At 34.4% G+C, this 72,089-nt stretch overlaps 2 protein-coding genes across 4 annotated transcripts; both read left to right on the forward strand.

Moving 5' to 3' along the window:
- The first annotated feature begins 11,424 nt into the window (after positions 1-11,424).
- Positions 11,425-12,482, forward strand: LOC149160818 (uncharacterized). Of its 3 annotated transcripts, none has more exons than XM_089435406.1 (4): positions 11,425-11,717; positions 11,801-11,969; positions 12,063-12,132; positions 12,228-12,482. In XM_089435406.1, exons 1-4 carry the CDS (start codon positions 11,680-11,682, stop codon positions 12,311-12,313), a joined length of 363 nt encoding a protein of 120 aa, XP_089291532.1. In that variant the 5' UTR covers positions 11,425-11,679; the 3' UTR covers positions 12,314-12,482. The 3 variants fall into 3 exon arrangements, with proteins under 3 accessions (XP_089291532.1, XP_089291534.1, XP_089291533.1); XM_089435408.1 differs by having other exon boundaries at positions 11,428-11,717; positions 11,837-11,969; XM_089435407.1 differs by having other exon boundaries at positions 11,439-11,717; positions 12,063-12,114.
- Positions 12,483-18,208: 5,726 nt separating this feature from the next.
- Positions 18,209-19,208, forward strand: LOC149160819 (senescence associated gene 20-like). The gene has a single exon (XM_089435409.1). The coding sequence runs from the start codon at positions 18,472-18,474 to the stop codon at positions 18,985-18,987; it is 516 nt and encodes a 171-aa protein (XP_089291535.1). The 5' UTR covers positions 18,209-18,471; the 3' UTR covers positions 18,988-19,208.
- The last annotated feature ends 52,881 nt before the right edge of the window (positions 19,209-72,089 follow it).

The raw sequence follows: 72,089 nt of genomic DNA on the forward strand, positions 1-72,089 counted from the left end.
TGTTAAAACATCGGCTCCAACTAGGGATTGCCTCCCCCTATGGGATGCAGAGAACAAACATGTCCAAGTGCCTTCTCCTCAGGCTATGGTGCCTTTGCTGAAACAGATACTCACTTGCAAATTTTCAAAAATAAAATTAACTCTCTGATATTTACAAGTGATGAATGAATGGACGAAAAATTACTACTGAATGTAATGTTTCAAGTATTTCCCATTAACTGGAAATGAGGAATATTTTGCTTCCAAATTCTGTAGGATGAATGTATTGTTCCGTTTGACTTCTGCAATGCTAAAAGAAGAAAGGAGCCTATGTTGGAGGTAGAAGTTTGCTTACTGACTGTACACATTGGACTTTAAAGTCTCATTTTTCTACTTTATTTCTAGGAACCTTGAAAATATGTTTGAATCATCCAAAGTGTTGGTTCTTGTTGACTGAATAATTTCTAGAGGCTCTCTAGAAGTTAAAGTTGCAGGAGGAGTAGTTGAAGCACTAATTATGGGAGGAGTGGTTGAAGTACTAACTCCTGCGGATGTAGACACTTATGGATCTCCAAGATCAATGGAGTCTCTTCTGTTGATGTGGCCAAGATGATTTTAGTCTTATTTTGCTAAAAAATGAACCCTTTAAGCACATCTTCAGTGGATGAAGTTTCCTCTCTTAGCCTCTTTTGTTGCTTGCTCTGAGCAACTGGAGTTTGGTCAGTGGGAGTAGACACAACTTGCTCATCTGCTTCTTGAAGAGTCCCATCAATCCATATTTCTTAATTCATAAAATTTTAAATTTCTGGCCTTGGAGTATGGTTATAAGGAGTCATCTTGAAACTAACCCTTAAGGCATAAATGATGCCAAAAGGATCATAGGACTAGGTGAAACTAGGTTATAAATTCTTCTTAAATAATGCATCTGCCTCAACACCAGCTGATCTGGTGTTGCAAATAAATGACCCAATCTGTGCTTTGATCTTGAACTGAGACTTTCTTTTACCTGACACAAAATGTAGCTCATCCATGTGAATCATCTGCTTGATATATTCTAGAGAAAATATTCTCAAAGGAACACATTTAGGCAACTTGTATGGTGCAAGCTCACAACCATATATTCTTATCTCAGTGTAGTTCTGGTATAAATACCAGTCACTAGTTTTGGTTTGTTCACTTAGGTGTAGGATCCTTTTAATTTCATTCCCAGTCTTGGGTTATGTCTGCCTATTAAAAAGATGTACCACTAGATGTATGAATGCATCCACAAATTCTATAAATGATGAGGTGGTGGAAGTTACCCTGACCATTATGTCTAGTGAATCACTTATTGATTCAGTCCTTGTCCATCTTGCTCACTGAGTTTGATTGGTAATAGATCACCCTGTTGAAAACTAAGCATGTGAATAATCACAGAACTGTAATTGAGCACTTCCTCCACAGTGAAGTTCATGAATTCTTCATGTATATTATCAGCCAAGAATTGGCTGTAATTATACATGATTGCTAGTTGTTGGTTTTTATTGAAAATGGATAAGAAACCAAGGGTTACCTCATCCATAGACTGGTCATCAGGGTATCCTAATAGATAGGAAAGTAAGGAAATGCAATGTCTAGAGGCTTTAGGAAACTTGCTAGATGAGTAAGGTGGATTTCTTTTAGGCGATTCTGCATCTTCAGGCAAAAAGATTTCGAATATTTTGGCTCTCTTTGGGAAAGTTAACTTATGGTATAGATCCATAAGTGTTACTGATGAGAATTGAGTCAAGGAGTCAATTTGAGGAACTAAGAGTATTTCATTTATAGTTTGAGTAGAAATCGCTATCAGAATGTCTCCATTCTGAGCCATGACTACCCTTTTCACAGGGTCATACTTGGCTTGGCACCAGGTAATAAGATCAGGGAATTCATGTGTCTTTGGGAAACTATAGAAAGGTAACACGGACTCCCAAAACCTAATCGGATCTTGCTAGTTGAGATAGTTTTGTTTAAGCCATAAGTGTAGTTCATAAAAATAAAACTCACGCTTGGCCTCTGCAACTTTAAATAGTGAATCGACAATCGGAATATGGTCAAAGGTCAAGCTAGGTCAGGGTGACAATACTTTCCTCTGTGGTTTGCTTCTAGAATTTTTCTTTTGGGGCCATGGAGGCAGACAGGAAGAAAAAAGTGGTTATAATTGACAATTTGATCAAAAGACTAGAAGTTATGCAATCATTGTATACCTGCAAGCAATTGCAAATGATCAGAAGAAAGTGACAAAGCGGCAAATTTTGTTTTATTTATAAGATGGGGGAAGGGGTAATGGTTTTGTTAATAACCATGGTATCTTTAAATGCAAGGGAGAGGGACTACAAAAAATGGATACAATGGGTATGTCAAATGGGGGGATAAGCATGTAAAGAGGTAAAGGATGGGAGGAATAAGAAATGGGTAGGTGAGGTGTCATCTCGGGATTAGTGGAGGGATAACAGCTTTTTGGCGAGGTGAAGAGCCATTGGTGGAGAAAACCAAAAGCATGTTAATGTGTATCATTTTTTCCCTTTTTGTGGCAAAGAAGTTTTATAAAAATAAATGGAGTTGGAATGTTTACTCTTAAATTTACAAAATCATCAAAAACTAGGTGGTGGTAAAAGAAGACAAAACATGTCAATTTAAATTCAATTTCATGTCATATTTTTTCTAAAATTTAATATATAATTTTTATCTAATTGATTCATTTTATTTAAAAGGTATCATTAATATTTTACATAAATTTTTAAGTAGTGACAAAACCGCGACCCCCCATTTCTCTATTGATTTATGTTTTTTAATTCCAATTTCTTTAAGAGATGTGTTGTAAACATTCTAAAGATTGCTAAACAAATTTAAAAATAAAAAATAAGCATATTTTTTAATTATTATTAAAATACTAGTAAAAATGATCATATTTTCGTATATATAAAACCGCGACCCAAGAAACTACCCTTTCAAGTTTATAAAATCAATTTTTTTTAATAGAAATTTGAAAATAACATATAACACAATGTTAAAATTATTTTTTGAAAAATTTTAAAATATATTTTATATTTTTTTATAATAAAATTATGATTATATAATAACGTATTTTATATTATTCAAAATATAATATATAAAATTATTTGTTTAGAAATTCTACTTCTATTTTTATATATATTTTTAAAGAGTTTTAGCATTTCATTTAACTTTACATAAAGTTATTTATATTTTGTGAGTGATTAACCATAGTTTTTACCAATATTTACTATCAGTTGACTTATTTGCAAATTTAGTATTTACTTTTTATAACATTATTTATATTTTCTAAACCCATTAAATAGGTTCACTATAGCTTTTACCAAAATTTATTGTGAGTTAGCTTTGTTACAAATTTAGCATTTATTTTTTATAATTAACAAGTATGAAACTCAACTCATTTAATTGATATTTTTATATTATTTTTTTTTATCTTTTTTCATTTGAGTACTTTTTTGCTTTTGCCATATAATGAGACACATTAACATGCTTTTACACCACAACTAGTTTGCGGGGGGGTCGAGAGTTGATTGTGGTTTTGTGCGGGGGGCGGGGGTGGGGGGATGTGCAGGGGGCGACACGTAAGGTCGGGAGTCTGCCATGGAAACTGCTTTGCGGACCCCCCTCTCCCCCGTTATGTTAATGTGAAACAATGGAGGGGGTGCGAAATCTCTCCCCGTCGTTGATCTGGGTAGGGAGAAGATCAACCATTAGATCATGCACCTTCTTTATTTGAAACCGACAAGACTATTTGTCGTTTATTTATTTGGGTCAAATAAAACTTTCACGTTATAATATAATTGAAATGCCAAAGTTTATAATCAAATAATTAATCATGATTAAGGACTTAATCATACATTAACACAATTTGACATTTTTCTGATGTGGCACATTTGGACTAACAACCTTTGCATTTATTTTTGTATGAAAATGAAGCCTTTTATTTCTTTTTGCTTCCCTAACATTTTATATTTCTTTTTCCTTCTTTATTTAGGGTAGCTAACTCCTATCATTTTATTGATATGGATGCCTATAAAATTTTAAATTGTCCTAACATTTTAATTTTTCTTTCCTTTTGCATCCATATCCTAACTTAACATTTTAAAATTATTTTTGACTAATAAACTAACTTATCAAAACCAAATTATGTTACATAAGTAGTGATGGTAACACTAGGTTCAACATTGACAATATGGTTTCCCTTAACTAGCTCAACTAATTCAAATTTCGTTCCCAACTTCAACTTTGTGTTTTCTAGCTCGTCCATTATTGTCTACTTCAAGTGATATCTATCAATGTTGTGGCAAGGTATTTTTCAAAGTTAATGCCACTTTCCAGTGTCCTTATTCAACCATTTTATCCCCTTGTTTACCTTTTTTTTTCCCAAGGAAAGTATTAATCCTCCCTCTCAGCTAAAGGGCTAGAGTGAGGTTGTTGGTAGTAGGCCAACCCACATGTATACTCACTTAATATTTCACAAGGCTCGAAGCCAATACAACAATATTCATAGGCATGAAGTTGTTACAATAATATCTATCAATGCATAATAGCTCATCATGTCACTAGTGGGGATTTGAACATGGGTGGGGAAGATACCAACCATTCCACCTAACCACCTAAGATACCTACCACTTGCGCTAGTTGTCATGAGGTGAACTATCCTTCTACTATCTTTTATTTTATGAGTTAGTTATGCCTTTATGATGTTGCCTACTATTGCAAATATTCAAACCTAGCCTCCCACTTATTATATGCTTAAATATTTGTTTTATTTTAACAACATATCAATAGGCATCTTCTTGTGAGGGGATGTCTAATAACTTCATGTTCATTTGGTCAATTTACCTACTTAGACCATTATGGTACTTAAAAATAAAGTGTCTCTCATAGTCTTTGATAACTAGCTTTCAATGTAAGGTATGAAAGATGTTGGTATATTCTAGGGCAATATGGTCTCTCTCTCAACACAAAGTTGTCCATCTTATGTTTTAATCATCATAGTTTAAAGTACAGAAAGATTCTAACCTAAGGACATCAATAAAATTCACCCAATTCTGTTATACCCTAAATGTTGCATATTCATCTTTGGAATGTATGTTCTAGTAACTATCCTATAAATATTTAAAATAGGGAAGGGACTTAAGAAATGTTAAGGTGATCTTATCATTGTCAAATTTTTTTTAACATAGTAATATCCCATTTAATATATTTAATGATATATCCAAAGCTTCTATGTCTATTTGAACTTCAATAAAGGTACATCAAAGTTAAATTGTACCTTGAAGAGTGCCATACCTCAAAAAATGACTACTTGCTAAAGGTGTTTCTACAGTTGGTGGATCTAGGTGAAACTATTGATCATCTTATTCCTCCATCAATTGAGGGATTCCCTAAGAAATAATTTGATAAGATATCGTGCAACATCACCTCTTTATTTTAACATGGAGGCCTCTTGGGGTAGTGAGAATGATCTTCCCCAAGACTTGCTAGTCTATACCTTGTCGAGTACATGCACAAAGGAATGACAAAGATACGATTGCTTTGACACCAATAATATGAATTATATAGAGAAATAAATGAAGGAAAAATATAAATTGTGTTAGGAATAAGATCATGAAGAAATAAAATCAAAGTGAATGTAGAAATAAAACATATAATGACACAATACAAAGGAGACACCAACATACATAGTTCACCTAATTTGGATTATGTCCATAAACAAACACCCAATCCTTCATTTTATTCCATTCAACAAAATGAAGATATATAACTTGCAACACGTTTAATGCAACCTCCTCTTGACTCATTCATAGTCTCCTATATTTTAATTACAATGCTCTCTCAATAATTCATAGTTAAAATGCAATTCCCTCATAAAAAGAGGGATGATTTTTAGGGAAAATAACCACTAACATAACTTATATTTTCATATCTGAAATCTAATAATGAATGATCTACATTGATTATCAAATTACAATATTTTGAAAGGTTTCTTTATTCTTTTTCTTTTTTTGTACAGAAAAATTCCCTTCAAGCAAATTTCCCACAACCCACACTAGGGGTTGACCCAAAATATTTCACCATCCTCTTGGACCCCCTGGTGACAATAGTGGGTGGAAAGCCTCGCCAGACCCCCTATAGGAATGAGGATTGAAACATAACTAAAAATAAGACATTTGAAACAATAAGATAATTAGGCTCCACAACCAACAAATAAAAATGCATAAAGATATAGTAGAGAGAATAATATTACAATGAAACCCAAATTATTTTAATAAAGTACAATTATAATTGATTGTCAATTGCAAAACACTACAAACTAGCTAGAATGTGTTATCTATGCTTGTTCATGAGAAGACATCACAAGAAACCAATATTGTTTCCTTAACATAAATTATGAAACTATAAGAGAAAAGTATTCTATAGATCTAAAAAATTGACCTTAAGAGATGATGTGCCAAAATCAAAGCAGGCTTGACAAATCTAGTTGATATGTCAACTTCATTGGGTGAAACTTTTGCATACAAACTTTGTTTATGGATTTTCTTGAACCATTATGGGCTTAGTTCATGCTCTATGTGTTTGGTAGGCCATGTATGGCCTATTTCATCTGTCAAAAGTGCAAGGGAAAAGCTTGAAAAACATGATGAAAGTTTCAAACTTGAACATATGTATTAGAACTACAAGGATGTGGCACTATTCTAAATTAATGAAATAGTTCTATGGCCACTAGTATCCACCTAGATCAAACTACCTAGAAAACGACACAAAAAGGGGCCAACCTGATTATATCAAATGATTCCATTGTACTAAAAGCATATATTTTTATGTGAGTCCACTTCTAATCTTGTTCGAGTATTTCTTTTGTGTTAAAATTTTAACAAGATCCAAATGAATAATGGATGAAAATGAAAACAAAGTAAAGTTTTGGTATGTTAATTAGGCCTCACATGTCAATATTATGGTGGTATAAAGTTTGAACAAAAAAGCTAGTTGTAAATATAACTAGATACATCCATGTAATTGGTTTTAACTATGCTCACTTGACTTTGTCCCTTTTTTTCCACATATTCTTCCCTAACACCATAACATTAGGAAATCTTGAGAAACTAAACCTCTTGAATGTCAAGGCAAACATTGCTACAAATAACCCATATCTCCTTGAATTGACGATGACTAACGTATAAAGAAGAGTAGTTTCAAGTTTAGGGGTGAGTGAGGTAATGGTTATACTTGATTATCATATTAATAGGCATGGCTAATATTGAAATAGTATAGATGGTAGTGGGTTCATTGGAGACATGAATTTTTATTTGGATGCTTGATTTAGAGACCTAATTATAATATCTTTTATATTTACTGGAATTGATTAGGTAGTGGGCTTGATCCTAATAAATAAATTCAAAGGCTCAAAGAAAAACCAAAATTGTTGGTTCAAATTCATGTAGAAATGGGTTAAGGAAATACATAGAACAAAGTATAACATACTCATCACAATCTCCTCTTATCTCTATCTCAACCTTTTAATGTTTGGCTAATTGACGAGATCCAAACATTTTGGCAACTATCAGTCAAATACTTATTTGATATAGAAGACTAAGTGAGGTGTGACATGTTCAAGGGGTGGATAATTTATATATTTCATAAGTTGTTATTCATATTTTTGAATGGTGTGACATACACTTAATTTGATAAACAATTTAGATTGTTAAAAAAAATATTCCTTTTACAAGTTATTTGAAAATGTTTCTCTATCACAATGCACTTGCTGAGTAAAATAGATGATTCTCATTGAGAATGAAAAGGAGATTGAGCAAGATGGTACCTAGATTTTACAGTGAAACAAACTAATTTTCCATGTTGAAGGTATCATTGTGGTCCAACAATAATCCATCAGAAATATACAAAAGTAAATTTCTTCACACCTACAACTCCAACTCATAGTTATGTTCATAAACAAGATAAATAAGAGACTTGGTGTTATAAAATATTCCACCATGAGTTTTTGTATCAATCCAATATAGGTGAAAGTGATTAAAATCCCTGACATAGCTAACATTGGGGCCAAATTCACAAGAGTGTAACTTAAGGAATGACACAATATTCATTGAATATAGCATGTTTGTTGTTTTCATTTATCATATTCATACAATCAGAGTTTAATTGTATTCTTTATTGTCTATTTTTCAAGTCTTTCATTCCACTGTAATTTTACCTTTCATTGTCATTACCTTATACTTTATTGTCTATTTTTAAAGTCTTTTTTCTAATATGATAGTGCCTTGCACTATGATAATACCACTAATGTTGATTTGAACACCAATATTTGCATTTATATTATTGATTCTGTAATTATAATATTTAACCTAATTATATGACCAAGGTTTATTCAAACAACCAAGATTTATTTTTATTCTTTATTATATATTTTAAAATTTCCTTTTCTACTATGATAATACCTTTCACTGTGATAATACCACTAATATCATACCTTTCACTCTGATAGTACCACTAATATTGATTTAAGCACCCATCCTTACATTTATATTATTGAATCTACAATTATAGCATTAACTTAATTATACGTTCATTAATAATGAAAAACATTAAAAACAAAGAAATACATAAACAAGAATGATGGTAATCGACCACTGCCCATAAATTTAATTTTATTAAATTTATACACAATTTGAAATTGAAATATTGATATTAATTCAATAGTTTTTTATTTTTTGGAAGCTAAAACCCTTTAGTACCTGACGGTTGAAGAAACTATAAAACTATTGTAAACATCATTACCTTAAAAAAACATAGTACTTCCAATTTGAGAGTCTCTTGATATTTAATGGTTTATACACAATTTGAAATTAAGATATTGATATTACCTTAATAGATTGAAGACCCTTAGTATCAAATGGTTGATGGAACTATAAAACTTTTGTAAGCATATTTACATAAAACTTTATAAAAACATCGTACTCCCAATTTGGTAGCTTTTGGTATTAAATGGGTTATGAAACTATACAATTTAGGTAAATATATTTACATAGAACCTTTGAAAAAAAAAATCATACTCCCATGTATTCTTGTCTATTAATCCTATGCAACTTTCATGCATTGAAATAGCACACTAAAAGGAAAAGAAAAGGTTATGCAACAATTAAGATATATTAAGAGATTTATATTTTTTAAAATAAAAGCCACCAACTTCAATGTGCTCGTGAAGCATGTGCAAATCTTATACTCTAAAATGACATTCATTTAAAAAAAACTAAACATATTTTAAGTTCGATGAAAATAAGTTTATAGGGTTAATCGGTAATTAGTATTAACTAATGATATATAAAAAATAATAATAATTCAGTTTCAACAAATAAATAAATTGATAGAAATGTATTTTTGTTATAAAAATTATAATGATAAAGTATGATTAGTTTTATTTTATTTCTATTTCTATTAAATATAAATTGAGTTTAAGTATGGGGGATTTACGCAGTGCATTATATTAGATATCATTTTTTGGGATTCAACTGCGTTAAGTAAGTCATTCAAACGTATGACCATTTCCATGAGAGGTAGTCGTAACTGACTAATTTCTCATGATTTTTGAATAGTTCACTTAGCACTCATTGCATAAATTGAGTTTTTTAATTTTAATTTTTAATTTTGAGTATACTAATTATTAATATTAATATATGTGTATGTATAATATTTTTAGGTATAATCACATATTTGATTACTATTTTAAGGTGGTTAATAATTTCTAAGATAAAGAGGTTTCATATTAATGCACTTTGTTTATTGAAAAAAAAAAATCTCAAATTTTCACCATTAAATCTAATATTTTCAAACAACATAAATTATATATTAAGAAAAAAATAAAATTTTAGAAAAATAACATAGATTGGTTTATCCAAACTAAAAAAAATCAAAAACCACATAAATTACACATCTACCTTATTAAATTGTAATTACATATTTACCGTTATCATCACCTTTTTTGTTAATTAATCACCATTCTAACTTAGTATAAAAAATTAACATTATTTTCATATATATTTCAAACTAACAACTTAAATTTGTAATTCTTTTAAGTAATAACCTATTTTATATATATATAGTTTTGATAAATTTATATTCCATTAGTGTATATATAAATTTATAGAATAAATTATTTTTTTATGACATTTTTTTAAAATTAATTTTAATTTAGAGATTTTAAAAATTTGAAGTTTAAGTTGTTTAATTTGTAGAATTTAAGTGCCTAAAAAGTTTTTCAATGTGTTGAATTTATTTATGCCTTCAAAAATGTATTTTAAGTATCAAATAATCACATTCTTGCTTGAAATTATATTATGAGATTTACTGAAAAATACTATTTAATCTATAAATTAAACCACACATGTACATATATAAAATACTTATAGACTATATACATATATATATATGTATATATTAAAAATAATAAACCAAATTTAAATAGTCTTACCTAAATTACTTGATTTTGATTTATATAGAATTTAATTTCAAATTTAATAAGAAAATTGAAAACGAGAATTAATTGATTTTATATATATGGTTCATATTCCTTCCATAATAAGGTCTTAGGCGTGCTCGTTAAAGTATTGAAAAGCACAAATAAATAAAGTCGGCGTCCTTGACCAAGACTGGTTGATATGGGCTCAATGGATAGGGAGGGAATTTCCGAGAAGCCCCCTAGATGATTTAGGTACCCCACTTGTTCACAAAATCAATTATACGAATTCAAATTCAAAGAAAGTGGCCCATTCCGGAATGGGACCAGTGCACCACTCAGTCGAAACACACAAGATGACAACACAGCGAGCAGAGAGAGTTTAGTCGTTATGAGCACGAGGCCAACAATTTGCAACTTACGCTTCTTCGCAATCGGATCATTGGGAAAACTGTCACATCGTTGTACTTTATTTCTAACATTTCTCTGATCCTCTCTCCTTTCCCTGATTTGATGAGAGATGCAAAAAAATTATAAAATGTAAAATCAGTTTCTTTTTTAATATTGTCTTTTAAATATGAATATAGGTTTTGTTGATGGGATGTGATTGGAAATAGTTTTTATAAATAAAATATATTAAAATTGAATAAATTAATATAGATTTATTAGTCCCTGCCATCTGGCATCCGGCAGGGACTATAGTAACCGTTCGGAGGGCAGATAACATTAAATCGCCGGGTTTTTTAGTGGTATTTTTAGTTATATCATAAAGTTTGCACTTCAACTTCTGTTGGCCATCTTATTTGGCCTCTTCCCGAGGCGGAAGAGGCCGGACCATATCTTAAACTGCTACTTACCCACAATCAACTGGCCTTGACGGTTTGCGGTTTCGATTTAATGCTGACATTAATTCCTTAATTTTTACTGTTAAGTGCGAATGGGTACATATCCTAAGTTGCTTGTTCTTTGAGCTATCTGAGGAGGCTGAACGTGTCACTCTGCATGCAGAACAGATGCTGTATTTCTTGCCTCTTACTCGTGCTTTACATTTGGTTCATCGTCCACAGCTTGAATCCAAAGCTTATTCCTGCAACCTCTAAGCTATCATCGTCCACAGCTTGAATCCAAAGCTTATTCCTGCAACCTCTAAGCTATCGCGACTGGATTTCACCGCTACCATTCGACATGGCTGCATGTGTACACAGAGCTTCCATGGAGTCCCTCAGAGCAGGTGGACTCTCCCTTAAAACGCTTTCAGTATTGACTGTTAATTAATATTCGTAAGTTTAACCATTTTTCCCAAATTCATTACAGGGCTGTTGCGGCTCTCATGTCGTTCTTGGTGAGCAGAAATGGAGAGAGCGCTGGTTCAGCTCCTTTCATCTGCACTGCGGCTCTCATGTCGTTCTTGGTGAGCAGAAATGGAGAGAGCGCTGGTTCAGCTGCTTTCATCTGCACCTGCACCAGTACCACAGAAGACAAGGTATAAAACTTACCGTTGAATTATCCTCCATTCTGTACTCTATTTACAATAATCGTTTCACATTTAGGTCTCTAAATTTGGCTATGCATGCAGGCTTATTCACCCAACAAAATGGGGTTTCTCCAGTCCCGGTGGCTGCCAACGGGTAAGTCACTCCCTCAAGGTATCGCCTTCCTTGTAGTCACGGTAACAATTTTTCCTTTTTCCTATGTGGGTATTATTTCATTCCAGTGATAATGTTTGTTTACTTGAATGTAGGTCGCAACTTCCGTTGTGGAACGAACTTCTGGTTCCAACATTTGACTCATTCACCATTCCAGGCTCCCTTGGAAAAGCCTAAATAGTTCTCAAGACTTAGCTATTGAGGGTTTGATCGATTTTACTGAGGGTTGGAGGAACTGTTGTTCCCGTAGTCTTTAATTAGATTTATTAAATCCAGAATGTATTTAAGGTTTTTTCCGCATAGGGTTTACATCTTGTAACTTAGTTACTATTAATATTGCAGTCCTAGTAGTGAATAGATATGTTACTTCATTATTATACAATGGCTTGACCACTTTTGAGCATCCTTAGCATGAATACGATCTTATTATTCAGAACTTAAAGATATAAATTTCGTGTTAAAGATTTGGGGTTTCAATGAGCAGTTTTGATTGTAATTTCTGGGTTTTTCTTTTATCAATTCCATCCCTACAGGATTGGTATTTTCATTAATGTATGGCTTTCATGGCTGACAGAGAGACCCTTGCATCCAACAGGGTTGTTTCTATGCCCATGTGTTGTTTTAATATTAGATTATTTATCACACATTTGGACTTTTTTGGGAGCACACCTCTGTGTCGTCTCGAACTAACCAATGTTACAGTCAAATAATAAATACATAGCCATTTTTATTATGGCAAGGTAAATTCTTCTTTACAGGAAATTTTTATCATTACATAATTCCCTTACAGTTTGGCTCGCACTGATTTTACATGATTGTGGTTCAACATATGTTATTCTAAATGGTTAATCGACTCTGTCTATTCGAGTTTTTTCTTTGTAACTTATAGAATAGAAAAGAAATATGAATGCAAGTATCAATTAGCAATTTAGCTCTAGACCAAGCTATGTACAAATGTATCTAACTTACAGCAGTGCAGCGAAGACTCGGTGAGTACTGGAGAATTCTTCAGAGAAGATCTATCGCCTCTGCAGGTGCTCGCCTGTGGAAAAGCTGAGAAAACAAACACGTCACTTTCTACAGTGATGCGAAAGGAGTAAATTGGAGATATAACAGTTGCCAATAGCAACCTTCTGCCAAGGGTGGGCCTGTATTTGTGGAAACTTCAACTCTGGATAATTAGCATTCATGCATTTAATCTGGATCGGATGTCATCTTCATGGAGATCTGTAATAGTGACCGAAGACAGATGTTTTGGATTGTTACAATAAAGTTGCGAGCATGCAAGCCACGTGTTATATCTGTGCTGAACACGGGGCGAGGCTCAACAGACATGTTTTTAACTTGCTTTTCGAGTAATCTTTTTAAGTGAGGTTTTTATTACCTGTGTACTTGAATATGACTTATAATATGACTTGATAAAGCGTTGTCTCTGTTTCCATAAATCAATGGTCGGCAACTGGAAAACAATTTTTATTTTCTACAAACTTTGCAGTAATTATGAAATTACAGAAGGAATATAATTAAATTCTCTGTAACATGTAAACATACCTGGCACACCACGCTTCTGCTTCTTTGTTAGCTTTCCTGGCAATTGTCTCCTTGCATGCTCGCTCGCTGTACCTGAACAAGGTTTCTGGACCGAAACCCTGAGTAAATGCGAATAGAAGTATATTTATAGCTATAAAAAAAAATATTAGGTGAAATACAATATGTACATATGGGTAGTTAGGTTGAAATCGAAGGGCCAGTAAAGCGCGCATGCATTTGACTTGTTGTTAGAGGGTCTCAGCGCCGCCGAAACTCCACCTTCCAAACCGTCAAACTGTTGAGGTAGCTAGATTTTATTATCAACCGAATGGACGGCACCCTATTCGTTATTATCAATATCTAATTTGACTTGCTTAAATATTTTAATAGTCAGTTTTCAAGGGAGCGTGGTCGCAGCAACACCCCACCTTTGAGGACTGTCTAACCTTCTACTAAAGATCGTGATGATGATAAGGCCTCCGTTTTCCACATACTCGTGAGTTCTTTTGGAGTTCACTGGTTCACCTACTACTCGTTGGTGTGTATAGTACTTTAGCGAGTATTATAAGAAATGAAGGGACCCAGTACTGGAATTTGCCGACCAAATTGTCCTATTTTAGCTATTAAATATTTATCAAAGTCTTCCATTGCCCTATGAAATCTCGGTTGGGATAAAGCTTAAGTTTCCCGTGTTAATAGAGATTTCTCTTTGAAGAAAAGCTGTGCGAAAAGGCAAATTTTTGATAAGCAGACTATAAATATACATCTAGATTAATGCAGCTCTCTGTAGTAATATCATGCTATTACCGCAGCTTGTAGGGTCTGATTACCGGCACCGGCTTGTGAATTCACATACACACATAATTATTACATATCCTCTGATGGATACTTTCATATTCCATATTTTCTGAATGTCTTGCTGCTTATATGAACTTTTTTCATTACACTGCACTTCTCACAATTTTATATCTGTGCCGAACATAGGGCCCAGGCTCAACAGATATGTTTTTAACTTGCTTTTACTGTATTCTTTTTAAATGAGATTTTTATTATCAACGGCCCTCGTGGCGATAGGGAACGCACACGTGGAGGGTGCTGCTGCCCTTGATTTAATGATATCAGCAAGTTCTCATTCTCAACCTATAAATTCAATATTAAAAGCATCTCACTATGCCTATGTGCTATCATTATCGTTGGCGGCAATCAGTTATGGTAGGTCGAATACATGAACTCAGATAGAGCTGCGTAGGCAGAGGCAGCTGGAGCTACAGTTGACTTAGTTTTACTGGAGTCCCCTGGAGGACGCACCAGAGGAAGCAGCAGGGGCCAAGAGGAAGCAGCAGAGGCATTGGCCCCAAAGGAAGCACTACCAGCCATAATCCCTTACATCCCATTGCATCCAAGCTGGTCGTTCAACTATGGATTATGGCAGGGACTAGCTGCGTCGCAGCCCATCTTGTTTTAATTACGAATTTAATATGAGTTAAGAGAAATCAATTTTTTTAGTGTGTTATGTTTTATTGTTTAAATTGTATTATTGATTGCTAAATAGAATATATATACAATTAATTAAAAATTTTAACCATAAAAATTTGATCCACATATTTTTTTACTCCTAATTACTTTACAACATATTGATGTAGAACATAAATTTTTATTCTTATTCTTATTTTAAAAAAACACAGACAAACTAACAAATTTGCACATCTTCTACTGGATTATAGAATAAGCCTCTCTGCTCAAAAGCCTAATAATTTTAATAAAATAAAATCATTAAAATAAATTAAAAATATTAACTATTTTTAAAAAATAGCATAGTTATATAACACGTTTATAATAAAATAATACTATGACAAGCTTTCAGCATGCTGAAAATAGAATTGATTGAATTGATGAGAGGCTTTAAAACCTCCCAAATTCTGATGTAACATGCATGGCAGGCCTTCAGCAAAAGATATAACTGACAAGAAGTTTTAAGCATCCAAAAATATGATGTAATAGGATTTTTAATTGAAATCTTGAAGAGATCAAGATTCCATCTTAGGTTTATGAGATGCTCTTTTCATATTACAAATAGTTATAACATTCAGCCCACCATTGTCACGAATCCATCGCCAGTTGGCACTAGTAGTCGGTGTTTTGGAAAGTCATTCGTCAATGACACAGACTCACAAGAACGAATTATTGTGTTCTGCGTGCCACAAAAGTGAAGAGTGTACACTGATTTCACATCAAAATTATGTTACATTTTAGTACATAGTAAACATATGGCATATTAATATATTAAAGTTTTGATTAGTTTATATTAATATAAGATTATATAATGTTACATGTAAATACATAACATGAGGGTTTAATCAAAATGAGTACAGAGTAAATATATGGCATATTAAAATTGTGTTTGATCACTTTGTATTTACATTAACCTTGTTAATGTAAATACATAATATGAGGGTTTAAGATAAATGTTTTATAATTATATTTTTAACAATATATATGGCATATTAAATAAAATTTTGTTTTGATCACTTTGTATTTACCTTAAACTTATTACATATAAATATTATATATATAATATGAGTGTTTAAAATAAATATTTTATAATTATATTATTAATTAATTATTAATTTTTTTTTAATAGTATATTAATTTTTTAAAAAATTAAAATAAATTTCTCAAATCTAACTAAATTTAAAGATAAATCATTTTTTTATTAATAAATTCTATTAAATTAAATAATCTAAATATATCTTAAATATACTAATAAATTGTTTTGGTAAAGATAAATTTTAATATAATCATGTTTTGGGAAAGATAAATTTTAAGACAATCATACTTAAAGTAAGAAGTTATATAATCCACTGTGTATTATTGTCATCCAAACCTAAATCTGTTTTATTAATGTTTGACTCATTTATGTGATTTATATACTTCTAAAAAAGTGTTAACCAAGTAAGAGTTAATTAAATAAGAGTTTGCATTGATAACAAAATTTATTTTATTGATGTTTGATTTATTTATGTGATTTGTGAAAAATTTAGTAAGTAAGAGATTGGATTATAATTATCATTTTTTAATTATTTTGATAAAAACATTTATTTTTAAATATATTTTAAAATAGTAAGTAGAAGTTATATAATGCATGGTGTATTATTGTCATCCAAACCTAAATCTGTTTTATTAATGTTTGACTCATTTATATGATTTATATACTTATAAAAAAGCGTTAACAAAGTAAGAGTTAATTAATTAAGAGTTTGCAATGATAACAAAATTTATTTTGTTGATGTTCGATTTATTTATGTGATTTGTGAAAAAATTAAGAGATTGGATTATAATTATGATTTTTTAATTATTTTGATAAAAACATTTATTTTTAAATATATTTTAAAATAGATTTTTTAAAATTTTATTTTTAATTTTCAAATAATTATTAAGTGGATAGTGGAAATTTGATCTTTACTAAATATTCTAAAATATCCATTATAATATACACAAATCAAAGATTCTATTTATCTTCAAAATAGTTATGTCATTTTTTTTCTTTTTAATTAAATTAATTAATTAAAAAAATTGTCATATGAACAAGTGTCATATAAAATAAGTTATGGTTTTTTAGACATGTGGTATTGATAAGCCATGGTATTGTAGCACATCCTATAAATTCAATTAGTTCTTATGATTTTTTTAATTTTAAAAACATGAAATGTATTATATAGTAAACCATTTCATGTTTATTATGGATTGATTTGTCTATGCATTTGCCACATTTAACTTATATAATTGATTTAGTTTTTTTTTGTTGAAATCTTCAAGTGTCTTTCAATTATGTATTTTTTTTAAGTTTTTATTATAAAATTTAGTAAATATTTTTAAGAAATAATAATTTTAAGATGTGCAATTTAAAAGTCAAAATATCCTGCAATGATTTATAAAAATAAGTTAATTTATACATTAAAATCACATTTATAAAAAACAAGAAATTACAATCTTATCCCAACATTACTCCATACACATCCAAATATCTTATCAAACATTACTCCATTTCCAGATCCTTTATTATTACCATTTGTTGATACCAGTGAAATTTCATTTTAATTTTATGATATATTACTGATTTATTCATTTAGTTTTGCTTATTTAATGTCATAAAATTAACTCATAGTATTTTCATTTTAACCTTTCAAATCAATTATGTTCTTGCTTGGCTTGGGATGCTTAATGAGCAAAAGAAAATCAGAAGTTTCTAATGATTAATGTCTAGTCCGTATGTGTGTGAGCAACAACTCAGAAAATGTACGATAAAGATATCTCACTGTTTAAGTTTGGCAGGCCAGACTGAACTGTACAGAGAAGAGACAAACCCAACAATTGGAGGCCATGCATTTTCTCTTGAATAATGATAATATTGTCGTTGTCCATGTCAGCAAGAACTCCAAAATAATGGAGGGAAATATGGGCAGATATTTTGCTGTTGATGTTCTGCCAGGCTCCACTGTACTGGACCGACAAGACATAAAACAACATAATAGTTGGAGGCCATTCGATCCCAAACTGATCTCAAGGCCCACGCCACTTGTGCACTGAATTCATTTATTGAATCTTCATCCTCCGCCGCCTATAAATGAATACGTATGCAACGCCATTACCAACTGCACGTTCTCAGCTCATACTTGCAGTGAAAACTTCTCGCTGTTAGTGATTTTTTTCCTGCTGATTGCAGCCACTCACAATTTCTGGTGTTGATATTTTTTCCCTCAAAATCTGTTTTTTGCGCATTTGCCTTGGCCTTTTTGTTGCAGTGAGAGCATGAGCGTCCAGCAGGAGGCAGCAACCGCCACCGTGGAAGCGGAAGCCGAAGCGGAAGAGAAGAAGATTACATCAGCAGTGGTGCGCGCGCTCTACGTGGCTCTGGCGGCGGGAGATGCAGAGACGGTGGGGAAGATTGTGAAAGCCGACTTGGAGTGGCGCTTCCACGGCCCCCCCTCCTGTCAACATCTCATGCGAATACTCACTGGCCACATTGAGTGTTACTTCACGTTTAGCCCGCTCTCCATCACTGCGCTCGGCCATAACCTGGTAGTCGCGGAGGGTCGCGGGGACGAATCCGGGTACTGGGTTCACGTCTGGACTGTGGAGGAAGCGAGTTGCATGGTCACTCAACTACGAGAGTACTTCAACACGTCGGTGATAGTATCAGAGTTTAAAGCTGCCCCTCCGACAGTTGTACAAAAGAAGAAGGCGTGCTCGCAGTCGCCTCTGTGGCAGAGCAACATTGGGAAATCGAAGCAGAATCTTATGCCTGGACTTGTCCTCGCTATTTGAGTTACTCGCCAACTTCACAAAGCTTCGCTGATATATTTTGCATATTTTGGTTTGTACAGAGGGTGCTTCTATATCGGCTGTTTCCATTGACTGCGGCATGTATCTATGGGTTTTTGGCTTTTACAAAGGGTGTCTGTATATATCCATATCTCTATGGGCCTTATATCTTATGATAGTGTTGCTTCAATGGATAAGAAAGTTCTTCATTTCATTTTTTCTTAGTTGTGTTTATTTTCTCCAAAACTTATCATAATTTAGTTTCACAACTAAAATTTATATTAATAAAAAACGGAACTGCTCGAAACAATACATTTTGACAATAGATGAATCAGTAAACCTTACAGATTCAGGTTACTTTATTTGGCGATTAAATTCATTCCATTTGAAAATTTTCCAAGAAATTCCTAATATCCATATAAATTTACAACACGTTCAGAAAGGCCTAGCAGGTACCCAAAAGGGAAGAAGGGGGAATACCAATATCACCAGATTCAAGAGGGGGAGCCAACAAATTGAGCATTAAGGAGGTAGAACTCTGATCATCACGGGCAGAAACGACCATAGAAGGCCCGACCGGTACAGGAATCACAGAGGAGGCTGACGACTTTGACCCAACACTGACAACGACGAAGCAGGCAAACAACAGGGAGATTTCTGCCCCATTTTGGGGCAATCCATCCAGATGAAGAATCGGAGAAAGGAAATGAGCGCCATGAGCTCAATCAGTCGCAAAAATGCAGAGGAGAAGGTCGGCTAGGGCTCGGCGCGCAGAAGCTCAGACTTTCCATTTTCCTAAATGATTTGCACTGTTTCCCCCACTATGTTTTCTCTTAGGATATTGTCATTTTCACAATCTAATAATATGTATTTTATAATCATTTAATTAACTATGTTAAAAACTTAAATCTAATCCATAACTTATATTTATGTCTTTTAATATGTGTGTGGATGCGATGTTTTTTTAAAGAGTTTGTAGAGAAAGTAATTTATAATTTATAATCTTTAAATTAAATGAGATATACTATATTTGATTCTTCTCATTTAAGCAAGGACTAGGTATCTAGTGTATAAAAATAGGTTTAATAACATGGGAAATAAGAAAATTATTTCAAGACTTCAATCAAATCCATATTCTCTTCAAGTGAAGATGGCATAAAGATGCCTAATCTTGGCGATACTATTGAGAGATAAAAAGAAGGGATAATTTTGTCAAAAAAGGATAATTTTAAAAATATTATTACATCAAAATTTAAGGAGAAATTGTGGTGTGATAAAAAGTTAGAGGGGGGTAGGAAATTGAGATATTATAAGGAGGTGATCAACCCAAATCTATGACACTAAAAAGATTGAAAATGAAAAGTACGTTCTCTTAGATTGTGTGCCATATACTCATATTAAATCTAAATTTCAAAATATTTATCATAATTGGATTTAAATTTCAAAAAAAAAATCACATTATCTACCTTCTTAACCTTTCAATTTAGAGATATGGTGATTTTGAAGCTCTTATCATTATATTCTTTGAGCATAAAAATATTATTTAAAAAAAATCCAATTTATTGTCCAAATAGGTTGCTCTTGGATTGTGTGCCATATACTCATATTAAATCTAAATTTCAAAATATTTATCATAATTGGATTTAAATTTCAAAAAAAAAAATCACATTATCTACCTTCTTAACCTTTGAATTCAGAAATATGGTGATTTTGGAGTTCTTATCATTATATTCTTTGAGCATAAAAATAACATTTAAAAAAAGATCCAATTTATTGTGGAAATAAGTTGTAGATTTGCACTACTCGTGAATTTTTAATGAAAATGAAAAGACACAAACCTACTCTACTGCTCCACGACCATTGATTCGCAATTCAAAACAAAAATATCAAACATGCAAGAAAAAATAACACACATGAAACAAGTATTTTTATATGGGAAAAGGAATCTGCTAAAAACCCTAATGCCTTCTTGCATTAATCAAATGAATAGAGATGTATTACAATTTCTTTGTTCAACTGAGCACACCCTATAAGTGCATAACCTATCTCTTTGCTCACTAAAGGCCTTTGACCCAGAATTAGTCAAATTTTGCCTCTACTTGAGCTCCTATTTCCTTGTGTTGTTCCTTGAAGAATTAGGCCCCTATTATTTAGAAAATTCCTCAAATTGAATTGCATGAATTCTTAGGTTGATCATATGACTACATGCAACACTTGTACACTCAAGACTAGTCTACAATTGATGTTACACTGCCTTGGAATCTCCACCTCAATTGGGAAACTCAAATTCTCTGCATGCACTAGCTATTTTGGGTTGATTTATCAGTTAACTAGATGATCACTGAGTTTGACTAAAGTCCCACTGCTTAGTTGGCCTTCCACTAGTTCCTCCAAAAGTTTGAACTAGTTTAGCAAAAAACAACCTCAACTAACTGATCTTGATTGCTACAAATTAGCAATCACACATGTTGAACTGAACTCTACCTCTACCAACTTGAATTTACTTTGTAAATTTGGTGACACAGGCCATGTCACACAATTTAACATCTTACAAGTTGTCTACTGATGTAGAAATTTGAAAGTTGTCAATTCAATCAAGGAAAAATCAAATTGAGAATTTCTTGTTGCATTTTTCAACACTCCCTCTAGGCAATAAAGGGCTTATCAACCACCCCTATCCTATACCTGTGGAACTTGAACTTCCCTCTTGACAAGGCCTTTGTCAAAATGTCAGCATCTTGTTCCTCTGTCGAAAAGTACTACAACAACATTATCCGCCTCTGCACACAATCTCATAAAATGGTGATACCGAATATCTATATGGTTGGATTGATCATGAAAAATAGGATTCTCAGAGAGCTTGATGCAACTATGATATCAAAATAGACCAAAGTTGGATCCATAATCTAACCTAACAATCCAACAAGTATCCTTCTCATCGATATCGCCTCACATGTTGTTGGAGTGGCAGCCATGTATTCTACTTCTCTTGATTTGAGTTCCACAAATTTTTGCTTCCTGTTGTACCAAGAAACCGTTGTGAACAAAAACACTGAAAATTCCACATGATGTACTCTTCCGGTCAAATGGACTCCCTGCCCAATCTGCATCTATGAAGCCACATAGCTTCACTCCATCTGTCCATCTATACCATAGTCCAAACAAGGTAGTGCATCTAAGGTACCATAGAAAATGGTTATGTGCCTTCCAAAATAATTTGGTTGGCCTAACCATACCTTGGCTTAGTTGGTTGACTACATAGCATATATCTGGTCTTGAGTTCACAAGATACATTAGTGAACCCACCAAATGTTGGTAAATAGTAGCATCCACTTCCTCACCTAAAGTGGCACCCTCTTTCCTTTAGTTGGTTGCTAGAGGTGTCTACATGGGTTTGTAACTGTCCATGTAGAACCTTTGAAGTATCTCATTTGCATACTTTCCCTAAGAGACAAGTAGTTCCTCATTGCCTTGACATACTTCCAATCCGAGGAAGTAGTGCATGAGACCCACGTCCTTCATTTCAAACTCTCTTTCAAGGTCCTCCTTACAAGATCTGATCAACTGCTCATCATTAGTTAAAATAAAATCATCAACATATAAGACAATAATCAACAATTTACCTTCTACCAAGATATGATATAGGTTTGCATTCGCTTCACTTTTGGTGAAGTCCAAACCATGAGATAGTTATCAATCTTGGTGTACAATGCAGGAGGTGATTTCTTGATATTGTACAACACTCGCTTGAGTATGAACACATGAGACTCTCGGTCAAAAGTCTCAAAGCCTTATGATTTCTCGATATACACATTCTCCTCAATAACTCCATTGAGGAATGTTGTTTTTACATCCATTTGGTGGATCTTCCACCCCATCTGTTCAGCGAGAGCAAGAATTGATCTAATGGATGAGTACCTTGCTACAGGAGCAAAGGTATCCCCATAGTCAATCCCCTCAACTTGAGACTACCCCTTGGACAAAAATTTGGCCTTATACTTTTCTATGCTTCTTTCTGTTAAATGATTTACCTTGAAGATCCATCTTACTGACATTTACTAATCTTGGGACCACTTCTTAATCAATATTCTTTACAATGTATTCATATTCCTCCACCATTGCATCAACCCATATAGGTTGTTGTATTTCTTCCTCGAAAGAGGATGGCTCAGTCTCTACAAGCTTAGTCATTAGAGCCATGTAGCTAGTGCACTGACCTGGTGACCTTCTCAGCCTACGCTGATTTGAAGGAGCACCCACATTCTCGCTCGCATCCTGCACAAGTCTCTCAGCTTCCCTAGTCCTTTTCCTGCCTTCTTTGGATGGTTCTTCTTGAGTGTTTTTCTCCACTCTTTTCTCCTCAATTTGTGGCTTCTTCACAACTTCATGAGGCTCCTCCTTTAGAGCTAAAATCTCCTCTTCATGTGGGATCTGAAGCTCCCTCTCAAAATAGCATTGTATGTCTTTCTACTCATCAGATTTTACATTCCTTCACACAAATATCATTATGAGGGATGGAAAATACACACAATAGTTGTGGGGAGTTTCTGTGTAACCCACATATATTCTAAATTTTGTTGTCAACTCTAGCTTCTTCCTTGATTCTTTGGAGACACAACAGTAAAGAGAGGATCCAAAAATATTGTAGTGTGACACATCCAGATTTCTCCCTGAGAAATCCTCCTCCAATGTAATCATGCCCAGAATCCAATGAGGACTCTGGTTCTGCAAATAGACAGTTGTGTTGCATGCCTCAACCCACAAATTCAGAGGTAGGCCTTGGTCATGGAATGTCGCCCTCGTTGCTCCCACAATGCTACAGTTCTTTCTCTCAGCCACCCCATTATGTTGTGGGTTGTGGGGTTCTATCAACTCTCTTCAAATGCCTTCTTTTGCATAGAATTTTTTAAATTCATTCGACATGTACTTTCCTCCATTATTGCTCCTAAGAGGCTTCACCTTCTTGTCCATTTCTTTCTGAACCAGTGCCTTTAATTCTATGAACTTGGAGAATGTCTCACCCTTCTTCTGAATTAAGAAGATCCAGCACTTCTGTAAGAAGTCATCAATAAAAATGACAAAATACTTGTGTCTAGAAGCGGAGGCTATCGAGAAAGGTCCACAAACATCAAAGTGGATCCTTTCAAGGACTACATGTTCTTTGTTGTCTCGATCATGGAATGTGGATTTTGTGTACTTCCCCAAACTACATCCTTTGCATACATCTTGTTTCTCAAGCGCTCCTTTGGGGAGGCTTGTAGTTATCTACTTCATGATATTTAAATCACTATGATGCAAATGGCCAAGTTTTCTATGCGAAATTTCGTCGACATTGCAGCTCTGCACCTTCTCTTCCTTTGTGCTCAATGCAACACAATACTCCACATCTAGCTTGTACAGGTTCTTCAAACGAACCCTAATATTCTTCACCTATCATGTGGCTATGTGTCTCTAGAATTCCTTTCCTTTGTTGAAGATCACATCATAACCACGATCTTCCAAAACTGCAAGAAAGGCGATATTTTTCTTTAGGCCCAGAATGAACATGACATCCTTGAGTGAGAGGGGGGAGCTCGACTCCCTCTAAAAGGTTACTTTACCAATTCTGGTTGTGATACACCTTCCGTCATCCCCCATCTTGATGTCCATTTACAAATATTTCTCCTCCAGGTCACTAAAAAAGTCTCTACACCATGTCATGTGGAACAATGGACCCGAGTCCAAGTACCACATGCTCCCCATAATTATGTTGACCATGCATGTAATGAGGGTAAAGTCAACCTCAGTTTTTTAAGCCAAAGCCTCACCTTCTCCTCCTCATGAGGTCTTGTTTCTTGTCCTTTTGTGTGGACACTCCATGGTATAGTGCTCGAATTCATGACAATGGAAGCATTTAATTTTTGACAAATCTTTCTTCTTGCCCCCTTGACTATATTTTGGTCTAGATTGGGGTTTCTTCCCTTTTCCCTTATTTTCCTTTCCATCCAATGCAAATTTTTCTTCATCCTCACCCTTGTATGAAGTCCCATCTATGGTATTCTTCTATGTTTCCTCCTGGATGAAATCAGACCATAAGCGCTCCCAATTCAGTAGTTTCTCCCACTCGTTCATCAGATCTTGATAACTATGCAAGCTCTTGGGAAGGCCCAAAAGGGCTAAGCTTACCAAGTCATATTCAGGGATAGTAACACCGACCCTAACCAGTTCATCATAACATTGTGTGAAATTGCTCAAATAATGTGGTATAGTGTCATTCTTCTACATGTTTCTACTTCGAAGTTTATACTTGAGTGCCAACATCCTGTGGTCACTAATATATTCTTGAACAATTCTGTCAGTGCTTTCCACATCGGGAACATAGTTTCTTTTCCATGGAGATTCGAGACAATATGATCTCGTACTCCCTCCAAGATTATTCTCCTCGCCTTGGCTACATCTTTCTTCCACTATGCAAGGTCTTGGACATCAATTTTTGGTGGTCTTGGAATATTTGTCTTTACATATTCAAGAAATATATTTTCATCCAATACTACCTCCATGTGGTCCTTCCATGCAACAAAATTTGAATATCCTTCCAAGGCATACTCTAGCCTTAGTCTATTGAAGGCCATCTTCTGAGCTCTGAAGAAATCTTGCTACACTAATCTTCAAATTCGAACCTTTGAGAAGAAACTTTGAATTTCCTGCTTTAATGTGAATCTAGCTCTGATACCATGTAGAAACAGGATGTAGATTTGAAAATGTTCATGAAGTTTTAATCAAAATCATAAGACACAAACCTACTCTACTGCTCTGCGAGCATTAATTCATAATTTATAGCAAAAATCTTAGACATGCAATAAGAAATAACACACATGAAACAAGTATTTTTATTAGAGGAAAACAATCTTCTAAAAATCCTCATGCTTGCTTTCATTAATCGAATGAATAGAAATGAATTACAATTGCTTTGCTCAACTGAGCACACCCTGCAAGTGCATAACCTATCTCTCTACTCACTGAAGGCCTCTGACCCAGACTTAGTCAAAATTTTCTTCTACTTGATCTCCTATTTCCTTGTGCCATTCCTTGAGGAGTTATGCCCCTATGATTTAGGAAATTCCTAAAATTGAATTGCGCAATTCCTTAGGATGATCATATGACTGCATGCAACACTTGTATACTCAAGACTATTCTACAATTGATGTTACACTACCTTGGAATCTCCACCTCAACTAGATAACTCGAATTCTCTGCATGCACTAGTTGTTTTGGGTTGATTGATTAGTTAACTTGATGATCACTGAGTTTGATTAAAGTCCCAGTGCTTAACTAACCTACCACTAGTTCCTGAAAAAGTTGGAACTAGTTTAACTAAAAACAACTTGAGATAACTAACCTTGGTTGCTACAAATTAGCAATCACACATGTTGAACTGAACTCTAACTCCTCCAATTCGAATTTACCGAATAAACTAGGTGACACAAGCCATGCCACACAACTTAACCTCATCAAAGTTGTTTGTCGATATGGAAGTTCAAATTTTCTCAATTTAATCAAAGAAAAATAAAATTGAGAATTTCTTGTTGCATTTTTCAACATTTATCTCTTACCTTCCTTGAATCCAACTAGCCATATTCAATATTGTTGGTATTCTTCATCACCATCATTATCAACATTGATTTTAATACCTAGATTACTTTTAAAGATAAATTTTATTCAACATAATATCAAAAAACAAAATAACGATATAAAGAATTTAGTTTTAGAAAATAAAATTTATGTTTTGCTAAAAGATTTTAAAAGTAAATGAAATATCCTTATTTATTAGATAGTACTGAAGATCTTAATCATAATTTTATAACAATATTTTTAACTTATATAAATAAATGATATTTAAAATCTTTTTTCTTAAAGGTCATTGTATAAAATTGTTATAAAAAATTGAAATTTAAAAGTGTGTTTTTAGTGGTGAAACTTTCATATATTAAAGCGTATAAAATTGTAAAAATAAAACATTATAAACCATTATAAGTAAAAAAGTAAGAGAAGGGTTTACATATTTCTAAATTTAACTTTATAAAATTATGGACACAAATTCTGCATAAGATAAATAAAACAATATTATTTCCTTAAGAAACTAGAAGCCATGGCTTGATGAAACTTTTTTAACCTTTTAATTTCTAGGAAAATGTTCAAACCATGGAAGAATATTTTATTTTGAAAGATATAGAGTCTAGGCTTCAACAACTAATTTCTAGGAAAATGTTCAAACCATTATTACAATGGAAGAATATTTTATTTTGAAAGATATAGAGTCTAGGCTTCAACAACTAAAAACATGAACATAAATCCAAAAAATTATAGACTTTGTTCTTATTTGTCATATTCACAATTTCTTAATTTAAGATTCAACTAATTAATTTTACAAACTTTTAATCTAAGATTCAACCAATTAATTTTTTATTTTCTGCAAAGTGAAGTGGGACAAGAGTTAGGAATGTCAGGAACATACTTTTCTAAACATTTTAATGGAAGTGAAGTGGTATAGGACCATCTTTGGCCCATGGCAATATGTCATGAGTCTCAATATTATAACAAGAATGTTGCAACTCCCAAGGCTACCAACTTAAATTATCAACCCAGGATTCGTACAAACTTAAGAGGTGTCGACACTATATGTGAAGAATACAATGTGTCCTTCTTTCGTTGATATTATGTAATTGAGTAAATGTCATGAAATAAAGCCTAAACTAATTGCAAAAAGGAAAATGTTACTTTATTTGCAAGAAATGAACATGTTACTTGCTCAAATGTAAATACTAATCCTAATTGCAAGAAGGTAAAGGTTATGCTATTTGCAGGAATGAAAAGTACTTGTCTATTTGCAAAATGTAAACCTTGTGCTACTTGAAACAATTTGAATAATTAGTCTAATTGTATAATGTGAAAATTTTCCTTGAAAATAAACTAATCATATGCAAGAACAACAATTTGTAATTGAAATCCTAAGAGCATAAATTCGAAGAAATATACCTAATCTAGATTAAAAAGGCAAGTCCTAACTAGTGTTTATTCTTCCCCAATCATGGATTTATAGCCTAGGGTTCATTATTCAATCCTAAGAGACAAAATCAAGTTTGGAACAAATTTGGTCAAGTTTACATGTGCTACAGTAGGTGCTACAGGAGGTCCTTTTTTGCTACAGGAGGAGATAAGTTGTCGAATGCCCAAGAAAATCAAATGAAAATGGGATGGGAATTGCTTATTTATTAATTAGAATATATTATGACTCCATTCCACATGTAATCATTCCAAAATACCCTTCTTACCATGTGCTAAAAAATAACAAAATGTTACTAGTTTAAAATTTGGAAATTCAAGAACTAGTGAGCTAGTTAATCTACCAAATGTCTAAGCTAATCAAGTGAAAATTATATGGGGTAAATTTTGTTATTAACTTAATTTTTTTATGACCCAATAAAATTGGAATCACATCAAATAAATTTCATTAACACATTCTAAAAAATGGAAGAAAATTACTACTATTTTGATACAAGGGACTTCTAGAAATTCTAGATTTGTGAACTAGGAAACCAATCTAGGTAGCTCAATGATGAAGATGAATTTTCAAAGTTGTTCTAAGGATAAATCATTCTTGTGACTCTGTAAATAACCTGAAAAATTACTCACTTCAATCATTTAACCAATGTAACCTACAGTAAAAGAAGCATGAACAATAAATGTAGAATTAAGATATGCAAGTGAAAAAGACATTGAAAGGAAAAAAGAAAAATGTACAAGAGGGCTCTAAGGCTATTGGGATGGCCAAGCCCAAGGAAAATTGTATTCCTATGAAGGAAACCAAACTTTAGAAGCTAAAAATGGCACCAAACCTCATTGTTTGAATCAATCCAAGTACATCCCTGCTAGAAATGAAAGTGGAGCTGCTAAACAACAAGTTTTCTTCGCAAGAAGACTAAGAAATGCATGCCCCTAGAGGAACATTCGAATTGGTACTTATAAAAATAGTTGAGGAATCATTCTCCTTGAAAGGAGGTAACATTCCCATCCAAAATCCCTCAAAAAGTGGATCTAGTTCCCAAAACTAGAAATCTTCATTAAATGACCCGGAACACATCCATAGGTTTTCTCAATCCGCGAAGCTCCAGAATTTGTCAATACGTTCATGATATTTTATTAATTTACTATCCAATCTTGATCCTCCTGTAGTAGGGATCAAGTCCCTAGATTATATCCTCTAAATATTCATAATTTTTCCCATATTCTCACAATATTCTACAAAAATAAATAATATTGGGCACAAATATGCAATTATCTCTAAACCTTCCTAATGAACATATTAAATCTAAAAAACATTATTAAGTGTAGAAGGAAAGATTTAATATAACCTTTATGTGCCTGGTAAAGGTTACATGGGCCTCAATTTGTGTCTAATTTGGAGGCCCGTCATACCCCCTACTAAAATTGTTGCTCATCCTCTTAGCAACGAATTTATCCTCCTTGCCCTGTGGTTCTTCATGTATGTAGGCCTATTTCATTCTTTGTTTGTTGGTCCAGGCTATGTTTCTCCTCTAATTACTCTTCTTTCTACTCTTCTATTTTCATTTCTTCCCCTATCTCAGTTTCCCATGGAAATTATAATGTAGGTTTAGGCTACTTCTTTTTCTTAGGCAATTCTTCAATTGTAATGGTTTCTATTTGTGAGGGAAACATCTTACTTTTGGTTTGTATTCTTGGTATTCCTCTAGAAATTATTCTTGTGAAAAGAAGGATTTCTTGGAATCCATTACCTCATTACTAATTCCATTCTCATTGAAGTCCAAGCCTCTTATGGCTGATACAAATTCTTGGCCATGACACATCATACTATCCATCAAATTCTTATGAACACCCTTAACTGGAAATCTAAATTCTCTTTGCTCATTAAATTATGGAATTGAAAACACTTAACAAAGAGCTCTTTCTTCTTACAGAGGGATAAATTATGGTCAATAAGCCAAAGAAAAAGAAAGTAATGATGTGATGACCAAACTAGTGGCTTGGATGCCTTTCACCCTTTGAGAATTTACCATGTTTGTAGTAGATCCTTTGGAGCTATGTTGTGTTTCTTTGTACCTTGTAGCAATTAATTAATTGTTATACAACACCCTAGTAGCAATATTTTTCTCTTGTAGCCCTCTATTAACTTCTTGTATCAATCTGTATATCTCCTGTAGCAGCTTTGTTCCTTCCTATAGAAAACATGTCCTTCCTGTAGCAAATGGGTTCTTCTTGTAGCAGTTATGTTCCTCCTGTAGCAACTCTATTTTCTCTTGTAGAAACCAACCTGAATCCTATAGAAGTTATTCCTTACATGCCAAGAGGTGGTGGGTCCAACCTTTTATTATTTTATTTTTATTTTTCTATTGATTTTTTCATTATTTTTCTTCTTTTGTTTCAAATTTTTCTCTATTTTTTCTTTCCATGCAAAATAGACTCAAAGTTATTTGAGTTTACTGAGTTAGCCCTCACATACTCCTTCACACGCCTTGTCCTCCATCATGAATAAATGATGAAAAACTAGTTTCTCAAGTCATTTTCACTTTTTTCATGTTCCTCTTCCACACATGTGGGTGTCTTGGTGGAAAAGTGAAGCTAAATGCTAGATAAGGTAGAGGCTTCTCTGCTATGAAGTTTGGCTATAAAAACCCTTTTACTTGATACACTTACAACATTTTTTTGAGCTAAAATGAATATGTAGGAGAGGTTTTGAGGATTGGATAGCTGGGCCTTACCCTTGATGTATATTTGCAAGTGATATTGATGTTACTGATATGATTGTTGAAACTTCCTTTAGTGGTTCTAAAGTTGCTAGTAATGATCCTTTTATGGTTGCATGTTGTTTCCAAACAAAGGTAATGGCTGATTAGATGGATTATTGAGGTGTAATCTTCTTCTTCTCTTTACTCCATGCATTGGATTTGCTCTAATTTTTTTTCTTCTTGAAATGAGCTTGATAATACAACTTCTTCAGAAGATGGATCAAATGCTATTGTTGAAGGTGAACAATGCCTTGTAGTAGCCCTCCAAGAGTTGAGTGGCTACCCACGATCCCAAATATGGTCCTTTAATGCTTGATGTTGGTCAATTCTTCATTCTAGTGCTTCCAAGTTCTTTGGATTGCGGTGAAAATGGTGGGAGAATAAGTGAAAATGGGTTTTTTTCATGGACAAAGATGAATTTTTGGATGGAAAAATGACTAAATGGTGGTTAGGTTGGATGATGGAGGTCTACTGGATTTATCTTCTCATTGCCCCAAGGAAAAAATAGGATCTGACCCCTCTCTCTATGTCGATCACACTCCTATAGCAGTTATGGTCCCTCTTTGTTTTCGGGAAAAGTGTCTATTCAGAACGACCCTATCCCACAGGGTTGTGACAAAGACCTCAGAAACAAACAAGGAAAACTACTCTTGTATTCTTCTTTATGAACTATAAATGAAGATGATTAAGATGAACCGACCTGTGTCTTGCGCTAGTTGTTCGATCCAATCTATCCTCTCTTTGCCAGCTTCCACCGATCTGCTCCCTCACTTACCCAGCGTCACCAAGTTCCTGCAAGTTCACAGAAGAGAGAAACTATACAGAGACATGGATTTATGTTCATAAAAAGCTTAGGATCAGATTTAAGCTAAACATACAAATATAACACACATCAGATATACAAGCATGTAGGATAAACTCAAGTAGTTTTATTGATAAATCAAGAAGATCCATGAGGAGTTACAACCGATGATTCCTGATCCAGCATCAGCCTCCCAGCATAGAATCCCTTCTTCACCTCCAACAAAGCATAAATCACCCAATACTCTGATATCAATCACAAAACCAACAACAATTCTCTGCAATGTACAAAATTCCCGCCTCTGGATCTCTTGGTGAGGGATCCATATATAGATGTATGCAAAGAGGATGAGTCAGCTCATGAATTGATTAGTGGCTTCTCTCTATCAGTTCTTGCTTCCACTTGGAGACTGAGATCCTCTTACTCATCACTGGTCAAATTCAGTGAGGCAAGTGTCATTGGAGAAGATTCTGGAAGCTTCCATTGTCTCTCTACCTCGTTGAATGACTCTGCCACTTGTCATTTCCCGCTCAACGCACCCTGGTAGTGCATTCAAGTGCGTTGCAACGCACCTAGCCAGTGTGTTTGGGTGCTTTGCAACGCAGCCAGCTAGTGGAGCACTTGAAATGATCCTGTTTTGAATAGTTTTGAGCAGTTTCTGGTGGAGAACTTCTGGGAGAAGCTGTAATTTGTTGACCTTGTTTCTTTAGGAGCTGGAACAACACTTTTAGGGACTTAGGATCCCTTGGTTTATGGACATTTCATGCTTATAGCTGTAAGGCACAAAAATGTCTATAAAAGTTGACCCCTAAAGTATGAGGCCGTTTATCGGGTGAAATGCTTTATTAGGAGGATCTGAAGTTCTTCTAATGCTGGAGAGGAGACCTGTAATGAGATACAATACAATACATTATTTTCATACTGTTTTCATGATCTAGTTGAGGCGGGCATTCCCATGCTCAGCTTTATAAATTCATTTTCATGTACATAGGACAGAAAATCGTCTGATGGTAGACTGATGATTCTGGTGAAGTCATCATCCTTTTGGTAGGATGATTATCTGTGCTGCAATGCTGTACATTTCAATGTCTTTATTTTTCCTGAATATATATCGCAGCTCGGATGGATGAAACTAGATCCGGGGTCTTTAATCTCGTCCGATCTTCACTCTAAGTACAAGTCGATCCATGTGAGAAATGTTTTTGAAGTCGAACATGGAAAGACATCGCTTGATTACCAGTCAATGATGTAAACTGTTAACAAGTGCGAGAGGAATCACCGATAATGATAATGACCCTCAAGGTACTGCAGTACAATTCACGTGGTGTGAATAAAGGACTTGGCGTCGAACACCACGCAAAATCTTTCGGTCGAAGGTCATTGATGTATACCTGTCGCCGGAAGTGAGAAACTTGCCATTGAGGCATGCAAGCTTCAAAGTACTGAAGGGGTGTTCCTAGATCAACTTCTTGGATAATGAGCTGATGTCGACAAGAAGCGATCTGTCAAAGGAGGGCCTTAATGAATCCCACATCAATGGCACGGAACGGAGCAAATGATTTTGATGGAGATGAAAACGATCTGATGACATACGGTTCAGGGTGGTGGTCATGAAAGAGTGAAATATAATGTATGGTAGTGGATGGGACACGGGTGACTTCTCTGGATGATTTCTCTTGAACATGTCGGCAACACTTGTGTGATGGATCGGTAGCATTTACCCCAAATGTGGATGGTATGGTGTGACCATGGTGATGTGACCGGTGAATGAAACAACCCAACCCAACTCTGGCACGGAGTGGAAGTGTCATGTTCAAGAGCGACTTGCTACCAATAAAGTTTCTTTGAGTTTTCTTCCCAATTTTTCCCTAGTCATTTCTGACCAGTACCTCTTTATTTTTGTCAAGCTTGAGGAGGATAACATATGCTTGTTCTATAATTTTCCCTTCGGGCAAACCCATCGCTATGTTTTAACGAGCCTAGAGATAGTGAAACTCGTTCTCGTCTAAAGACAAGTTTGTCGCTATTAATCTTTTTAACGAGCCTAACGACAAGGATAACTCGGTCCTTTTCCTTTTTAGGGAGTCTGAAAAGGTACGTAAAGATAACTCCGGAATTCCTTTTTTGTCATCTAATCCCTTAGGTCCGAAAAAGTATAAAACAATACAGAAGGGATGAATTTTTGATAGTTTTAACGAGCCGAACAAAACAAGCGCTCGATCTTTTTGTGCAATAATCCCTCAGGTCCAAAAAGATTAAAATCTAGAGGAGGGATAGCACTTCCTGTCGCTTTAACGAGCTGGAAGGCCAAAAATCGGAAATCTTTTCATATTTTACGAGTCAGATGAAAAGAGCTTAAAGAAGACTCATCTTTTGAGGAACGAGAGATAAGACAGGTAGCAGCTGATTCCAGGTAAGGTTTGGAATTCTCCAATCACGGCAGTGTCACAAGGATGGCTAGTGAAATCACTCTTTGCAGCTGTTCCTCAAAATGGGTAAACAATCAAATGGAGGTGAATGATCAGCCAATGGAAAAGTGGAGGTGACGCTGCAAACATGACCAAGGCTTTAATGGCTGAAAATGTTTCATTCACGATGGTTATTTACCGGAGGATAGTTCATTTTTTTAACGAGCTTAAACGCGGGTGGAAACATTTGCTCGATCTTATGTTTATTTTTTAACGAGCTTGAACTATGTGCTAAAACTGCTCGATTAATCCAGTCATATGATAAGAATGTCTCATATAAAATGGCAACTTTTAGATTTTTGCCCCACATCCTTTCTTTATGCAAGTTAGGTGACGACTAATCCTACGAGTTTAAAGGCTTAGCCTACGGGTTTAAAGGGAGGACCTAAAAATTTAAAAAAATAAATAGCCGCCCCTTGCTTGCATGCCAAAAGGTTTGCATGCCCCCAGGTATAAAACAGAGTTTCAAAGTTACCCCTCAATTTGCAGACAAAACATTTGTTCTATCAGGAGAGGCCTACCTCTTACAGGCTACCCAAAGATTGCTCTATTCGCGGTGCAAACAAAACACTTCTTTGGCGATGTCTACCGAGATAAACAAAGGTGAGTGACTCCGTCTGTCAACTCACATAACTTTGACAAAAGAATCTTATTCTAGAACAACCCCTCTTCCAATCACGGACGGGGTACGGACTAGTCATATTCTCCCGCGGAAACCTACTCTATACCCGAAGTTTTCCTGCCGAAGCAGACCAGGATGCATGCCCCCTGGGTTTTAGTCATATCCCTCCGAATTACTCGTGCTCATCGGGAGGACGGACTGGGACTTGAGACATTTCTTGCGTGAAGAGACCATTTAGGGACGGTATATGACTATTTGCTATGCGTGATCCGAGAAATGAAAGCTGGTCCACGAGCTTGACCACTCTTCCTTCGTGCGGAAAACACATTACTCTAAAGAGTGAGGAGACGATGGCTCCCATGCAATAAATATAGTCTCATCCAAGGAGTAGGTTATAATCCAAGGGTCCTTGAACGACCATGACGTTCAGGTGAACTGTCTTCCCTCTCAATGTTATGGGCACATCGGGAAGGATCCCTAAAGGTCGACTGGTTCCTTTATCAAAGCCTGTTAGATTTCTCATTTCAGGCAACAGCGATGGCGAACCAAGCGCTTTCCAAGCAATAGAGGAAAGGATACTCACAGACGCCCCCTCATCTATGATGGTGCCAGCCATGACCATTCTATATATTTGAACGATAATTCGGAATGGTATGCTTGCTGGCAAACGGGGTCTGCCTAGTTGGTTCCAGTCGAAGGATACAACTAGGTTGCTTGGAGGTGGGACCGAGTAGACGGTCGGGTATGGCTCTAACAAACTTCCTTCCTGCGATAAAGGAATGGGTGGATTGCCCCCGTGTTCGTCGGAGTCTGTGTTGATGAAGAGAATTTGGACGGTGTCATCCTTATCCTCTTCAGTGACTGTATCATTTGAAGATAAAACCTCTGAAGGCAAGACCGGGTCAACTGCCGCCTCGACCTTTTGACTTTCGTCTAGTATGGATTCAGTTGGTTTATCTTCAATGATAGACGCTTCAGCCGACCACTTGAGCGGGCCAGTTGGGTTCTCAACTAGTGACGGACTCGGCAAGAGTTTTTTATATCCAGGAGGAAGTCGTAACAGTGAAACCGGACGATCATCCAAAACTCTTTTAGCCTCATCTAAGAAGGGACAATGGTGGAGGGCATGGTCGCCTTCGCACAGTCTACAAGGAAATCTAGCTTTCCCTTTTTGTCCTGGGGCTTCACTTTCACTAGTTGACAATGTGCTTTCAACATGATCTCCAGAGGTTGATGACACCGAATTGTGCAAACGAGGAGACCAGTCCCTTAGTATCCGAGGGATGCAAGGACAATCTTTGTGAAAGTGGTCTCCCCTACAAATGACACATGGCGATTTAGGCCTGGTCGGTGATGTGTGTGGATTTTCATTAGACGACACTCGTTTTCCCTTATTCGCCTTTGGCTCCTTCTTCTTTTTCTATTTCTTCTTCTTTTCCTTCTTCTCCTTAGGAACTTGGTTTTTAGCTTTACCAGTCCTGTCAAGCGAAGAGGAAGGAAGAGAGGAAGAATTAGAGGAAGTAGAAGGTTGGTGGGTAACTCTGGACTCGTCTAACTGCTGATTCGATTGCTCAGGAACAGTGGTGTTCTGAACGATATTGGTTGAGAAGAGCCATACTGGCAAGCCAATTGTTAGTCCTGGAAGCGACAATGTGCCCATATGGGGCGCACCACCATCTCCCAAGAGGAGAAGGGACTAGGATTTCCACCAAGGGGAATTCCTTGGTTGGTAGGCTCCATTTTCTCAACCTAAAGATCAATGCAGGAAAAGGGTATGAATATTTCGTTTAAAATAAATTTTAAAACGCTTTGACACAACTTGCTTTTTCAGTTTTACAGAGTCAAGAAAAAACAAAAGATGACTCTAGTCTCCTTCGATTTTTAATGAGCCTGAAGTGACAAGTGCTCAGATGGACATTTTCCTTTAAGGAGTCTGAAAAGGAACAAAAGGGACTGCTCTGGAGGTCTAGGTAGAGGGAGTGCCAAACCAATCGCAAAACCACAGAATACTTTTTAGGGTACGGGCGGTCAATCTTCCCGAATGCTGTGTTCAGTGCATTGCGATCAGTAGGGCGGCCGACACGGCTTCCTATGGATAAAGGTTTTATGCCTATAGGGGTCTCCCAATATATACTCGACGGTACGTGGGAGCACAAGTCCGTACTGGCACTTATCGTCTCAAAGTGGAGGAATCACCCAACCAACAGTGAGGACAACAGTTACCAGGCTTTACGACGCCGGAATACGTCTCTAGCCTAGACCTCTAGATGTTGTGCGTTAAGTTACAAAGCGTTGTTAAGTTCATTGAATTTATTTTAGGTTGATCTTTCTTATGAAGTTTGCCTTTTGGGTTCACCACGAGATGTAGATGTAATTCCTAAAATGCAATCTAAAGATGATAAGCAAGCTTTTATCTCTTTTCAGCAATGAAAATCCTAGCTACAAGGGGAAAAGAAAGACACAATCTTTTCTCAAATGGCAAAGAGCACACTGTAAATGCACTTTTCCTAAATCAAGCCATACAAACTGTCAATATGCAAATGCACTTATGCATGTATTTGTTTTTCACTTTCTTAATATTGATGCCTAAAAAGAAAGTTGTTGTACAAATTTGAACTTGATTTCAAGTGAAAAACACAAACAAGCTTCTTTTCGAAATCAAAAAGTAGAGATGATTACGACACCTTATGATTTTGAAGTAAACACTTGTTTCGACACTAGAAATTCACAAATTCAAACCAAAGGCAAAAGTAAAAGCGTAATCAACTGTCAATAGCAAATAAACTTTCTCCTAAGATCAAAATGACACTTACGACAGATCTAGATCTAAGGGCGACAGTATGACCAGTTTACTTTTGCAATGGGAAACTGTAAATGACGTAACAAATACACAAAAACAAATACAGTTTCTTTTATACAACTGAGGAAGAATTAAGGCAAAGAAAAGGGGCTTTTAGACAGACAAACACACTGATCACAGGCTGCAAAAATCAGAGGAAAAACTGGAAAAAGTGAGCAAAGAACCTCAGCTAGGCAGGGCTAGGCTGATCAACGCACCTGCTACACAGAGAAACTGAATTGCAACGCAGGTAGCCCTCTCGGGAACTGCGCTGAAATGCAGAGTCTCTTCACAGAGCCTGCGCTGAAGCAGAAATGAGAATTTTCTCTGGGTTCTGGGTCACGGTTTACAGTTTAATCTATGGTTTTTGGCCGGATAAAAGCAATCAATTGTGCACAATCAGAGGGTTGATTTACAAGAGGTTTGAGAGCTATCACAAAGGGTAATCAGATCATTTGTGAGTCAACTGTTCAGATCATAAACAGGCCCAGTGAACGGACTAGAGTAGAAGATGTCTGCTTTGCATTTGTAAATGGCAAACGTAGTTTGATTCGCTACTCCTAAGTTTATGAGATGAACAACAATAGAAACACAAATAAACTAACTAGACACGATTCCCAGCGGAGTCGCCATTTTGTTTTCGGGAAAAGTGTCTATTCAGAACGACCCTATCCCACAGGGTTGTGACAGAGACCTCAGAAACAAACAAGGAAAACTACTCTTGTATTCTTCTTTATGAACTATAAACGAAGATGATTAAGATGAACCGACCTGTGTCTTGCGCTAGTTGTTCGATCCAATCTATCCTCTCTTTGCTAGCTTCCACCGATCTACTCCCTCACTTGCCCAGTGTCACCAAGTTCCTGCAAGTTCATAGAAGAGAGAAACTATACAAAGACATGGATTTATGTTCATAAAAAGCTTAGGATCAGATTTAAGCTAAACATACAAATATAACACACATCAGATATACAAGCATGTAGGATAAACTCAAGTAGTTTTATTGATAAAACAAGAAGATCCAGGAGGAGTTACAACCGATGATTCTTGATCCAGCATCAGCCTCCCAGCATAGAATCCCTTCTTCACCTCCAACAAAGCATAAATCACCCAATACTCTGATATCAATCACAAAACCAACAACAATTCTCTGCAATGTACAAAATTCCCGCCTCTGGATCTCTTGGTGAGGGATCCATATATAGATGTATGCAAAGAGGATGAGTCAGCTCATGAATTGATTAGTGGCTTCTCTCTATCAGTTCTTGCTTCCACTTGGAGACTGAGAGCCTCTTACTCATCACTGGTCGAATTCAGTGAGGCAAGTGTCATTGGAGAAGATTCTGGAAGCTTCCATTGTCTCTCCACCTCGTTGAATGACTCTGCCACTTGTCATTTCCCTCTCAACGCACCCTGGTAGTGCATTCAAGTGCGTTGCAACGCACCTAGCCAGTGTATTTGGGTGCTTTGCAACGTAGCCAGCTAGTGGAGCACTTGAAATGATCCTGTTTTGACTAGTTTTGAGCAGTTTCTGGTGGAGAAATTCTGGGAGAAGCTGTAATTTGTTGACCTTGTTTCTTTAGGAGCTGGAACAACACTTTTAGGGAATTAGGATCCCTTGGTTTATGGACATTTCATGCTTATAGCTGTAAGGCACAAAAAAGTCTATAACACTCTTGTAGCAATTTTGGTTTCTCTTATAGAATTTTAGGATAGTCTCCCGTAGCAGAATTTTTTAATCCATATCTCTGAAATGGTAGACTAGATTGACCTAATTCTTTTTAGCATGTTTCAATTATCCTTATGCACCTCCCCATAACAAATTTTGGCCAATGGATGCATGAATCTCAATTAAAATTAAAAATGGTTGTAGGTGATGGAGGTCGATTTCTTGAAAAGTGTGCATTAAAATTTGCTAAAATTGATTGAGAATGTTACCATCATCCATATGCATCTCCTCGTGAAACAAATCGTTCAATGGATGCACTATTTTCAAGATATGGTAAAAAAAAATTATGCTTTTTGTATTGTGGCCTCCTATAGCAAAACAAAACCCTCCTGTAGCATTTTAGGAAAGAGAGGAACAATAATGGGAAATGCTTGGAAATGATGGGTGGCTATTGGAAATTGATGAGTTTGGTGGATTGAAATGACCTTGGTCCTATTGGAGCATCTGAAAAAAAGAGGAGAAAGCCCAAGTTTTACTTTCTTTGACTAGGTTTTTGATCCTTTTTTATTTTTGGTGCTAGCTTGTTCTTGTTGCTTGCAAAGGTTGGAGGGAACTTGCATTCATTAGAAAGAGATACAAGGAATTTTTTTTTATTTTTTTCCTTTTAGGCCTACCAGCTGCCTCAATGAGGTTTTCAACTAGTAGGTCTGCCTAGGCACCTTAAAGGAGGTTTTCACCTAGGATCTTTTATTTTTATTTTTTCTCCTTTTCCAACCCATTAACTGCCTCATAGAGGTTTTCAATCAATGAGCCAGTATCAGGCACCTCAAAGGAGGTTTTCACCTTAGATTTTGTTTTTTCCTGTTATCTTTTTATTTTTTCATTTCTTTATTCTATCATACGCTACTTGAATTTTTTTTATTTATTTCAAATATAGGAATACTTCCAATGAAGGGCTGTGCACATCAAGATGATAAATAAATTCATGTGTAGGATCGAATTATATGCTTTGAAATGTACCTAAATTTTAGAGACCAAATTCTTTGACTCTAATGATATCAAGCATTGTTAAAGAAGAGAGTGGTGCTCCATCTTGTTGATTTTCTAGAACTAAGCCTCAATATACCTTTTATGCCCTTAGTTCACTTTCTCATCTGGATCATTCTTCATGTCTTCTTTTTCTGTTTCTGTTATAGACATTTTTGTGCCTTGCATCACTAAGCATGGAATGTCAATAATTAAGGGATCCAAAGTCCCTAAACATGTTGTTCCTACCCCTAGAGGAACAAGGCCAGCAAACCACAGCAGTTTACAAAAGTTCTCCACCTGAAAACACTAAAAAACAAGCAATTTCTGGATCATGTCAACTGCTCCACTGAGCATCTGCGCTGAATGTCAAGTGCTCTACTGTGTACCTTCACTGAATGTCAACTGCAAAGAAGGCCACCTACGCTGAGCGTACTTGGACAAGTGGAAGACTCATTTCTCAAGGTGTCAATGCCCAGGAAGCTTCCAAAATGACACTTGGATCAGGGAATTCGACTGGTGATGAGTAAGAGGTTCCAAATCTCCAAGTGGAAGTAAGAATCTCCAAGTGGACTCAAGAACTGAAGTGGGAGAGGACACTAGTCAGCTCCATGCAAGCCTCAAGCTGACTCATCCTTTCTCCAAAACTCCTATATATAGAGCTCTCTCATGAGGTCTAGGGAGGCTGGATTGTATTGCAAAGAATTGCTGTTGGTTTGTGGTTGGATCATTGGGTGTTTATGCTTTGAAAGGGGCTGAAGAAGGAATTCCATTCTGCTGGGAAGGAGATGCTGGGTTGGAACCCTATGGGTTGTATCTCTTCCTAAACCTTGTTTATCAATCAATAAAGCTTCTCGGTTCTTTCCTATATGCTGGTGTTTATTGTATGATTTGCATTAGTGTATTTGATTTACTTCTAATCCTGAATCATTTATGAATATGTATATTTGCCTTTGTATTGTGTCCTTCTCTTGTTGCATGTAGCTGTTCTCTTGTCACAGGTAGTTGTTCTCTTGTGATCTCGTGGGAGCAAAAGCGAGCAGGCAAGTAGCTGTGGACACACAAAGAGGAGAGGATCTAGATCGAGGGACAACCGAAAGATAACGGTAAGTCTACCAATCTCCTCTCTTTCATATTTCATAAAGGAAGAAACCGAAGTAGCTGCATTCGTTTGTTGCTAAGGCACTATCACGCCTTAGGAGGAAAGGATCGTCCTGCATAGGCATTTTTCCCCACAACAGTTTCATTCAAATATTATACTATTTTTCGATTAGTCCCTTGAACACATAAAGGATTTGATGATAAGCATAGAAAAAAATATTCAATATCAAGCTCCAATGGCTGCTCTCCATAAAATGTGATACATGATTCTTCTGGATATTCTTCTAGATGTTATCCTTCAATGGCATAAGGAAAATATCTTTTTTGCATTACTCTTCTTGATTTAAGATGAATACCATTTATATCAATAGGATTTATTTGGATGTGTTGTATTTCAGCATGGTAAGTGGGTTGAGTTACTTCATTGTTTGGGTTTGGAAATGGTGGTATGGGTAGTTGAGTGGGAATGGATATTTGAGATGGATGTGGTTGGGGTTGTGGTTGGGGTTGTGGTTGTGGTGGAGGTGGATGGTAGGGATAAAATGGAGTTGGGTATAGAGGATATTGGAGAAAATATTGAGGATATCGTAGCTCTCTCCCATAAGGTTCTTTCCAACCCTGTTTCCAAGATTTCTTTTTGGGTTGAGATGGACAAGGTTACCAAGGAAAGGGTGTGTTCCAATTACTTTGAGATGGATGTGCATAATCTTGAAATTGTGAATTAGGTTCTTTCATCATATTAGGTTGACTAGGCTGTCATGGTCTTCTTGAAGCTATATAACATAGTTGCTTTGGTGAATGACTTGCTCCATTTTCCTCTTAGTAAACTTCCTTCAACCTTGGTAATCATGAGCTATATTTAGTAGCATGTGATCATGCATGGATAACAAAGATATCAACATCTTCTTTTTGCTCATTTTACATTCTTAACATTTCTACTTGTTCGCTTAGATTTCTAAGAATTTTAGTTTTAAAGATACCAAGCAAATTTCCAAGTTCAACTTGACTTATCGAAATTGTTGTTGAATTCCTTACTCTTGCCCTTATTCTTGATATACACTTGCATGTTTCACAAATTTCTTCAAATGATAATTAGTATACATCACCTCTACTCATGATATCAAGGAGATCAACCCATTCATCCCTAATTTTTCTAAGTAAGAGGGTTTTTAGTGTGTCAAATCCTAAATGATGCATTTTTTTCCTCTTAACATTATACACAAATCTCTCTATTAGATCCTCAAGGATCTCATCTTCTTTTCGGTTCATTTTGAAGATTTCTTCTTTAAGATGGAGGGAAGTTGGGAAGGAAATATGGAGGGAAGTTCTTCATATGAACACTGCTATCAATATCTTGAATGGGAAATCCAAGAGGATATTCCTCATTGTCATCATCTCCATCCATTTATCCAACCTTCTTTGCCACCTCTTCTTCTTATACTTGCATAAGTCGATGGTGATGTGGTTCTTACTACACCATGTGATCAAATGGGGGGGTTTGGTGCTAGAGAAAACTTCCTTTTTATTTTAATAAGAATTCTAATGGAATGCAATTTTCTATTTTTTAAATGAAATATGCCTAATGAAAATTTGGTTTTTGTTGAAAGTAAAAAAAATTAATCAGCTAGGGAAGAAAATAATGCATGCTTTGACACCTCCCCAACAACGATGCCAAAAAGTGATGAACCTAAATATTGCAACAATAATACTACAACTCCCAAGGCTAGCAACTTAAATTATCAACCCAGGGTTCATACAAACTTAATAGGTTTCGGCACTATATGTGTAACATACAGTGTGTCCTTATTTTGTTGATATGATGTAATGGAGTGAATATCATGAAATCAAAGCCTAAACTAATTGCAAAAATGGAAATGTCACTCTATTTGCAAGAAATGGACATGCTACTTGCTCAAATGTAAATACTAATCCTAATTGTAAGAAGGTAAAGGTTATGCTATTTGCAGGAATGAAAAGTAATTGTATATTTGAAGAATGTAAACCTTGTGCTACTTGAAAGAATGTGAATCATTAGTATAATTTTAGAATTTGAAAAGTTTCCTCAAAAATAAGCTAGTCCTATGTAAGAACAACAATTTGTAATTGAAATCCTAAGAGCATAAATTCAAAGAAATAGTTGTATTCTATTTTGTAAAAAAACAAGACCTAAGTGGTGTTTATTATTCCAAGGGGTCATTATTCAAGCCTAAGAGATCAAACCAAGAATTTGGAGAAAATATGGTCAATTTTATACATGCTACAAGAGTGCTACATGAGGTCCTATTTTGCTATAGGAGGCCATGTTTTGCTACAGGAGTAGATAAATCACTAAATGCCCAAGTAAATAAAATGAAAACAGGATGGGAGTTTTTTTTTATTATGAAGTAGGATGTCTTAGAATCCCACTCAACGTGGAAACACTCCAAAATAACCTTGTTAACATGCTCTAGAAAATAGTAGAAAATTACTAGTCTAAAATATGGAAATTCAAGAACTAATGGATTAGTTAACCTACAAATTCCTAACCTAATCAAGCGAAAATTCTATGGGGTAATTTGTTTATTAACTTGAGTATTTTTATGACCCAATACAAGTGCAATCAACTCAAATTAAGTTCATTAACACGTTATAAAAAATCGCAGAAAATTACTACATTTTTCTACAAGGGACTTCGAGAAATTCTAGATTTGTGAACTAGTAAACGAATCCAAATAGCTCAATGATGAAGATGAAGTTTAAATTTTTTTTCTAAGGATACATGATTCCTGTGATTCTATAAATAACCTGGAAAACAACTCACTTCAATCATTTAACCAATGTAACTTATGGTAAAAGAAGCATGAACAGTAAATGCAGAAATAAGAGATGCAATTGAAAAAGACATTCAAAGGAAATAAATAAATTGTACAATAGGGATCTGAGGCTCCTGGGATGGCCAGGCCTAAGGAAAATTAGAGTCCTATGAAGGAAACCAAGCTTTGGAAGCTCAAAATGGCACCAAACTTCATTATTTGAATTAATCCAAGTACATCCCTGCTAGAAATGAAAGTGGAGCTACTAAACAACAAATTTTCTCAACACGAAGACTAAGAAATGCATGTCCCTAGAGGAAAATTCTAATTGGTACTTATATAAATAGATGAGGAAGTATTCTCCTTGATAGGAGGTAACTTTACCCTCTAAAATCCCTCAAAAGGTGGATCTAGTTCCCAACTCTAGAAATCTTCATTAAATGACAAGGAACACATCCATAGATTTTCTCAATTAGCAGAGCTCCAGAATTTTTAAATAATATCTTGATACTTTGTTCATTTATTATCCAACCTTGATCCTCATGTAGCAGGGAGAAAGTCCCTAGATTATCTCCTCCTCCAAATCTTCATAATCTGCCCAATATTTTACAAAAATAAATAATTTTAGACACAAATTGCAATTATCTCTAAACCTTACTCGTGAACATATTAAAAACAAAAAAACATTATTAAGTGTATAAGGAGAGATTTAATATATCCTTTATGTTCATAGGAAAGGTTAGATGGCCCTTAATTTGTGTCCAATTTAGAGGCTCGTCAATATGTGTCAATCAATTTTATTTAGTAGTTTAGAGGATGAAATAAGAATTTCATAATAGTATTGTGACTTATCCTTGATGCTATAATTTCACAACTCCACCATTGTTGTTATAGTGATACACATCCACATTATTGTTATAGTTTCGCATTTCTACCTTATTGCTACAGTACTACACCTCCACGTTCTTGTTACATAATTGTGACCCACCTTGTTATTACAATGCTATAAACTTGTCATTCTTACTACAATGTTGCAACTCAACCATTGTTGTTACAATGTTCTGACTTTGCCATGATATTAAATTTTTGTAACTCTGTCTCGCTATTATAGTGCTTCAACTCTACTGCAACATTATGGATCATTCCTTGCTATGATTCCATGTGTATTAAGGAACTTTGGGGGAAATTGATGATCCACCTATGAAAAATTATAATAATTGGTTAGGGAAATGGATGAGGAAGTTGAACCACTACAAATATTCAACTTCCAAACCATCGTTTAAGAGAAATGAACAAAGAACAAAATGGGAAGGAGGAGAATAAGAAAAGGGAAAATCAAATTGTCAAGTTGTAAAAGGGACATGGGAACAAAGATGAGATGAATAGTTGGTTGCATCTTGTGCAGAAACAAATGGTGTGTATGCAAAGTCATAGAATAAAGTAGAAATGTACATAAAATGTAAGAATAAATCGACATTTAAATGAATAAGAAATAAATTGTGGTTTTGTCTCTTATTTTGTTTCTTATAACTTTCAATTCCTCAGTACATTGCCAATTTTAAAGTTATATTAACATTAGCATACAAGTAGTTGTGCGCTCTAGATGGGTAGAGAACAAGATTTTGTAGTTATTTGTGTATGATATTATATTGTCACCTATGTCAAGTGGCCTTAGAACTAGTTAAACTCCTAAGTTTTATTTCTTGCTAGTGCTTCTATATTATGTGTTTGCCGAAAGACACAAGAGGGGTTGTTCATGCAAATAATAGAAGGAAACTTCTGAGAAACCAAGCCCAAATAAGGCCTATGAAATTTAATTAGGATAACATCAATTATAAAACATGTAGGAATACCATCACATGGAGAACAAGTAGCATGAGAATATGCGAGCAACTAGGAATTGGAGGGATTGAGAAGAAAAATAGAAGATCTTAAAAATAAGAGACTTGGGGATGAAGAAGTAGACCCAAAGTTAGAAGATGAGATTGAATAAGAGAGAAAATGTTGAGGAGGTAGTGCAAAGATGGAAGTTTCATGTTATTTTGGTAGTTTAAAGGTTGAGAATTTCATTGATTAGGTAGGGGAGCTCGAAAGGAAATTTGAGTATGCGAATGTTCAAGACACAAATTCTATTTGATTTTCCATGACAAATTTAAAGGGACGTGCAACACATTGGTGGGATATGCTAGAGAAAGGAGAGGCAGACAACCAAGAAAAGAAGATTAGAACTTGGAGGGAGATGGTGAGAAACATTAAGGAGAAATTCCTACCTACTACTTACCAACAAAATTTGTGTAAGTACGTAACTTAGGTTAGAAAGATCCGACTATATGGGAGTACAATGAGTGGAAATAATGAGCAGAAATAAAAAATATAATGAAACAATACAAAGGAGACACCAACTTCATGGTTCACCCAATTTTAACTATGCCCGTAGAGAAATATCTAGTCCTTCATTTTATTCCATTCAACAAAATGAAGGGATACAACTTGCAACAAATTTGTTGCAACCTCCTCTCTGCTCTTCCAAGGTCCCCCCTATATCAATTACAATTCTCTCCCAATAATACAACCAAAATTCAATGCCCTCATAAAAAGAGGGATACTTTATAGGGAACTTCTACTGTCATATATTCAATGTAATGATGAATGAACTAGATTGATCGCCAAATTACAATATTTTATAAGGAATATTTTTCCAAAAAAATCTCTTAGGGAGAAATTTTCCCCAAACCCATATTATGGGTTGATCAAAAATGTTTTCACTATCCTCTTGGACTCCCTAGTGACAACATTGGGGGAAATCCCCCTTAAACCCCCCTATTGGAACTAGGATCCAAACATAGATAAAAATAAGACATTTGAATCAAGAAGATAATTATGCTCCACAAGCAACAAATGAAAAGAAATAAAGCTAGAGTAGAGAGCATAATAATACAATAAAACCCAAATTACCTTAATAAGTTACAATTAAAATATATTGTTAATCGTAAAACATTATAAACTGTCTAGAATGTGGTAACTGATCTTTGAAGAGAGATGTATTAGCTGTGATTATTCATTAAAAGATATCACAATAAACCAATATCATTTTCTTAACATAAATTGTGAAGTTATAAGAGAGAAATGATCTATGCCAGAAGTATTGCAAGCATGACAAGGCTAGTTGATATGTCAAATTCACTAGGTGCAAATTTTTCATACAAAATTTGTTTATGGGTTTTCTTGAAAAGTTTAATTGATGTTCTATGTGTTTGGTAGGCCATGTATGGCCTATGCCATCTGCCAAAAGTGCAAGGGAAAAGCTAGAAAAACATGATGAAAGTTTCAAACTTGAACAAATGTATTGAAACTACAAGTGTGTGGAACCATTCTAGATCTATGAAATATGCATATGGCCACCAATATCCACCTAGACCAAACTACCTAGAATATTACATAAAAGGGGACCAACCTGATAATTTATATCAAATGATTCTATTGTACTAAAAGCGTATATTTTTATGTGAGTCTACTTCAAATCATATTTGAGAATTTATTGTGTGTTTTAGATTTTAACACATACCAGATGGATAATGGATGAAAATGACAACAAATTAAATCTTTCCTATGTTAATTAGGACTGACATGTCAATATTATGGTAGTCAAAAGTTTGAACAAAAAAGTAGTCATCAATATAACGAGAGACATCCATGTAATTGGCTTTAACTATGTTCACTTAGCTTTGTTCCTTTTTGTGTTCACATATTCTTCCTTGACACAATAACATTAAGAAATATTGAGAAGTTGAACCTCTTGAATGCCAAGGCAAGCATTGCTACAAATAACCCATTTCTCCTTGAATTGATGATTATTGAGGTATACAAAAGAATAGTTTCAAGTTTAGGGATTAGAGGGGTAATGACTATATTTGATTATCATATTAGTAGGGATGGCTAGTATTGCAATAATACATATGGTAGTGGGTAATTTATTAGAGACAAGAATTTTGATTTGGATACTTGATATGGAGACCTAATTATAATATCTTTGACATTTAATGGAATTAATTAAGTTGTGGGGTTGATCATAATAAATAAATTCATAGGCTCAAAGAAAAAGAAAAATTGTTGGTTCAAATTCATTTAGAAATGGGTTAAGGAAATACATAGAAAAATAACTATCTCATTATCATATCCTCTTATCACTAGCTCAACTTAATGTTTAGCAAATTAGTGAGCTCCAAGCATTTTATCAATAAAATACTCATTTATTATAGAATACTACGTCATGTGTGACAAGATCATGGGATAGATAATTTATATATTGCATAAGTTCTTATCTATATTTTGTATGGTGTGACATACACTTAATTTGATAAACAATTTCGATTGTTAAAAAAATGAAGTCATTTTATAATTTATTTTAAAATATTTCTTTATCATAATGCACTTCATGAGTAAAACATATGATTCTCATTGAGAATGCAAAAGGAGATTGCGCAAGTTGGGACCTAATTTTTACAGTGAAATAAAATACTTTTCCATGTTGGAGCTATCATTGTGGTCCAACAATAAGACATCATAAGTATGCAATATTCATCTTCTCCATGCTTACAACTCCAAATCATAGTTATGTTCATAAATGAGATAAATAAGAGACTTAGTGTTTTGAAAGATTCCAACATGAGTTATTGTATGAAGCCAATATAGATGAAAGTGATTAAAGACCCCCCTCATAGCCAACATTGGGGCCAAATTCACAAGAGAATTAAGTCAAACTTGATGACACAATATTCATTGAATATAGCATGTTTGTTCTTTTCATTTATCATATTCATACACCTAGGGTTTGTTCTTATTCTTTATTTCTATTTTTCAAGTCTTTCCTTCCACAGTAATTGTACCTTCCACTGTCATTATCTTATCCTTTATTGTCTATTTTTAAAGTCTCCCTTTCTACAATCATAATACATTCCATTGTGATAATACTACTAGTATTGATTTCAACACCAATATTTGCATTTATATTATTCATTCCACAATTATAGCATTTAACCTAATTTCTATGACTAAGGTTTATTCATATAATCAAAATTTATTCTTATTCTTTAATGTCTATTTTTTAAGTCTTCCCTTCCATAATTGTTATACCTTCCATTGTTATTGTTTTATATTTTATTATCTATTTCTAAAGTCCTCATCATACCTTCCGCTATAATACTACAACTAATATTAATTTAAACACAATCCTTACATTTATATTATTAAATCCATGATTATAAAATTAACCTGATTTATAGTACACATTCCATGATATTGAAAATATATAAAAAACATTAAAAGAAAACCATGAACAGCTACTTACAAATTTAAAAGTAAAAATAATTATTAATTCTCAATAATAATCATTCCATATTACTAAATTTACACGCAACTTGAAATTGGTATATTAATATTAATTCAATAGTTTTTTTTACTCCTTAATATCTAAAGGTTAATGGAACTCTAAATAGTTTGCGTAACTATATATATATATAAATAACATCTGAAAGAACCATCATACAACCATGTAATATTGTCCACTAATCATAAATCCTATGCAAAATTTATGCATAAAAATTATGCAACAATCAAGATATATTAAGAAATTTATTTATTTTTAAAATAAAACCTATCTACTCTCATGTGCACGTGAACCATGTGCAGCTCTTAGACTTTAAAATGCCACCCATTAAAAACAAACTACATGTATTGAAATAAGATTATTGGGTTAGTTGGTTAATTAGTTATATGTAATCATTAGTTTCCAATTAATAGTTTATTTTAAAAAATAAATAAAAATATTCAGAGGTATGTTAGTTATAAAACAATTTTAAAATTTATAAAAGATAAAATAGGTTTAGTTTTATTTTATTTTTAGTTATATTAAATCTAAATTGTTTTATGGTTATTATTATTATTTTGCCTTTTGAGATTATACTTGGTTTTGGTCGTATTGAGTTTTAATGTGGTTATTATTTATTTATTTTTTAGGTAATCTTTCTTGGTACAATTATATATTTGATCACTATTTATCTTATAATTTTCAAGTTAATGGGTGTCATACTAATAAACTTTGCTTATCGGTAAAAAAATCTTAATTTTTCACCATTAGATCCAACAACTTTGAATAAAATAAATTGGGAATAAAACTTATAAGCCAAGAAAAATTAAAAATTGAGAACTAACATAGATTCCCTACAACAAAACAAGCCATTAGCACTGGAAATATCATTGAAAATTAATACATTTGATGTTTCGAATTGGGTTGAATTGGCAGAGAAAAACCAATTGCTACATTGCATATTCACTTGCGCATCGGAAATAGCATTGATAACTATTTATTCCATTGTTGCATCCATTTGTACTTCTAGTTTTTCTCCCAATTGTGCTTCCTATTTTCCTTCTTGTATGGCATCAAAAATAACTTCTTTTTTTTTCTTCCTAATTTATGCCAAGTTATGCTTCCATTATAACGTCGTATGTGGCTTCATGTTTTGCTTCTAATATGTCATTGCTTGTTGCATATATTTTTAATTCCATTATGACATCTTCTTTAGCTTCTAATATGACTTCCATTATAGTGCCCTTTGTTGCTTCTACTATTGCTTCCATTATTACTTCTTTTTTGCTACTTGAATTTATTTTGATTTTGCTTCTCAAGTTACACCAGCTTTGGCTGCTAGTATTGCTTCCATTATTACTTCTTTGTTTGCTACCTAAATTGCTTCTTTTTTTCTTCTTAGAGAATGCCTATCTTTGCTTCCAAGATTTCTTATGGTGTGCTTCTAGTTTGGCTTCCATTGTTGCTTTCGTTTTTTCTTCCAGAAGTGCTTCCTTGTTAGCCACATGGTTTGCTTCCTTTTAGTTGCAAGGTTTGCTTCATGTTTAGTGCTTGGGTTTGCTTCCTTTTAGTGTTGGGATTTGCTTCTTAATTAGCCTCCAAGTATGGATTCCAATTTAATGTCAAATTTCACTTCCGTTTTAGAGCCACATTCTACTTCCATTTTAACAACTCATAATCCTTCCTTTGTAGCTTCAATTTATTAATTTAATATTTTTTATTTCAATTAAATTAGCTAAGTATATCATGTCCCTTAAATAACTTATATGATTATAGAGTAAGCCATATTGCAATTCAAATATTTTATAGCATACCATTTATAAATATTTTTTAGGGAAATGGACATTGATACAAACTAACAACATTTTTTAACTATAACCGATATTTTTGTAGAAATATGGTGATAGAATTGCAACTGCTCAAGAGATTTAATCTAAGTCAAGAGACACAATCCTACTCTACTGATATGTGGAAATTAATTCACAATTTAGAACAACATCCATAAGCATGCATCAATCACATACACAAGTACACATATTTATATAGAGGAAATCAACTGGTAAAAACCCCTTAATTTTGCTTGAATTGATAAGATGAATAGATAATGTATTACAATTTCTTGCTCGTTCTAAGATCAACCTACAAGTGTATAATTTTTCTCTTCTCAATGAAATCTTTGGCCTAGACTTAGTCAATTTGCGCCCCCACTTATCTTCCTATTCCCTTGCACAAATCTTGATGAAATTGGCCCTTATTCATTAGGAATTTCCTCCAAATTGATTGTGCAATTCCCAAGGATTTATCACTGATTGCATGCAACACCTATACACTCAAGACTAGTCGACAATTAATGTTACACTTCCTTGGAATCTCCACCAGAACTGAGCAATCGTAATTCCTTACATGCATGAGCTATTTTTGGATGATTGATCAATTAACTGAATGATATTTGAGTTAGACTATTGTCTCATTACATAACTAACATCCAACTATTTCTATTAACTGTTAGAACTAGTTTAACCGAGTAGAAATATAAATAACTAAACTAGGTTGCCACAAGTTAGAAATCAACACATGCACACTGAACTCCAAGCCCACTAACTCGAATTTACTAATGTAAGTGAGTGAAAAGAGCCATGTCACTTAAGTTAACCTCCTCCAAGTTGTCTGCTAATGTGGAAATTTCAAATTTTCTCAATTTGACGAAGGCTAAGCCAAATTGAGCCTTTCTTTCTACAATTTTCAAGACTCCATCTTAGCAAGAAAGGGATTTTCAACCACTCCTATCCTGCACCTGTGGAATTCAAACTTCTCTATTGAAAAATCCTTTATCAAGATGTCAAAACCTTATTCTTGTGTCAAAATGTATTGTAGCAACATTATCCTCCTCTGCACACAGTCTCACAAATGATGATATAAGATATTTGTATGCTTGGATTGATCATGAAATACCAGATTCTTAGAGAGCTTGATGTAACTCTTATTATCACAATAGATCACAGTTGGATCCATTTCATGATCAAATAGTCCCATACGTATCTTTCTCATCTTGAACGCCTCACATGTTGCTTGACTTGCAGCCATGTATTCACCTTCTGGTGAGTTGAGCACCACAAACCTCTACTTCCTGCAGTACCAGGAAATTGTTGTCGACCCAACACTAAAAATTACACCTAATGTAATCTTTCTATCATATGGACTCCCTACCCAATCTGCATTTGTAAAGCCACACAACTTCAGTTCTTTGTCCATTTGTACCCTAATCCATACTAGGTAGTGCCTCTAAGGTACCATAAAACATGCTTACTTTCCTTCCAATATAATTTGGTAATCCTACCCATAGCTTGGCTCAATTGGTTGACTACATAGCACATATATGGTTATCTGTTCACAAGATACATCAATGAAACTACTAGTTCTCAGTAAATGGTAGCAGAAGCCTCTTCTCCTGAAGTGGCATTATCCTACCTCTATTTGGTTGCTAGAGGTGTCTCCATGCGCTTACAACTCTCCATGTGAAATATCTGCAGTATCTCGGTGGCATACTTTCCTTGAAACGCGAACAATTCCCCATTACCTTTCCATACTTCCATCCCAAGGAAGTAATGAATGAGATCCATGCATTTCATCTCAAATTCCCTTGCAAGGGATGATTAACTGCTCATCATCTATCAATTTTAAATTGTCAACATATAAAAAAAGGATAATAAATTTAGCTTCTACCAAAATATCATAAAGGTTTGCATTCTCTTCATTTTTGGTGAAGCCCAATCCAGTGATATAACTATCAATCTGAGTGTACCAAGATCGAGGTTCCTATTTGATAACGTACAATGATTGCTTGATTCTACACACATGCGACTTCCAATCAAATGTCTCAAAACCTTATGGTTGCTCTACGTACATTTCCTCCTCAATAACACCATTGAGAAATGATGTTTTTACATCCATCTGGTGGATCTTTCACCCCATCTGTGCATCCAGTGCAAGATTGATTTAATGGATGAATACATTGCTACGGGAGCAAAGGTTTCCTCATAATTAATTCCCTCAACTTGAGAGAATCCTTTGGCCATAAATATGGCGTTATACTTCTCTGTGCTTCCATTTTTTGCATGCTTAACTTTGAAGATCCATCTTGAACTCACAACTTATTTATTTACCGATCTTGGGACCACTTACCAAACATTGTTCTTCATGATAGATTCATATTCTTACACCATTACATCAACCCAAACTAGTTTCTCAACTTCTTCCTCAAAAGAGGATGGCTCAGTCTCTACAAGTTCAATCATTATATTCATGTAGCTAGTGTACCTCTCAGGTAACCTCCTTTTCCTACGCAAACTTGAAGGAGCTCCTACATTCTCCCTCGCATCTTGCATGAACCTATCATCTTCCCTAGTTCTTTTTCTACCTTCTCAAGATGGTTCTTCTTGAGTGGATGTCTCCACTCTACCCCCTATTTTCTCCTCCAATTTTGGTTGCTCCACAACTTCATGAGGCTCCTCCTTTGGAGCTAAATTCTCTTCTTCTGGTGGGATTTGAATCTCCCTCTCAAGAGAGCATCTCATTGCTTTCGATTCATCAAACTTTACATCCCTTCACACAATCGTCATTGCAACATGAGCTCAATCAGTCGCAAAAATGCAGAGGAGAAGGTCGGCTAGGGCTGAGCCCTAGCCATCATCGCGCAGAAGCTCTGACTCTCCATTTTCCTAAATGATTTCCAATGTTTCTCCCACTATGTTTTCTCTTAGGATATTGCCATTTTCACAATATAACAATATGTATTTTATAATCATTTAATTAACTATGTTACAAACTTAAATCTAATCCATAATTTATATTTATGTCTTTTAATATATGTGTGTGTGTGTGTGTATGAATGTGATGTTTTTTAAAGAGTTTGTAGAGGAAGTAATTTATAATTTATAATCTTCAGATTAAATGAGATATACTATATTTTATTCTTCTCATTTAAGCAAGTTTTTCTCTCATTTAGAGCATGGTTATGACTAGGCATCTAGTGTATAAAAATAGTTTTAATAACATGGGAAACAAGAAAATTATTTCAAGACTCCAACCAAATCCACATTCTCCTCAAGTGAGGGTGGCATAAATATGCCTAATCTTGGCTATACCATTGAGAGATTAAAAGAAGGGATAATTTTGTCAAATAGGGATAATTTTAAAAATATTATTACATCAAAATTTAAGGAGAAATTGTGGCGCGATAAAAAGTTAGAGGGGGGTAGGAAATTGAGATATTATAAGGAGGTGATCAACCCAAATCTTGAAACTCAAAATGTAAATAAGAAAATAAACATTGCTAAAATATGAATTAAGTCTTTGTGTGTTGGTCAATTCTCAAAACACCATGGGATAAAAGAGTCTCTCACCTTTATAACACTAAAAAGATTGAAAATGAAAAGTACGTTTTCTTAGATTGTGTGCCATATACTCATATTAAATCTAAATTCCAAAATATTTATCATAATTGGATTTAAATTTAAAAAAAATCTCATTATCTACCTTCTTAACCTTTCAATTAAGAGATATGGCGATTTTGGAGCTCTTATCATTATATTCTTTGAGCATAAAAATAACATTTAAAAAAAACATCCAATTTGTTGTGGAAATAGGTTGCTTTAGATTGTGTGCCATATACTCATATTAATTCTAAATTTCAAAATATTTATGATAATTGGATTTAAATTTAAAAAAAAAAATCACATTATCTACCTTCTTAACCTTTGAATTCAGAGATATGGTGATTTTGGAGCTCTTATCATTATATTCTTTGAGCATAAAAATAACATTTAAAAGAAGTCCAATTTATTGTGGAAATAGGTTGTATATTTGCAGTACTCATGAATTTTTAATAAAAATCAGAAGACAAAAACCTACTCTACTGCTCTGCGGCCATTGGTTCACAATTTAGAACAAAAATATCAAACATGCAAGAAGAAATAACACACATGCAACAAATATTTTTATCTAGGAAAAGAAATCTACTAGAAAACCTAATGCCTGCTTGCATTAATCAAATGAATAGAGATGTATTACAATTTCTTTGTTCAACTGAGCACATCCTATAAGTGCATAACCTATCTCTTTGCTCACTAAAATCCTCTGACCCGGAATTAGTCAAATTTTGCCTCTACTTGAGCTCTTATTTCCTTACGTTGTTCCTTGAAGAATTAGACCCCTATTTTAGAAAATTCCTCAAATTGAATTGCCTGAATTCTTAGGTTGATCATATGACTACATGCAACACTTGTACACTCAAGACTAGTCCACAATTGATGTTACACTGCTGCGGAATCTCCACCTCAATTGGTTAACTCAATTTCTCTGCATGCACTAGATATTTTGGGTTGATTTATCAATAAACTAGATGATCACTAAGTTTTACTAAAGTCCCACTCCTTAGTTGGCCTTCCACTAGTTCCTCCAAAAGTTTGAACTAGTTTAACTGAAAACAACCTCAGCTAACTGATCTTGATTGCTATAAATTAGCAATCACACATTTTGAACTGAACTCTACCTCCGCCAACTTGAATTTACTTTGTAAATTGGGTGACACAAGCCATGTCACACAATTTAACATCTTACAAGTCGTCTTCTGATGCAGAAATTTGAAAGTTCTCAATTTAATCAAGGAAAAATCAAATTGAGAATTTCTTGCTACATTTTTTAACACTCCCTCTCAGCAAGAAAAGGATTATCAACCACCCCTATCCTATACTTTTGGAACTCAAACTTCCCTCTTGACAAGGCCTTTGTCAAAATGTCAGCATCTTGTTCTTCTATCGAAATGTACTGCAACAACATTATCCGCCTCTGCACACAATCCTATAAAATGGTGATACTGAATATCTATATGCTAGGATTGATCATGAAAAATAGGATTCTCAAAGAGATTGATGCAACTATGATTATCAAAATAGACCAAAGTTGGATCCATAATATAACCTAATAATCCAACAAGTATCCTTCTCATCGATATTGCCTCACATGCTACTGGACTGGCAACCATGTATTCTACTTCTGTCGACCTGAGTGCCACAAATTTTTGCTTCATGTTGTACCAAGAAACCACTGTGGACACAACATTGAAAATTCCACCTGATGTACTCCTTCGGTCAGATGGACTCCCCGCCTAATCTGCATCTATGAAGCCACATAACTTCACTCCATCTGTCCATTTGTACCATAGTCCAAACAAGGTAGTGCATCTAAGATACCATAGAACATGCTTAGTTTCCTCCCAAAATAATTTGGTTGGCCTAACCATACCTTGGCTTAGTTGGTTGACTACATAGCATATATATGGTCTTGTGTTCACAGGATACATTAGTGAACCCACCAACTGTCGATAAATAGTAGCATCCACTTCCTCACCTAAAGTGGCATCCTCTTTGCTCTAGTTGGTTGCTAGAGGTGTCGACATGGGTTTGCAACTGTCCATGTGGAACCTTTGGAGTATCTCATTCGCATACTTTCCCTAAGAGACAAGAATTTCCCCATCACCTTGACATACTTCCAATCCGAGGAAGCAGTGCATGAGATCCATGTCCTTCATTTCAAACTATCTTCCAAGGTCCTCGTTACAAGATCTGATCAACTGCTCATCACTAGTTAAAATAAAATCATCAACATATAAGACAATAATCAACAATTTACCTTCTACCAAGATATGATATAGGTTTGCATCCACTTCACTTTTGGTGAAGTCCAAACCGTGAGATAGTTATCGATCTTGGTGTACCAAGCAGGAGGTGATTACTTGATATTGTACAACACTTGGTTGAGTATGAACACATGAGACTCTCGGTCAAAAGTCTTGAAGCCTTTTGATTGCTCGATATACACATTCTCCTCAATTACTCCATTGAGGAATTTTGTTCTTACATCCATTTGGTGGATCTTCCACCCCATCTGTTCAGCGAGAGCAAGAATTGATCTAATGGACGAGTATCTTGCTACAGGAGCAAAGGTATCCCCATAGTCAATCCCCTCAACTTGAGACTACCCCTTGGACATAAATTTGGCCTTATACTTTTCTATGCTTCTTTATGTTACATGATTTACCTTGAAGATCCATCTTGAACCTACAACTGATGTCTACTAATCTTGAGACCACTTCCTAATCAATATTCTTTACAACGTATTCATATTCCTCCACCATTACATCAACACATATAGGATGTTCTATATCTTCCTCGAAAGAGGATGGCTTAGTCTCTACAAGTTTAGTCATTAGAGAAATGTAGCCAGTATACTGACCTAGTGACCTTCTCAACCTACGCTGATTTGAAGGAGCACCCACATTCTCGCTCACATCTTGCACAAGTCTCTCAGCTTCCCTAGTCCTTTTCCTACCTTTTCTGGATGGTTCTTCTTGAGTGGCTTTCTCCACTCTTTTTTCCTCAATTTGTGGCTTCTTCACAACTTACGAAGGCTCCTCCTTTAGTGCTAAAAGCTCATCTTCATGTGGGATCTGAAGCTCCCTCTCAAGGGAGCATTGTATGTCTTTCTATTCATCAAATTTTACATCCCTTCACACAAATGTCATTTTGAGGGATGGAAAATACACACAATAGTTGTGGGGAGTTTCTTTGTAATCAACAAATATACTGAATTTTGTTGTCAACTCTAGCTTCTTCCTTAATTCTTTCAAGACATGGCAATAAAGAGAGGCTCCAAAAATTTTGAAGTGTGACACATCTAGATTTCTCCCTGAGAAATCCTCTTCCAATGTAATCATCCACAGAATCTAATGAGGACTCTAGTTCTGCAAATAGATAGTTGTGTTGCATGCCTCAGCCCACAAATTCAGAGGTAGTCCTTGGTCATGCAATGTCGCCCTTGTTGCTCCCACAATGCTACGATTCTTTCTCTCAGCCACCCCATTATGTTGTGGGTTGTGGGGTTCTATCAACTCCCGTAAAATGCCTTATTTTGCATAGAATTTTTGTAAATTCATTCGACATGTACTTACCTCCATTATCTCTCCTAAGAGTCTTCACCTTCTTTCCCATTTCTTTATGAACCAGTGCCTTTAATTCTATGAACTTGGAGAATGTCTCATCCTTCTTCCGAATTAATAAGATCTAGCACTTCCATAAGAAGTCATCAATAAAAATGACAAAATACTTGTGCCTAGAAGTGGAGGCAATTGAGAAAGGTTCACAAACATCGAAGTGGATCCTTTCAAGGACTACATGTTCTTTGTTGTCTCGATCATGGAATGTGGATTTTGTGTACTTCCCCAAACTACATCATTTGCATACATCTTGTTGCTCAAGTGCTCCTTTGAGGAGGATTGTAGTTATCTGCTACATGATCTTTAAAGCACCATGATGCAAATGGCAAAGTTTTCTATGTCAAAGTTCATCGACATCGTAACTCTGCACCTTCTCTTCCTTTGTTCTCAATGAAACACAATCCTCCACATCTAGCTTGTACACGTTCTTGAAACGAACCCTGATCTTCTTCACCTACCCTGTGGCTATGTGTCTCTAGAATTCCTCTCCTTTGCTGAACATCACATCATAACCACAGTCTTCCAAAACTGCAACAAAGGCGATATTTTTCTTTAGGCCCGGAATAAACATGACATCCTTGACTCTGAGGTTGGAGCTCTACTTCCTCTAAAAGATTACTTTACCAATCCTGGTTGTGCTACACCTTCCGTCATCCCCCATCTTGATGTCCATTTACAAATATTTCTCCTCCAGGTCATTGACAAAGTCTCTACACCCTGTCATGTGGAATGATGGACCTGAGTCCAAGTACCACATGCTCCCCATCACTATGTTGACCATGCATGTAATGAGGGTAAAGTCAACCTCAATATGTTAAGCCAACGCTTCACTTTCTCTTCCTCACGAGGTCTTCTTTCTTGTCTTTTTGTGTGGACACTCCATGGAATAGTACGTAAATTCATGACAATGGAAGCATTTAATTTTTGACAAATCTTTCTTCTTGCCCCCTTGACTGGATTTTGGTCTAGATTTGGGTTTCTTCCCTCTTCCCTTATTTTCCTTTCCATCCAATGCAAATTTTTCTTCATCCTCACCCTTGGATGAAGTCCCATCTATAGTATTCTTTTGTATTTCCTCCTGTACCAAATTAGACCATAAGCGCTCCCAATTTGGTGGTTTCTCCCACACGTTCATCAGATCTTGATAGCTATCCAAGCTCTTAGGAAGGCCCAAAAGGGCTAGGCTTACTAAGTCATCTTTAGGGATAGTAACAATGACCCTACCTAGTTCATCACAACATTGTGTGAACTTTCTCAAATAATGTGGTATAGTGTCATTCTTCTACATCTTTCTACTTCGAAGTTTATACTTGAGTGCCAACATCCTGTGGTCACTACTATATTCTTGAACAATTCTGTCAGTGCTTTCCACATCATGAACATAGTTTCTTTTCCATGGAGATTCAAGACAATATGATCTTGTACTCCCTCTAAGATTATTCTCCTTGCCTTGGCTACATCTTTCTTCCACTGTGCAAGGTCTTGGACATCAGTTATTGGTGGTCTTGGAATATTTGTCTTTACATATTCAAGAGATATATTTTCTTCCAATACTACCTCCATGTGGTCCTTCCATGCAACAAAATTTGAGGTGCCTTACAAGGCATACTCTAGCCTTAGTCTATTGGAGGCCACCTTTTGAGCTCTGAAGAAATCCTGCTACATTAATCTTCAAATTCGAACCTTCGAGAAGAAACTTTGAATTTCCTGCTCTAATGTGAATCTAGCTTTGATACCATGTAGAAACAGGTTGTAGATTTGAAAATGGTCATGAAGTTTTAATCAAAACCACAAAACAAAAACTGACTCTATTGCTCTACGGGCATTAATTCATAGTTTATAACAAGAATCTTAGACATGCAATAAAAAATAACACACATGAAACAAGTATTTTTATTTGAGGAAAGAAATCTTCTAAAAACCCACATGCCTACTTTCATTAATCGAATGAACATAAATTAATTACAATTGCTTTGCTCAACTGAGCACACCCTTCAAGTGCATAACCTATCTCTCTACTCACTAAAGACCGTTGACCGAGACTTAGTCAAAATTTTCTTCTAGTTGATCTCCTATTTCCTTGCATCATTGCTTGAGGAATTATGCCCCTATGATTTAGGAAATTCCTAAAATTGAATTGCACAATTCCTTAGGATGATCATATGACTGCATGCAAGACTTGTATACTCAAGACTATTCTACAACTGATGTTACACTACCTTGGAATCTCCACCACAACTGGGTAACTCGAATTCTCTGCATGCACTAGCTATTTTGGGTTGATTGATTAGTTAACTCGATGATCACTGAGTTTGATTGAAGTCCTGCTGCTTAACTAACCTTTTGCTAGTTCCTCAAAAAGTTGGAATTAGTTTAATTGAAAACAACTTGAGATTACTAACCTTGGTTGCTACAAATTAGCAATCACATATGTTGAACTGAACTCTAACTCCTCCAATTCGAATTTACTGAGTAAACTAGGTGACACGAGCCATGCCACACAAGTTAACATCATCGAAGTTGTCTGTCGATGTGGAAATTCAAATTTTCTCAATTTAATCAAGGAAAAGTAAAATTGAGAATTTCTTGTTGCATTTTTCAACATTTATCTCTTACCTTCCTTGAATCCAACCAACCATATTCAATTTCGTTGGTATTCTTCATCAATGTCATTATCAACATTGATTTTAATACCTAGATTAATTCTAAGAAGAATTTTATTCAACATAATATCAAAAAAATGAAATAAAGATATAAAGAACTTATTTTTTAGAAAATAAAATTAATGTTTTGCTAAAAGAATTTAAAAGTAAATGAAATATCCTTATCTATTAGATAGTATTGAAGATCTTAATCATAATTTATAACAATATTTTTAACTTATATAAATAAATGGTATTTAAAAGTTTTTTTCTTAAAGGTCATTGTATAAAATTGTTAAAAGAAATTGAAATTTAAAAGTGTTTTTTTGATGGTGAAACTTTCATATATTAAAGTGTATAAAATTCAAGGAAAATTTTAAGGATGGAAAATTTTCTTGAAGTTTAAAACATTGGCGAATCTCACTAATCCCTAATATGCAAATTATAAATGTTTATTGATATATTTGTAAAATTAATCAAATTTATAATTATTTTATATATAGTCTCTCTATAATGTTGGCGATTTTTAAGGTAAAATAATTTTATATTCTAAAATTTGGGCGAATCGTCTTTTATAAAATTGGAAATTGGCGAATCTTTTTTTTGGAAAAATCATGGAAAATTAGCCCACTGGGCGAACATTAGCCCCTAAAATTTTCCATGATAAAATTGTAAAAAAATAAAATATTAAAAACAATTATAAGTAAAAAAAGTAAGAGAAGGGTTTACATATTTCTAAATTTAACCTTATAGAATTATGGACACAAATTCTTCTTAAAATAAATAAAACAATATTATTTCCTTAAGAAACTAGAACCCATAGCTTGATGAAACCTTTTTAACCTTTTAATTTCAAGGAAAATGTTCAAGCCATTGTTACAATGAAAGAATATTTTATTTTGGAAGATATAGAGTCTAGGGTTCAACAACTAAAGGGAAAATTAAGGAGATTGAAAACATGAACATAAATCCAAAAAATTATAGACTTTGTTCTTATTTTTCATATTCACAATCTCTTAGTTTAAGATTCAATTAATCAATTTTACAAACTTTTAATCTAAGATTCAACTAATCAATTTTTTATTTTTTGCAAAGTGAAGTGCGACAAGAGTTGTTAATGTGAGGAATATACCTCTCTAAAAATTTTAATCAAAGTGAAGTGGTATAGGACCATCTTTGGCCCATGGAAATATGTGATGAGCCTCAGTATTATAATAAGAATGCTGCAATTCCCAAGGCTACCAACTTAAATTATCAACCTGGGGTTCGTACAAACTTAAGAGGTGTGGACACTATATGTGAAGAATACAATGTGTCCTTAATTCACTGATATTATGTAATTGAGTGAATGTCATGAAATCAAAGCCTAAACTAATTGCAGAAATGGAAATGTTCCTATGTTTGCAAGAAATGGACATGCTAGTTGCTCAAATGTAAATAGTAATCCTAATTGCAAGAAGGTAAAGGTTATGCTATTTGCAGGAATGAAAAGTACTTGTCTATTTGCAGAATGTAAACCTTTTGTTACTTGAAACAATTTGAATAATTATTCTAATTGTAGAATGCAAAAATTTTCCTTGAAAATAAACAAATCCTATGCAAAACAATAATTTGTAATTGAAATCCTAAGAGCATAAATTCGAAGAAATATACCTAATCTAGTTTGTAAAAAGGCAAGTCCTAACTGGTGTTTATTCTTCCCCAATCATGGATTTATAGCCTAGGGTTCATTATTCAATCCTAAGAGACAAAACCAAGTTTGGAACAAATTTGGTCAAGTTTACATGTGCTACAGGAGGTCCTTTTTTGATACATGAGGAGATAAGTTGTCGAATCCCCAAGCAAATCAAATGAAAATGGGATGAGAATTTTTAATTTATTAATTAGGATATATTAGGACTCCATTCCACATGTAATCACTCCAAAATACCCCTCTTAACATGTGCTAAAAAATAGCAGAAAGTTACTAGTTTAAAATATGGAAATTCAAGAACTAGTGAGCTAGTTAACCTACCAAATGTCTAACCTAATCAAAGTGAAAATTATACGGGGTAAATTTTGTTATTAACTCAAGTTTTTTATGACCCAATAAAAGTGGAATCACTTCAAATAAATTTCATTAACACATTCTAAAAAATGGAAGAAAAATACTACTATTTTGATACAAGGGACTTCTAGAAATTCTATATTTGTGAACTAGTAAAGCAATCCAGGTAGCGCAATGATGAAGATGATTTTTCAAAGTTATTCTAAGGATACATCATGCTTGTGACTCTATAAATAACCTGCAAAATAACTCACTTCAATCATTTAACCAATGTAACCTACAGTAAAAGAAGCATGAACAATAAATGTAGAAATAAGAGATGCAAGTGAAAAAGACATTCAAAGGAAAAAGGAAAAATGTACAAGAGGGCTCTAAGGCTCCTAGGATGGCCATGCCCAAGGAAACTCATATCCTTATGAAGGAAACCAAACTTTAGGAGCTAAAAATGACACCAAACTTCATTGTTTGAATCAATCCAAGTACATCCCTGCTAGAAATAAAAGTGGAGTTGCTAAACAAGAAGTTTTCTCCACAAGAAGACTAAGAAATGCGTGCCCCTAGAGGAAAAATCGAATTGGTACTTATAAAAATAGATGAGGAAGCATTCTCCTTAAAAGGAGGTAAAATTCACTTCCAAAATTCCTCAAAAAGTGGATCTGGTTCCCAAAACTAGAAATCTTCATTAAATGACCGGGAACACATCCATATATTTTCTCAATCTACGGAGCTCTAAAATTTGTCAATACGTTCATGATATTTTGTTAATTTATTATCCAATCTTGATCCTCTTGTAGCAGGGATCAAGTCCCTAGATTATATCCTCCAAATATTCATAATTTTCCCTATATTCTCACAATATTCTACAAAATAAATAATATTAGACACAAATGTGGAATTATCTCTAAACCTTCCTAATGAACATGTTAAATATAAAAAACATTATTAAGTGTAGAAGGAAAGATTTAATATAACCTTTATGTGCCTAGGAAAGGTTACATGGGCCTTAATTTGTGTCTAATTTGGATGTCTATCATACCCCCTACTGAAATTGTTGCTCATCCTCTTAGCAACATATTTATCTACCTTGCCTTGTGGTTCTTCATGTATGAAGGCCTATTTCATTCTCTGTTTGTTGGTCCCTATGTTTCTCCTCTAATTACTATTCTTTCTAATCCTCTAGTTTCATTTCCTCCCTTATCTCAGTTTCCCATGGAAATTATAATGTAGGTTTAGGCTACTTCTTTTTCTTAGGTGATTCTTCAATTGTACTGGTTTCTATTTGTGAGGGAAACATTTTTCTTTTGGTTTGTATTCTTGGTATTCCTTTGGAACTTCTCCTTTTCTTGGAATCCGTTGCCTCATTACTAATTTCATTCTCATTTAGGTCCAAGCCTCTTACCGCTGATACAAATTCTTGGCCATGACACATCATACTATCCATGATATTCTTATGAACACCCTTAATTGGAAATTTAAATTCTTTTTCCTCATTAAATTATGGAATTGAAAACACTTAGCAAAGAGCTCTTTCTTCTTACATAGAGATAAATTATGGTCAATAAGCTGAAGAAAAAGAAAGTAATGATGTGATGACCAAACTGGTGGATTAGATACCTTTCACCCTCGGAGAATTTACCATGTCTGTAGCAGATCCTTTGGAGTTATGTTGTGTTTCTTTGTACCTTGTAGCAATTAATTAATCATTATACAACACCCTAATAGCAATATTTTTCTCTTGTAGACCTCTATTAACTTCCTGTATCAATCTGTATATCTCCTATAGCAGTTTTGTTCCTTCCTATACAAGATGTGTCCTTCTTGTAGAAAATTGGTTCTTTCTGTAGCAGTTATGTTCCTCCTATAGAAACCAACCTGAATCCTATAGAAGTTATTCCTTACATGCCAAGAGGTGGTGGGTCCATTCTTTTATTATTTTATTTTTATTTTTCTATTGATTTTTTCATTATTTTTTCTTCTTTATTTTTGTATTTTTTCTCTATTTTTTCTTTGCATGCAAAATATAACTCAAAGTTATTTGAGCTCACTGAGTTGGCCCTCACTTACTCCTTCACACACCTTGTCCTCCATCATGAATAAATGATAACAAACCAGTTTCTCGAGTCATTTTCACTTTTTTCATGTTCCTCTTCCACACATGTGGGTGTCTTGGTGGACAAGTGAAGCTAAATGCTAGATAAGGTTGAGGCTTCTCTGCTACAAAGTTTGGCTATAAAAACCCTTTTAATTCATACACTTACAACATTTTTTTGAGCTAAAATGAGTATGTAGGATAGGTTTTTATGATTGGATACCTGGGCCTTACCCTTGATGTATTTTTGCAAGTGATATTGATGTTATTGATATGACTATTGAAGCTTCCTTTGGTGGTTCTAAAGTTGCTAGTGATGATCCTTTAATGGTTGCATGTTGTTTCTAAACAAAGGTAATGGATGATTTGATGGATTATTGAGGTGTAATATTCTTATGCTCTTTACTCCATGCGTTGGCTTTGCTCTGAATTTTTTTTCTTGAAATGTGCTTGATAATACAAGTTCTTCAGAAGATGGAACAAATGCTATTGTTGAAGATGAACAATGACCTTGTAGTAGCCCTCCTTGACTTGTGTGGCTGCCCAAGATCTCGAATATGGTCCTTTAATGCTTGATGTTGGTAAATTCTTCATTATAGTGCTTCCAAGTTCTTTGGATTGCAGTGAAAATTGTGGGAGAATGGGTGAAAATGGGTTTTTTTCATGGACAAAGATGAATCTTTGGATGGAAAAATGGCTAAATGGTGTGTAGGGTGGATGATGGAGGTTGAGTAGGCTTATTTCTGCATTCCTCCAAGGAAAAAGTAGGATCTAACCCCTCTCTCTATGTCGATCACACTCCTATAACAGTTATGGTCCCTCTTGTAGCAATTCTGGTTTCTCTTGTAGAATTTTAGGATAGTTTCCCATAGTGGATTTTTTTATCCATATCTCTCAAATGGTAGACTGGATTGACCTATTTTTTTTTAGCATGTTTCAATCATCATCATGCATCTCCCTATAAAAAATCTTGGCGAATGGATGCATGAATCTCAAGCAAAATAAAAAATGGTTTTAGGTGATGGAGGTCGATTTCTCAGAAAGTGTTCACTCAAATTTGCTAAAATTGATTGAGAATGTTACCATCATCCACATGCATCTCCCCATGAAACAAATCGGCCAATGGATGCACGATTTTCAAGATATGGTAAAAAAATTATTCTTTGTGTATTTTGGCCTCTTGTAGCATTTTAGGAAAGCAAGGAAAACGAATGGGAAGGGCTTGGAAATGATGGGTGGTTGTTGGAAATTGATGAGTTTGATGGATTGAAATGGTCTTGGTCCTGTTGGAGCATCTAAGCAAAAGAGGAGAAAGCCGAAGTTTGACTTTCTTTGACTAGGTTTTTGATCCATTTTTTATTTTTGGTGCTAGCTTGTTCTTGTTGCTTGCAAAGGTTGGAGGGAACCTGCATTCATTAGAAAGGGATACATGGTTTTTTTTTTTTTCCTTTTAGGCCTACCAGCTGCCTCAATGAGGTTTTCAACTAGTAGGTCTGCCTAGGCACCTCAAAGGAGGTTTTAACCTATGATCTTTTCTTTTTATTTTTTCTCCTTTTCCAACCCATTGACTGCCTCATAGAGGTTTTCAATCAATGAGTCAATATCAGGCACCTCAAAGGAGGTTTTCACCTTAGATTTTGTTTTTTCTAGTTATTTTTTCATTTCTTTATTCTATCATATGCTACTTGAAAAAACAAAATTTCTTTCAAGTATAAAAATACTTCCAATGGAGTGATGTGCACTTCAAGATGATAGATAAATTCATGTATATGATCGAATTATACGCTTTGACATGTACCTAAATTTTAGAGACCAAATGCTTTGACTTTGATGATATCAAGCACTATTAAAGAAGAGCGTGATGCTCCATCTTGTTGATTTTCTAGAACTAAACCTCAATATACCTTTTATGCCCTTGGTTCACATCCCCATTTGCATCATTCTTCATGTCTTCTTTTTCTGTTTCATTCAAATATTATACTATTTTTCGATTAGTCCCTTGAACACATAAAGGATTTCATGATAAGCATAAAAAAAAATCTTCAATATCAAGCTCCAATGGCTGCTCTCCATAAAATGTGATACATGATTCTTTTGGATATTCTTCTAGATGTTATCCTTCAATGACATAAGGAAAATATATATTTTGCATTACTCTTCTTGATCTAATATGAATACCATTTATATCAAGAGGAGTTATTTGGAAGTGTTATATCTTGGCATGGTAAGTGGGTTGAGTTATTTTGTTGTTTGGGTTTGGAAATGGTGGTACGGGTAGTTGAGTGGGAATGGATATTTGAGATGGATGTGGTTGGGGTTGTGGTTGCAGTGGAGGTGGATGGTAGGGATAAAATGGAGTTGAGTATGGAGGATATCGGAGAAAATACTGAGGATATTGTGGATCTCTCCCACAAGGTTCTTTCCAACATTGTTGCCAAGATTTGTTTTTGGGTTGAGATGGACAAGGTTGCCAAGGAAAGGGTGTGTTCCAATTACTTTGAGATGGATGTGCATAATCTTGAAATTGTGAATTAGGTTCTTTCATCATAATAGGTTGACTAGGCTTCCATGGTCTTCTTGGAGCTATATAACCTAGTTTCTTTGGTGATTTACTTTCTCCATTTTCCTCTTAGTAAACTTCCTTCAACCTTGGTAATCATGAGTTATATTTAGTAGCATGTGATTGTGCATGGATAACATAGATATCAACGTCTTCTTTTTGCTCATTTTACATTATTAACATTTCTACTTGTTAGCTTAGATTTCTAAGAATTTTAGTTTTAAAGATACCAAGAAAATTTCCAAGTTCAACTTGACTTATCGAAATTGATGTTGATTTACTTACTCTTGCCCTTATTCTTGATATACACTTGCATGTTTCACAAATTTCTTCAAATGATAATTGCTATACATCACCTCTACTCATGATATCAAGGAGATCAACCCATTCATCCCTAATTTTTCTAAGTAAGAGGGTTTTTAGTGTGTCAAATCCTAAATGATGCAATTTTTCCCTCTTAACATTATACACAAATCTCTCTATTAGATCCTCAAGGATCTCATCTTCTTTTTAGTACATTTTGAAGATTTCTTCTTTAAGATGGAGGGAAGTTGGGAAGGAAATATGGAGGGAAGTTCTTCATATGAACACTGTTATCAATATCTTGAATGGGAAATCCAAGAGGATCTTCCTCATTGTCATCATCTCCATCCATTTATCCAACCTTCTCTCCCACCTCTTCTTCTTCTACCTGCAAAATTCGATGGTGATGTGGTTCTTACTACACCATGTGATCAAATGGGGGGGTTTGGTGTTGGAGAAAACTTATTTTTCTTTTAATAAGAATTCTAATGGAATGCAATTTTCTATTTTTAAAATGAAATATGGCTAGTTAAAAATTTATTTTTGCTGAAAGTAAAAGAAATGAATCAGCTAGGGAAGAAAATAATGCATGCTTTGACACCTCCCCAAAAACGAAGCCAAAAAGTGATGGACCTAAATATTGCAACAATAATACTACAACTCCGAAGGCTACTAGCTTAAATTATCAACCTAGGGTTCATACAAACTTAAGAGGTTTCGACACTATATGTGTAACATACAATGTGTCCTTGTTTCATTGATCTGATGTAATGGAGTGAATGTCATGAAATCAAAGGCTAAACTAATTGTAAAAATGGAAATTTCACTCTATTTGCAAGAAATGGACATGCTACTTGCTCAAATGTAAATACTAATCCTAATTGTAAGAAGGTAAAGGTTATGATATTTGTAGGATTGAAAAGTACTTGTATATTTGAAGAATGTAAACCTTGTTCTACTTGAAACAATGTGAATCATTAGAATAATTGTAGAATTTGAAAAGTTTCCTTGAAAATAAACTAATCCTATGCAAGAACAACAATTTGTAATTGAAATCCTAAGAGCATAATTCAAAGAAATAGTTTTATTCTATTTTGTAAAAAAGAAAGTCCTAAGTGGTCTTTATTATTCCACAACAATTTACTTAGATCCAAGGGGTCATTATTCAAGCCTAAGAGATCAAACCAAGGTTTTGGAGAAAATTTGGTCAATTTTACACATGCTACAAGAGTGCTACATGAGGTCCTATTTTGCTATACAAGGCCATGTTTTGCTACAGGAGAAGATAAATTGCCGAATGCCCAAGTAAATAAAGTGAAAATAGGATGGGAATTTTTTTTATTATGAAGTAGGATGTCTTAGATAATCAATGTGGAATCACTCCAAAATAACCTTGTTAACATGTGCTAGAAAATAGCAGAAAGTTACTAGTCTAAAATATGGAAATTATAGAACTAGTGGATTAGTTAACCTACAAATTCCTAACCTAATCAAGTGGAAATTCTATGGGGTAACCTTTTTTTATTAACTTCAGTATTTTTATGACCCAATACAAGTGGAATCAACTCAAATTAAGTTCATTAACACGTTCTAAGAAATAGAAAAAAATACTACATTTTGCTACAAGGGACTTCGAGAAATTCTAGATTTGTGAACTAGTAAACCAATCCAAATAGCTCAATGATGAAGATGAAGTTTCAAATTTTTTCTAAGGATACATAATTCTTGTGATTTTGTAAATAACCTGCAAATCAACTCATTCAATCATTTAACCAATGTAACCTATGGTAAAAGAAGCATGAACAGTAAATGCAGAAATAAGAGATGCAATTGAAAAAGACATTCAAAGGAAATAAATAAATTGTACAAGAGGGATCTAAGGCTCTTGGGATGGCGAAGCCCAAGGAAAATCAGAGTCCTACGAAGGAAGCCAAGCTTTGGAAGCTAAAAATGGCAGCAAACTTCATTATTTGAATTAATCCAAGTACAACCCTGCTGGAAATGAAAGTGGAGCTCTTAAACAACAAGTTTTCTCCATATGAAGACTAAGAAATGCATGTCGCTAGAGGAAAATTTGAATTGGTACTTATAAAAATAGACGAGGAAGCATTCTCCTTGGAAGGAGGTAACTTTCCCCTCTAAACCTGAAAAGGTGCATCTAGCTCCCAACACTAGAAATCTTCATTAAATGACAAGGAACACATCCATAGAATTTCTCAATCAATGGAGCTCCAGATTTGTCAATAATTTCATGATATTTTTCTCATTTACTATCCAACCTTAATCCTCCTGTAGTAGGGAGCAAGTCCCTAGATTATCGCCTCCTACAAATCTTCATAATATGGACAATATTTTACAAAAATAAATAATTTTAGGCACAAATTTCAATTATCTCTAAGCCTTCCTAGTGAACATATTAAAAACAAAAAAACATTATTAAGTCTATAAGGAGAGATTTAATATATCCTTTATGTGCATAGGAAAGGTTAGATGGCCCTTAATTTGTGTCCAATTTAGAGGCCCATCAATATGTGTCAATCAATTTTATTTAGTACTTTAGAGGATGAAATAAGAATTTCATAATAGTACTATGACTCAACCTTGATCCTATAATGTCACATCTCCACCATTGTTGTTATAGTGATACAACTCCATATTGTTGTTATAGTGTTGCAATTCTACCTTATTGCTACAGTACTACACCTCCACGTTCTTGTTACATAATTGTGACTCCACCTTGTTATTACAATGCTATAAACTTGTCATTGTTGTTACAATGTTTTAAATCAACCATTGTTTTTACACTGTTCTGACTTTACCATGCTATTAAATTTTTGTAACTTTGTCTCGCTATTATAGTTCTTCAACTCTACTACAACATTATGGATCATGCCTTGCTATGATTCCATGTGTATTAAGGAACTTTGGGGGAAATTGATGATCCACCTATGAAAAATTACAATAATTGGTTAGGGAAATGGATGAGGAAGTTGAACCACTACGACTATTCAAATTCCAAACAATCGTTTAAGAGAAAGGAACAAAAAACAAATTGGGAAGGAGGAGAATAAGAAAATGGAAAATCAAATTGTCAAGTTGTAAAAGGAACATGGGAACAAAGATAAGATGAATAGTTGGTTGCATCTTGTGTAGAAACAAATGGTGTGTATGCAAATTCATATAATAAAGTAGCAATGTACATAAACTGTAAGAATAAGTTGACGTTTAAATGAATAAGAAATAAACTGTGTTCTTGTCTAATATTTTGTTTCTTGTAACTTTCAATTCCTCAGTACATTGTCAATTTTAAAGTTATATTAACATTAGCATACAAGAGGTTGTGCACTCTAGATGGGTAGAGACCAAATATTTTGTAGTTAGTTGTGTATGATATTATATGGTCATCTATGTCAAGTGGCCTTAGAACTAGTTAAACTCCTAAGTTTTGTTTCTTGCTAGTGCTTCTATATTATGTGGTTGCCGAAAGACACAAGAGGGATTGTTCATGCAATTGATAGAAGGAAAGTTGTGAGAAACCAAGCCCAAATAAGGCCTATGAAATTTAATTAGGATGACGTCAATTATAAAACATGTAGATATACCATCACATGGAGAACAAGTAGCATGAGAAGATGCGAGAAACTACGAACTGGAGGGATTGGGAAGAAAAATAGAAGATCTTAAAAATAAGAGACTTGGGGATGAAGAAGTAGACCCAGAGTTAGAAGATGAGATTGAATAAGAGAGAAAATGTTGAGGAGCTAGTGCAAAGATGGAAGTTTCATGTTATTTTGGTAGTTGAAAGGTTGAGACTTTCGTTTATTAGGTAGGGGAGCTCGAAAGGTAATTTGAGTATGTGAATGTTCAAGACCCAAATTCTATTTGATTTTCCATGACAAACTTAAAGGGACATGCAACAAATTG

The sequence above is a fragment of the Pinus tabuliformis genome, chromosome 5_2, assembly GCF_031772625.1.
Source record: "Pinus tabuliformis cultivar Carrire ecotype Pingquan chromosome 5_2, CPIR1, whole genome shotgun sequence".
NCBI lineage: Eukaryota > Viridiplantae > Streptophyta > Pinopsida > Pinales > Pinaceae > Pinus > Pinus tabuliformis.

Bases quoted from the DNA above. Each gene is read 5' to 3' on its own strand.
- LOC149160818 (XM_089435406.1), top strand. From the start codon at position 11,680: ATGTGTACACAGAGCTTCCATGGAGTCCCTCAGAGCAG. The intron at 11,718-11,800 runs GTGGACTCTCCC...AATTCATTACAG, and splicing joins CATGGAGTCCCTCAGAGCAG to GGCTGTTGCGGCTCTCATGT. The intron at 11,970-12,062 runs GTATAAAACTTA...CTATGCATGCAG, and splicing joins CCAGTACCACAGAAGACAAG to GCTTATTCACCCAACAAAAT.
- LOC149160819 (XM_089435409.1), top strand. From the start codon at position 18,472: ATGAGCGTCCAGCAGGAGGCAGCAACCGCCACCGTGGAAGCGGAAGCC.